The 72,089-nt window shown below is 40.4% G+C and overlaps 1 protein-coding gene across 1 annotated transcript; it reads right to left on the bottom strand.

Moving 5' to 3' along the window:
* Positions 1-1,323: 1,323 nt before the first annotated feature.
* Positions 1,324-57,894, bottom strand: LOC148117928 (uncharacterized). Its single transcript, XM_087901755.1, is given in 8 exon segments — positions 1,324-1,513; positions 1,515-2,360; positions 23,558-23,564; positions 45,033-45,152; positions 45,235-47,027; positions 48,142-48,202; positions 48,396-48,522; positions 57,800-57,894. Coding segments are annotated over 8 exon segments (3,147 nt in total). The 5' UTR covers positions 57,803-57,894.
* Positions 57,895-72,089: the final 14,195 nt, after the last annotated feature.

Consider the following 72,089-nt stretch of genomic DNA (forward strand, 5'->3'; position numbering starts at 1 on the left):
GAGTTTTCTTCTGTGTGAGGTTATCCCTAGTTCCTGACTTTGAATAGAAACACATAGGCTTTAAGATATTTAGAACACTAGAAACATGGCTGGGCAGTTAAGAAATGTACAATCCCAGGACCAAGATCTAATTTTTGACAACTTCCTGTAACTTCTGCTAGAAAATCCAAGGGTCTAACATTATCAGAAACCAGTATGCACATTCACATACCCACAGAAAAATACACTGATATCACATAATCACAATTAAAACAACTCCTTAAACATATTTTCACTCATGAATGTTTTTCTCTTGTAAGAATTCATTCCTATAATACAGGTGTTAAGGTACCCAATGGCTTACAGAGTTTTTCTTCACCATGAAGCAATCAGGTAGGCTTGAAGTCTGAGAACCTTCTAAGATGATGGAATAAATCATTTGGGAAAACTTACGAAATGAGTCTGGTTTCAGGGTAGGTGTTTCTCTCATTGGCCCTGGATTCAGGAACAAAGTGTGTTTCTTTGTCTCAGTTTTAGAGTCAGAATGTATTTCTTTGGCTCCAGTTTCAGAGTCAAAAATCATGTAATTCACTGGCTCTGGTTTCAGGATCTGTATGTGTATTTTTGACTGGCCCATTTACCCTACACATAGGGCTTCATAAATTCACAAATTTATTTTACCATGAGTTTGTAAGTACAAACAGTATAAAAAGGAAATGATAATGCTTGAAAAGATTGTTAACACTGTCAAATTTATTTCTACAGAAAAAATAATCTTGTGTTATAGGCAGAGGACTCTTGTTCATTCCTAGCTGCACAGACCAGAAATAATCACAAAGAGACTATATGAATTAATTAAAACACTGCTTGGCCTAGAATTAGCTCAGAAGTCGTATTAGCTAACACTAACATCTTAAATTACCACATTTTTATTATTTTGTATTTTACCACAAAATTTGTGATTTACCAGTAAGGGCGTCTGTCTCCTTCAGCAGACACATGGAGTCTGACTCCACTTTCTTTTCTCCACTATCTCTGCTTGGAATTCCTGTCTTGCTCTATGCTGCCCTGCCATAGCCCCAAAGCACCTTCTTTACTAAAAAATGGTAACAAAATACATTCATAGCATACAGAGGAGTATCCCAAATCATTGTGCAGCTGATTATAAGTGTTTTGGCTAAAGATCTTACCAAACACTTTATAATAAGAAGTCCTCAGTGTCTTTTTCACGTAGTCAATGTCTATTGTAATATGCAAAGATTTTAACAGATTGTTGCACACAAAAGGTTTACTCCTATATAAAGTACAAAACTTTATCACACTGAATACATTTATAGGATTTCTCTACAGTATGATTCTTTTCTCAGGATTAAGATTATTCATACATGCAAATGCTTTACCACACTGATTACATTCATAGAGTTTATCTCCAGTGTGTGACCTTTTATGCATTTGAAGAGAACTGTGAAGTGCAAAGCCTTTACCACACTCATTACATTCATAGGGCTTCTCTCCAGCATGTGTTAGTTTGTCTTTGAAGATGACTATGATAAACAAAGACTTTACTATACCTATTACAAATATGTTTCTCTCCAGTATGTGTATTTTCATGCCTGTGAAGATGACTTTGCCATGCTTAGGCTTTAGCACACTGATAACATTCATAGGTTTTCTCCCCAGTATGGGTTCTTTCATGACTTTGTAGAGTACTGTTACGTGCAAAGGCTTTAGCACATTGATTACATTCATAGAGTATCTCTCCAGTATGGATTCTTTCATGACTTTGAAGATGACTGTGCTGTGCGAAGGATTTATCACACTGACTACATTCATAGGTTTTCTCCCCACTATGGGTTCTTTTATGACTTTGAAGATGACTGTTACGTGCAAAGGCTTTACCACACTGATTACATTCATAGGGTTTCTCTCCAGTATGGATTCTTTTATGATTTCGAAGACTGCTGTGACATGCAAAGGCTTTAGCACACTGATTACATTCATAGGGTTTCTCTCCAGTATGGGTTCTTTTATGATTTCGAAGACTACTGTGACATGCAAAGGCTTTAGCACACTGATTACATTCATAGGGTTTCTCTCCAGTATGGGTTCTTGTATGTGTTCGAAGACTATTGTTCCATGCAAAGGCTTTAGCACACTTGTTACATTCATAGGGTTTCTCCCCAGTATGGGTTCTTTCATGCCTTCGTAGATGACTGTGACGTGCAAAGGCTGTCCCACACTGATTACATTCATAGGGTTTCTCTCCAGTATGGGTTCTTTCATGCCTTCGTAGATGACTGTGACGTGCAAAGGCTATCCCACACTGATTACATTCATAGGGTTTCTCTCCAGTGCATGTTCGTTTATGCATTTTAAGATGACTGTGATGTGAAAAGGCATTATCAAACTCATTTCCTTCATAGGGTTTTAATGTAGTATGTGTTTTTTCACAACTGTGAAGTTGACTGTCACGAGCAAAGGTTTTAACACATTGAGAATATGCAGAACTTTTCTTTCTAGTTTGACTTTTTTCATGCCTACAATGATAACGGTAAATGTGAAAGCATTACTACATTTCATACACTGTTGAATATTTTATCTGAATAAATTAATTTTACAATTTTATCCTATTTTTAAGAGGAATTATATGTTAAGGTTTTATCACCATGTTTACAATCTTGTTTTTCCCCTTCATTAAGGTTTGCTTTGCATCATTGAAGATAACTGATAACAGCCTTTAATACATGGTTCACTTTTACAGAATCTTTTTTTCTGTATGAAAACTTACATGTATTTGAAGAGAACTGAAAAAAACCAGAGCTTTACCACTCTTATTGTATTCATAATGTTTCCTATACTGTGAGTGATGCTACATTTCCTAAGTGAACTAGGACAAACAGAAGTATTTACACAGTCCTAGTACTCATTGTGGTTTTATGAAATGTTACTTTGTTGATATGTTAACAATGAGACTAGAAAACCAATGAACTTGTATATGTGTATATCAAATTCAACAAGTATACTCAACATGGGAACTGCTACATATTTTCTATTTGTTCTGAGAGAGAGGTATGTTATATCTTTTCACATCCTTTGCTCATGTGGCTTGTATCCAGAGTAATATATGATGTACCCAGTAAAGGAAGAATAACAAATATAAGGTTTCCACATTGAGTTCACCCAGTTTGACTTTCTGTCCTCATAGACTTGTGGTATATGGATTAAGGCCACTCCAAAACAGCTGTCCCTTGATTCATAACCCTAAATGCCCCCTCACTAAACTTAACACAGCCACAAGTATATGAGTTAAACTACCTTTTCTATGGACTATTAGTATAATAGATAGTTTTAGAGATCAACATGTATATCTTTTATAATGTGAATAATATGAGATAAATAGATTGACAACTTTACAGTATAGCTCTCATTGTATTACAATTCAAATGGTAATATAGATTAAGATATTGTTTTCTTTCTTAAAAGAATGAATTGTAAATGTAGTTCACCACCTGAAATTAGGTAAAGAATTTTGTGAGAATTTAATATACATCAATGCACTTTATTATTTCCACTGTTGCTTTTGTTTAAAACATATAGGATTCATTACAAATTCTTCAGACGTACATTTGCATCAGCTTATACATGAAAATTACCTTTCATGTCTTCTAGAATTTTGACAATGTTCTTCAATATTATGGTCTTCCCAACTGTATCCTAAAATATAATGCCAGAAATTGTACATTTTATATTAAAAATTGTAAAAAATTTAGTTACCATTTGAAGCAAACCTTACACCCATGCCTGATTTATGTACCCTATTCTTCTTTCTCAATCCTATTACAAAAGAGCATCATCAACCAATGAATATTTGTCTCCTTATATAAAACATGAAAGATAATACAGTCTTACCTATACTAGTGAGGTTTCTGTAGGTCTCTACCATTACATCTTTGTAGAGATTCTTCTGGGAAGGATTCAGCAAAGTCCATTCTTCCCAAGTGAAGTCGACATGCACATCGTCATAGGTCACTGAATTCTAAAATATCCCATACAGGTGTACAACAGAAAGAATGATTTTGACAACACTGTAAATGTATACTTCTTTGACAGTATAGTCATAGAATTCAGGTGCTCCCCATACTTATTTCATGATAAAGACATCATCATTTAATCACCAAGTCACCAGATATATATCTATCTGCCTCTGAGTTGAATACCAGCCTAGTCCATACAGTCACTTCTAGGGCAGCCAGAAATACATGTTAAATACCTGTTTCACATTGAAAAAAAATCAATCAAACATACAGAAAAGCTAGAAATAACTCATAGGCTTTTGCTGTAGTTTCTACAAAGAGTTACACATTCAGTTTAACTCTTTATTCATCTACCAGAAACCTGAAGTTGCCGAATTTAAACTGCAATAAAAATGAGATTTTACTAAAAGGCACTGTGTGTTTAAAAAATTACAAATGGACTAATGAAAACAATAGAAATTAATATGCTGATTACAAATAATCAACACAGAGAAGGAAAGATGGCTCAACAGCAAAGAGTCCTCCTAGTCTTGCATACAGTTGGGCTCAAGGGCTTACATGGGGGAATCATAACTATCCATTATTCCAAGTTCAAGGTTTCTAATACCATCTTTTGAACAATGTAAGGACCAGGTACTCACATGGTGCATATCCATGCATTCAGGTATAATACTCTTTTTAAAATAAAAATTCAAAACAAACAAAACATGCAGGAAGAAGGTTATGCACCTACAATCCAATAGCACAGAAGGCACAGGCAGTATTAATGTCATGAGTACATGCTATCCTGGGAAACATAATGATACCCTCTGTCAAATTTTAAAATTCAAGATATGGGTGAAGCTCAGTACAACAGCATATGCTTGATAGGAACAAAACCACCATACAACAACATAAAAACAAAAAAGCCCACCTTTAATCCCACCACTTGGGAGTCAGAGTCAGAAGTTCTCTGAGTTTGAAGCCAGTCTGATATATAGAGCTACTTTCAGGACAGCTAGGGCTACACAGGCAAACCTTGTCTTCAAAATATAACAAACAAAAATGACAACAGTAGGCTACCAAATCACCTTAGCACTAAAAAGCAGTTAATTCTACTGAATCTTGTGTGATTTAGTGATAGAATTTATTATGGTAGAAAGTAATGACAGCAAAAGAAGAAAGCTGACTGATTAGTTTCAACCACAACACTGCAGGCACAAAGAAGAGGAAATGGGTTGAGGCTATAGAAACTCAAAAATACATCCTTTCTGTATGCTGTAATTATCATTAGTTAATAAAGAAACTGCTTTGGGCCTATAACAGAGCTATAGGACAGAACTTAGGTAGGTGGGGAAAACTAAACTGAAGGCTAGAAGGAAGAAAGCTGAGTCAGAGCAAAGTCATGTAGCCACACCAGAGACAGATGCTGAGACATTTACTTGGTAAGCCACAGCCACATGGCAATACACAGATGAATAGAAATTGATTAAATTAATATGTTAGAGTTACCCTCTGTATGCTGTGAATATGTTTTATTCCCATTGGATAATAAGGAAACTGCTTTGGTCCTATGACAGCACAGAATAGAACAAGGTGGGAATGCCAAATGGAGATAGAGGAGAAAAGAAGGCAGAATCAGGGAGATGCCATGTCGCCCCTGAAGGAGACAGATGCTGGATGGAACCTTACCAGTAGGTCACAGCCATGTGATGATACCCAGTTTAATAAAAATGGGTTAATTTAAGATATAAAAGTTACTTAATAATAAGTCTAAGCTATTGGGTATGCAGTCTTATAATGAATAAAAATTCTGTATAATTATTATGAGTCTGGGCTGTGGGGAAATGACCAAGCACCCTATGTCTATAAAAGGATATAATGAAGTTTGCAAGCTATACACCACACACAAGATTAATATCTAATTTCAATTGTGCTGTTAAGCATTCAATATTCCTTGACTATTTAGGGATCATATAAAGAAACACAAATAAGCATGAATGCTTCACTGCCAGAGGGAATGCAACAGTCTGTAAGGAACTGGGAGGTATATTGTGACCCAGGGAGCATGGACTTTAACCTGGTCTCTCAAGAGAGTTAGGCTGGGCCAGCTCCATGATTCCCTGAAGAGCCTACTGCCCAGTAAAATCCTATGACCTTGACCTTCACTCTCTGCCATTACTCACAACATTCTCATCTTCTAGGTCCTGCAAGAACAGATGATTAAGCTCTTTGTCCAGTTTTCTAATACCTTAAGCATTCTTATAAGAGTCAAGATTCCCAGGTCCTTTGCAGCAACAAAAGTCTCTTTGAGTCCCATTTTTATTCCAACTTTGTTTTCTTTCACTGTTATTAAATTATGCAATCAAAAGCAACTCAGGTAATGAACATGTTTATTTGGTTGTTCACTCTATTTCACAATTCCTCCTTATGAGAATGTTAGATAGATACTCAAGCTAATAACTAAAGGCAAAACAAGTGGAACCATTGTTTTCTGGCTTTCCCTCTTGCTTTGTCACTGCCTTCTGCTCAACTAGCTCTCCTATCTATCCCAGGGCTGCTTGCTCAGAGATATTGCCAATTCAGCGGAAGACCCTTCCTATATCAATCAAAATCAACAAATCTCTCTCAGATACCTTAATCAGGTATTCTGATCTAGACATACTCTCAATTGGTATTTTCTCAGATCAGTCTAAGCTATGGCATGCTGATAGCTGAGGCTATCTAGAAAGTTACAATAATATACAAGAAGGTTTTAAAGATCCAAAGGCAATGTATTAATCATATCGATCACTTAAGCAGCAAAAACACAAACAAAGATAGATATGCCAGGAAATGGAAAGAGGCAAACATCTAAGACAAAGAAGAGAAAACTAAAACTGCCTCTCCACAGAAACTTCCCAAACCAACAAAAACTCAAGGAATTCGTAACATGAGAAATCTTCTGAATACAAAATTGGTGAGACCATTATTTTCCAAAAAATAAACAATATATTTAGATAATAATGAATAAAATCAACAACATAGATAGGTAGCACTGACAAAGACATATTATGATCCTTTAAAGAAAAACAAGATTCTAACCAAAATAACACTCTAAGAAATTACTAACCAGCACTCATCCTATACACTTCAGTTCTTTATCTTTTACCAATAATAGAAAATGGCTGGGGTGCGGAAGGCTGTTCTACCAAAATTAGAGAGATTCACTTGAAACCTTCTTGTGCCTTAACTTCATAGAAAATAGTTTTGACTACTTAAAAAATTTTCATTATCTTATAGTAAAGAAAAGTATGTCTGTTAGGATCACTTAGACACCATTTCATTCTCCTTATTGATGATTGCCTGTAAGTCTGCAATCAGAGTGAGGAAATGAAAACATTTTAAAACAAAATGCGAGAAAACAGATTTTTAAAGAATCAGTGCACACCTAAAGCAACTTGTTTTACTCTGTTGCTTTAAAAGTCACAAGCACTTTTGAAAACAAGTTTATTGCCATTCTTTGCATATGTTTGTGCAAGAGTGAAAATTTCTTCCACATGTATACAAGTAACAGAGAAAAGAGGGATTCAGATGCCATCAATCTGAAATGGTAGAATTATGAGCCTCACAACTTGATGGTAGGTATCTGAATTTAGGTCACCAACAAAACTAATATGTGCTGAGCCACCTGCCAACATTCATAATACCTTTTATCCAATAAACCAAAAGTCTGTCACAGATTAACAAGAGCAACAAAACCTAAATAAATAAAGAAGAAAATAAATGATCCTTGGAAATAGGATGCATCACAATTAAGATGATGTGTATGTTAAATTTTCAACATAAATTACTACAGTAAAATGATAATTCCCAACAATTTATAACAGGAAAGCTGATTACAAAGCTACATTCATATTGGAAGCACACTGAGTAATCAATGGGATTATGAAAAATAGTACACAGACTGACATAATATGACTTCTTTCTGGGTGGTGGTGGCACACACCTTTAATTTCAACACTCAGGAGGCAGAGACAGGAGGAAATCTGTGAGTTTTAAGCCAGCCTGGTCTACAGAGAGAGTTCCCGAACAGGCTCTAAAGCCACAGAGAAACCCTGTCTCGGGGGAAAAAATTCCCACAAAGCTGATCAATCAAGAATGTGTATGATATTTGGGAAAGTATAAAGAGAATGGAGAGAAAAAGCCAAGAACAAAGGTAGAAAAATAAAGTCAGCTATTAATCAAAAGACCAAAGGAAACTTAGTCAGGAAACATGTGATCTTGACCAATGTTATCCAGATACCAATGATTCTAAGTGTACAGAAATTAAATGAAGACTTCACAATTTTCACAAAATTAACTCCAAGTGACCCTTAAACTGTTGTTACTGATGCTCCAGGTATGGGTATCTCTTCCTGAGAGGTCCCATGCTCTAGAGCCTTTTCTGCAAAAAGAGATGATCTACTGCTATGGTCCTGCAAGTCCTTATACCTCCTTCTGTTTTCAGGTAAACCCAGCCATACTGATGCCCAATCCCAAAACAATATAGAATAATATCTGCTTCCGGTCACATGGATTATAGCACAAGATATAGATTCTGCTCTAACTACCTGTCCAACACCATACACACCTAAGAAACCTCTGCATCTCTGAAACTCCCTTGGTAACCTGGAACTAAACATCACTGAATCACACTAATGCAGCTGGTGGTAGCAGAAAGTTAGAAACATTTTAATCTTGCATTGCTAAATCAATATCACTGAAGGTCTACCAGCTTTTAAACTATTTGAAACATTTATAAGACAAACTTGAAAGTAGGCTGCAATATTCAGAACTTCTAGAAACCAGATTATCAGTTCTCAAATCTGTCTTCCCACTGCATACCAAAACATGACTCTGTTTCTACACCGGACAGTGATTTTACAAGCATAATATGTTACCATGCCAGGGCTGCAGAGTCTCCCTCTCCCCAGGAAATCCATACACAGGGAGGCTCAGAGGACAAGGACCACTGCCCACGTCATTACATAGAGCAATAGAACCACAGCCTGGCTCATGGTCCATCCAAATCCCAGCAGAAATGACAGCTCAACAGACCTTCTCTGAACAGCCTACACTCACTCTGGCATAGCTTGTGGTCTTCCTTACAACTCATTACAACAGAAGCAAAGAAGAAACCTAGAAAGAACCACCTGTAAGCTACCTCCCACTATTATTCCTGCTTGCTAAGCCTTCCCAGAATCCCTCAGTGGCTAATGCCACCCAGCTGGGCCTCAGAATATTATCATCTCCTTTACTGGGTGTGATTAGAAATCAAATTACTCAGATATCACAGAACTTTCTGCTCGGCCCTTCCAGTCCAGTGGACAAGGCCCTAGTCCAGAAAGTTTGTATTTTAGTAGACATTCATCCAATTTCCTAGAGCATACCCTGTTCCACATCCAAAGCACAGGGTCATTTGTATGCACATTCCATTACACTCTCAATATGCAGTGCAGCCAACCCATCACCTCATACCTGGTAAATCCTGCAGAGAAAAACAGGTCAAATTCACAATTGTTGTTAAGGAAAAATTGGCCATGAATTATAAGAAAATAAAGGGTCATGGTAAGGTTGGGGACAGGAAAGCGAATGTGGATATGATATAGTTATAATCTCAAAAATTATTTTGAAGAGTAGAGAGAGGATTTAAGGCCATGTGCTTCAGAAACAAGGGATTTATATTAGAGCACATCAAAGATTTCTCAAACCTTCTATCTCAGGGTGTATATTTAAAACCAGTAAAATAACAGTCCTGTTAGGCAGGGCCACATTTTACTCAGATCTATTTTGCTTGATCTACTGTAACTACAGCAATTTGGTTACATGATAAGTTTGGTTCTTTACCCAGATTCTTGATTGCCTAGTCTGTGGAGAGCAAGAAATGACCATCAGGACATTTATGGAGCACCTAAAATTGATTAACTACTTTCACATTGTTAATCTCAACTACAGTTGAAGTAGGAGAGTTCTCAGCCACTTTCCTGTCTCTCCTTTCCTGCACTGTGAATCTACCAGCTTCAAGCTTGACCTATGTACTCACCCTTTTCATCTATAATCATACACTGAAAGTCAGAGAGACTGGAGGTCACTCTTTAGCTGGTTTATTTTTCCTTACCACTGACCAGTCAAGGCCCAGTCCTGAAGAAATTGAAGGACTATCTACCCAGCACTGGGCAGCAGAGGAAGGATTAGGTTAGTAAAGAAATTCCCCATTGCATAGTGTGAGGCAACAATATTACAAGCTCATAGTCTCCCATGCCAGGAAGGCAGAGCCTTCCCCACACTCAACAAAGATCAGAGGCCAAGGGCCACTACCGAGGTGACCACAAAGAACAATAGAACCTGTTTGGCTCATGGTTCATCCCTCTCCATGCAGCTCTGACAGATCAGTCAACCTGTTCTTCCTGGTCTGAGGACAGTGGCTTCTACATTCACTAAGGCATGGCTTGTGGTCCTCCTTATAGCTCTGTACAGCAGAATAAGAGAATCCTGGAAAGAACCTGTAAACTATCTCTGGTGCTCCTAATTGCCAACCAGAGTCCCTCTAGGACCACTCAGCTGGGCTTCAAGACATTAGCAGTTACCCTACTGGGTGAGCAGATATATAATGTCTCAGAAAGCAAACATCCTCCAGTTTTGTCCTTACACGCTATAGTCAGACAAAACCCTAATCTGGGAAATTTATAGTTTAATAAAATCTCCCATTCTCCCAGAGCACTTCCTGTTCCTCCTCCAATACACCAGGTACTGTGTGTGGTGTGTGGACCCATGAAATGGCCAGGCGGGACATTTATGGAATATCTAAAATTGATCACCTCACTACTCACAGCTAATGTCAACTACAGTCACAGCAGGAAAGATTTTATCTTCCTTCTTGTCCATCCTTTGTCTGTTGTGACTACACTGGTTTTATAGTTGGTCAGTGAACTCATTTCTTACACAGGTCCCACTTCACTCTTACATTCACAAAATTATCTACAGAAATTGGAAGATGCTCACTCACTGATCTTTCTCCATGACACAGACCAGTAAAGGTCTAGCCTGGTAGGATTTGCAGGACTGTCTTTCCAGCACGAGGTAGCAGAGGCAGGATTAGGTGTTCACAACAATTCTCAGTTACATAGTATGATGCAAGCCTGAGCTATAGGAGACATTAATCTAAACCAGTTGTTCTCAGTTTTCCTAGTGCTATGACCCTTTAATACAGTAAGCATGATGTAGTGACACCCCCACCTATAAAATTATTTTTACAGCTACTTCATAACTATGTTTTTGCTACTGTTATAAATTATCATATAAATATCTCTACTTTCTGATGGTCTTAAGCCAGTGGTGTGATAGGTTCATTTAATCGCCCAAAAGGAATCATGGCCCACAAGGCTGAGAATTATTGCTCTCAACTGATATAAATAAATAGACAAATAAACAGCACTTAAAAATGGAATGAAATGCAAAAACTGGGAAACATTGGAAAATAGAAACAAAGAGATTATAGCACTTATCCCATTGGAGAAAATGAAGTCTAAAAAATGATAACCAATAATTGACTTCTTAAAACTATAAAAAATAAGAGAACACTCAATTATACTGACTTTGAAACAGAGTAGGCACTTCACTGGTAGGGAGAATGCCATTAATAACTTGTCCTATGTAAAATGTTAGCTGCTGAGTGCTGTAAGCTGACACCTGGAGTTACAGCCAATGGCCTATGTCTCAAACGTCTGAGCTGACTCCACTGTGTCAACCAGCATTGAACATATCTGCATGGGAGAGTTCACTAATTGGAAACTAAATACTTAGGAGTTCAAGCTTTCCTCCCTAAACTGTAAACCCACCAGTGTCTGTCTTTATTCATAAGGAAGGAATTAATGTATGATGGAAATTACACAGAAAGTCAATCACTGTACCCCATTAGGTCCTTCTTTGCAATGGAGACCCCTGCAGCCCATGGCCTTAAATGTCAGACAAAGATCTAGCGATTCTCCAGTGTGTTTACCCCCTCCATTGTACACAGTACACGGTTCCTACTTTTCTGTTCTGAAGGGAGAAGCCATGTTCCACATGCAAATCCTTTTATTGTTACTGCAATGGACAGTCCCACTGTATGAATCAAACTGGTACTTTTAGAGCCCCATGGTGCAGTATACATGTATTCCAAGAATTTATGGTGTTCAACCAGGAGAATATCAAGGGCAATGCCCTGTGGGGCTGCAGACAGGATTCAAGTCCACCTCAAACAGCACAGGGAACACTGAGACACATCTCCTTTCCCAAGAGCTGAAAAAACCAGCTGTTCTGGAATTATTATACTCTCCTGGCACACAAGGTTGTGACACCTTAACGGGCCCTGAGCAGCAGGTCAGAGGCCTTTGATGGAGAAGTGGGTCTTCTGGCTGGTTGTAAATCATGGTTGTCTCATTTGTTATAGGAATGTACCTTAATTGTTTATTAATCCTGCTAAACAAACATTTGCATCTCATCATACTAATTTCTAACAGGCATGGTGTGCATGCTACTCATCTTTGGATATTTGGGATGCAGCCCTCCCTCATTTTAATTCTACTTTGTGTAACTTAATGTCTCCTAAACACTGGTAAATCCTTATATCATTAATTCTATTATCAACTAGACTCGTCTACATCACAGTTTAGTAGCGGAGCACTACTCTACACAGGAGAAACCATATACAAGCCACACAAAATTAACTACAGACAGATCCCAAACCTAAATGTTAAAAGTGCAGAACTTCTGAAGACCCAGGAGAGACCAGGAGTCTTCGCGTTTGGCGAATGTGCTAGTATCTCTCCACATGCGACGATATATGCAAGACAGACACCACCACCTGCGGCTCCCAACGCTCTGCTCTGTGCATACACAGCCCAGGCAGTGAAGGGATTCAGAGGCTGCCAACAGAAAGCAGCAAGTTTAGGATTACTGAAGCAGAAAACGCTAAACTCTGTGTCTGTCCGCTGGCTCCTACCCGGCCACCACACCAGCCGTGAGTCTCAGCACCGCTCCACAAACTTTGCGGACAACAGCCCCTCGCTAGCCAAGCCCAGTCACGCCTCCCATCCGCGGAGAGCAACCTCTCACTTACCATGGTGCAGCTGCCAAGCTGACGTGCTATCTGCCCCCCACAAGAGAACCCAAGCCGCCTAAGTGGATCTGAAGTCTGGCTACCGTTAGGACCCTCCCATCTGACTGGCAGGTCTGCTGGAGGTTCTGATTGGCTGGTGCGGTCTGAGTGACAGGGCTGGGTGAGCAGAAGGGATTCAGCACCGTGGTCCAAAACTGGCTTCTAACCTAAAGACAGACCTGTCCAAGATTGACTGGAAATTTATGCCAAAATCAACAGCAAGTCTCTTGCTAATGTAAATCAATGGGTTCGGTTTTCAAAGGAAGCATACAATTTCAAAATTTTAACTAAAATTAAACTAAATAACCTGGCATTAAAAAAAAATAAATGAACTGGTTGGTGGAGGCACAGGGATATAACCCCAAAACTCCACAAAGAAGGCAGACAGGTCTCTGTGTGTTCACAGCCAGACAGCTAGGAATGCTACACAAAGAAACACTGTCTCGAGAAAAAAAAAATCAAAAAAATTTTTAGAAGCTGTTTTCAAGCCTCTGCTGGTGAGTATTTATGTATCTGACATATGTGGTTGGTGGGAAAGGGATTTCTAAAAGAAATGGTCTGTGTCCTGAAGGGGCTGCAGTATCTGAGAATGAATTCCAATGGCTGCCAGCAGAAGTGAACCTGGGTGTGGCTTCAGGTCCCTGGAGGAGGAGTGGAGCTAGCAATGACCTTGCCAATAGGCCTCAGTCAAATGTTAATGTCAAGGCCTGAAATTCCTCAAGAGGGAGTGAATGGAGACCCTTTCTTATCTAAATGCCTGACTTTGGGGAAAGGACTTGTGGGGAGCAGGCAGCAATTGAAATTAAGGTTTCTTATCTTAGTCTTGCCTTCCTGACCTGTTTCCCTCAGAATGCTCCTTCTCTATGGGGAAGGTCATGACGTCTTACCCTTTCTCCAGGAAAATTTCCTACCTAGCATTCTGATGGATTGTTCCGTACTGGTTCCTAACCCTAACTGAACTCTTCCACTGTAAATAAATAGAGCAAATATGTGATCAGACGAATGAATGAACAGACAAACAAACCAATAAACAAACAAATAAAACGTTCACAGATGCTTATTGACTTTTGTTTTCATAATGAAAACTTTTGACATATGACCTAGAAAGTGTCTGGATAATAACTTTTTACTAACCCCCCCCCTCTTTCTCTCTCTCTCTCTCTCTCACACACACACACACACAGAGAGAGAAACAGTTGAACAAATTTAAAATTGAACTAAATATACAAGAAAAGGAAGCAAATATCTTTACTGTCATCATCCCATCACTTAGAAGGCAGAGTGAACTCTGTGAACTCTGAAAGCCATGGAGAATAGCACGAGTTCCTGCTACATTTGTCAAGTTTTTCCTCATAAGATTTTCATCTTTTATGATCATATGAGAGGCTAGCTTTTTTTTTAATTTGATCGATGGGCACATGTTCCTTCTAATTCTTCTGGCTGTACAGCTTTGACAATGGAAGCAGGTTGGATTTCATCAAAAAAAAATTTTGCCTTTTTTCTTTCACCTTTGATTGCTATTAAGTGCAATCTAGTTGGTTCGTGGTGTTTCATGAGCACTTTTCTAACTCTTTTGTTTTTGTGTCTTGTTTTGTTTTGTTTTTTGAGGCAGGGTTTCTCTATGTACCATTCCTGGAACTTGCTTGGTAAATGAGGCAGGCCTTGAACTCACTGATATCCTCCTGCCTCAGCATCTCAAGTGCAAGGATTACAAGTATTATGTCACCACTGCTTGGCTTTTCCTAATTCTTTTTTGTTGTTGTGTTGGGTCCAGGGCAGTCACGCAAAGATGAGAACACCACCAAGTCTAATAAACCAGAAGCAAACTTTATTCCAGAAACCAGATCCTAGGAAAACTAGAAGCAAACTTAAAAATAAATAATAAAAATAAAACACTGTGGGGCATAGAAGCTTATCAGCTAGCTGAGACCACAGCCAGAGATGGTGTTTGTTAGGCTGTGGCAAAAGGCTGGTTTCTGAACACACTTTTTATAGTAAGGGCACAAGGCATTATCTCTGAACAAAAATGAAGGGTCTGAAAACAAGAACAAAAATATAGAAATAGAAATATAGACACTAAAGATTAGAATGTAGAAGTTTAGGATATAGGAAGAAGGAAACATAAAGCTGTGAACCTAAGTAAACTAATGAAGAGTCCAGGCATAAGAAAATAAAAATGTAGATTCCAAAAATAAGAATGTAGAAATAAAAAAATATAAAGTTTTAAGTCTAGGAGAATGAGAACAAACTCTCAGCAGCTTTCTCAGCAGATCAAGGATCATTCATTCACAGTGAGCTGTTTTCTCAGATGCTTGGGAAGCGTAGACCATTTTACAACTGGCTGTTTTATTTACAAAGCCAGAATGTCTCTCTACAAATTGAGAGCAGTGTCCTGACCATTCTTGATAAAGGGCAGATGTAAACTGAGTTAACCTTTAGGAGACAGAGATATGGGACCTCTGGGTCAGACACTCTCTCTCTTATGGGAAACTGGCACCACCAGAGGAGAGGCATAAGACCCCAGTTTATACCTGGAGGTACCAGGAGATAGTGGATAAATACAAAAGTTTAATTAATGAGCTCTGATAATGGAGGTCGTAAAGTATGGCAGTCAGTATCTGAAGATTTACCTGGAAACAGTGTGAAAGACTTTTCTTCTAAATTCTCAGCCCAGGAACAAGTTAATCCTAATTCCCCCTTGACATTAGCACTCACTCACCTCCCTAGGGTCTCAGCTGATCAACCCAAGGGTCAGGGCAAGGTTGTAAAAATTCCTTTACCCAGACCTAATGCTTGGTGTCCTAACTATAAAAGGTGGTGTCAGAAACTAGTGGATGCCACAGTGTCAGAAGCCTGAACTCTGCCTGTGGTCTCAGCTAGCTGATAAGTTTCTGCGCCCCGCGGTGTTTTATTTTTTACTTTTCATTTTTGAGCTTGCTTCTGGTTTCCCTGGGATCTGTTTTCTGGAATAAAGTTTGCTTCTGGTTTACTAAACTTGGTGGTGTTCTCATCTTTGCACGACCCTACTGGACCCAACAAAAAGAATTTTTACAACCATGTCCTGACCCTTGGGTTGGTCACAGAGACCCTAAAGAGGGGAGTGAGTGCTAATGTCAATGGGTAATTAGGCAGGCATCATGAAATATGTTTTAGGGGAGATTACAACGAAAGCCACTAATTGTGAGAAAACAGATATCTTTAGCAATTAGTCAGAAAAGGGGCTGCTTGTAATACTAGAAGGTTAATAAATTAGGATTAACTGGTTCTTAGACTGAGAACTTAGGAGATAGCAGAAAGCTTTTCACATTATCTCAAGGTAAAATTCAGATACTGACTGCCATATTTTATAACCTCCATTATCAAAGCTCATTAATTAAACCATTGTATTTGTTCACTGTCTCCTAGTACCTCCGGGTGTAAAGTCTTATGTCATATGTCTTTTGTCTTATGGAGTCTTATGTCTCTCCTCTGGTGGTGCCAGTTTTCCATAATGGAGACAGCGTCTAACCCAGAGGTCACGTATCTCTGTCTCCTAAAGGTTAACTCAGTTCATATCTGTCATTTATCAGGGATGGCCAGGACACTACTCTCAATTTGTAGAGAGAGACACTCTGGCTTTGTAAATAATACAGCCACTTGTAAATTGACCTAAGCTTCCCAAGCATCTGAGAAAATAGCTCACTGTGAATGAATGATCCTTGATCTGCTGAGAAAGCTGCTGACAGTCTGTTCTCATTCTCCTAGGCTTATAACTTTAAATTTCTTTATTTCTACATTCTTATTTTTGGAATCTATATTTTTATTTTCTTATTCCTGGACTCTTCAGTTGTTGTTGGTGGTATTTTGTTTTCTTGTTTTTAGAGACAGGGTTTCTCTGTAGCTTTAAAACCTGTCCTGGAACTAGCTCTTTCTTTTTTTTGGTTTTTCAAAACATGGTTTCTCTGTAGCTTTGGAGCCTGTACTGGAAATAGACCTTGTAGACCAGACTGGTCTTGAACTCACAAAGATCCACCTGTCTCTACCTCCCGAGTGCTAGGATTAAAGGTGTGTGCCACCAGCACCAGGCAGAACTAGCTCTTGTAGACCAGGCTGGCATCAAACTCACAGAGATCTGCTTGCCTCAGCCTCCAAAGTTCTGAAAATATAGGATCCAGGCTAGATTTTTTCCTAATTCTTAAATGGGGTAACTATCAAAGGCATTTCTTCCTACTTGGTTTGTGTTTGATTTTTTGCTGTTTTGAGTTTTTAGATCATCTGTTTCCTGGGCCCTAAGCTCCACACCTGTCCCATGAGGGCACCAGGTAGGAGTGAGACTCAGACTAGTAAGATTCAAGGTCACCACCCCTTGCTACTATCTTGAACTCTTGCTTGAACCATTAAAGGTTGAGGCTACAACTTGACTGGTCTGCTTAGATATGCTGGGTTTTTTGGTACCTCCTAATAGTGCCACACTCTGTGGGTGTCAATTTCTATCAAACCACCACAATGACCAATTAATATGTCTAGAAGAATTTTGAGAAATTGGCAGAATGTTTTTAGAGCTGGTAATTCAACAAAAACTCAAAAACAGGCCAACACAGGTCACATAGAAGGAACTCACAACACACAGCTGCACACTAGCTATGCACAGGGAGGAATCCAGATGAGAGCATCAACTGGAAAGCACATCAACAGGAAAATACACAGATACAGCCATTCGAACAGTCATCATTCTGTTACATGCCCTGTCCCTGCTCTCCACAGTGTTCCTTATCTTTTCTCCAGAGAATTTTAAGGAAACATCTGCAATAGGTAAGACAGATAGCAGAAATCATAACATGTAGCTAAAATGACAAGGAAAGTCAGTTGATGTAGAAAAAGCAGGTTTGTGGATAAAGGACCAGACTTTTGAAATTGTCCACACAGGACTCAATCATCACATCCATTTTATTGCTATGGGCAACAGTGGGAATGCTCATGTCACTGTCCCTATGCAGGTTTGATGGACCCTGAAAACAGTACAGATCAAAGATAGGGAGATGGCCGTCCATGTGCTGCCTGCTGAGAAAGCACGGGGACCAAAAATGAAAACCTAACATCCATATTTCAAAAAATGGCACAGTTGAATGTATCGGTTACCCTATATACTAGAAGTTTCTATCTTTCTTTCTTCCTCCCTCTATTCTTTTCATTCTTTTTTTCTTTCTCTCTTTCTTTCATTGTCTTCAGCTCAATACAAAGATCAGTTGGGAAGAGGGAACCTTAGTTGAGAAAATGTCTCCATCAGAGTGGCCTGAAGGGAAATATGTGGTGTGTTTTCTTGATCAGTGATTGGTTTGGAAAGGACAGCCCTCTGTGAGTGGTGCCTACCTGTAATGGTCATTTTGGGTGATATAAGTAAGCAAGCTGGGCAAACCATGAGGAGCAATCCAGTAGGCAGTGTTCCTCCATGACCTCTGCTTCTGTTCCTGCCTCCAGGTTTCTTTCTGAGTTTTTGTCCTGGCTTCCCTTTATGGTAGACATTTATCTGCAATTGAAAAGAAATGTCTGCTTTTCTGAAGTCAGTATTCTATCACAGCAAGTAGAATGCATTCAAAGACACCTGACAAGACAGCAGGGCACCAGAGTTCACTGGTCAGTTTTCCCAATTGGTGAGCTGTTCAGTGACAGAATGTGGTTCATTGAAAACTAAGAGCAGACAAAACAGCCAATTTTAGTCAGTGTTCACCAAGAACAGAGCAACTGGAAATAATACGCATGCATACAGACACAGAAACACATACAGACACAAACACAACATGCATGCATACACATAGCCTACATCCACAAATGCAGAAACATATATACTTAGGGCTGTTTATATTAGTGGTTCACAAGCAAAGGTCCAGCTAGTCCTACACATGTGGTCTCCAAATGGAAAGGACAAGCACATGGCAGATCTGCAGCCTAGGCACCTAAATGCCTCAGCAGTCCTTGTCAGTTGCAGGACTCTCAAGTGAGTCCCAGAGAGCTGCTGGAATTCAGTGTGCATTGAAATCCCAAAGCAGGGTCTAACACCAGTGAGGGAATGCCTCAGGAGAGATGGATTTGCTGAAGAGAGCGAGGACAAATAGACAAAAATACAGAAGCTTCCCTCTTCCATGTTCTTTTCTGTGGGCTGACTCCAGAAGGTGTGTGCAAGATTTAGGGTGGGTCTTGCCACCTCAAGTTACCCAATCAATAAAATCCCTCACCAGTTCCTGAATTAGAGATGTAGTGGAAATGACAACCAAGATTAGCCTCCACAAACCCACACATATGAAATAATCAGGAAATTTTAAAGACAACTTCGAGGTTAAGCAAGGACTCTCCATCTAGGTGGAAATTTGCCATGTCTCTGCCCTTAAGGATTGCTCCAGGGTGGCAGGTCAGGGAGTCAGCTAGATTGCCTGTAGAAGTATGGGTTCACCTGCCGACCATGCACTTTTCTCTTTCAGGAGGCCACTAGCCACCTCCCCACCTCTATCCTTACCCAGAATAGTCCCTACAAGCCAGCCTGTCACCATGAGGTTCTGTTGGGTGTGCTACCTTTCTGAGTGTTGACTTTGTAAGGCACAGCTGTCTTCTCCTCCCATCTTCTTCTTCTTTAGGTTGTTGGCCAGAGCTCAGTGAGCTCTTAAAGTCCCCCAACTGTTTGGGCTCCTCTTTTTCTAAAGTTCTATTCACCACCAAACAAACCCCTCCCTAGACAGGATGACAAGGATGTGGGAACTTGTCGAGCTCTCCTTTCCCTGCACTTCAGCCATGAGATGCTCCCCACAGCACAACTGGACCCACGGCTGCATCCCACCAGCAGGTGACCAATACTTAGGAATTCATGAAAGCACAAAGGCAGGCACTGCTCTAGTGCATATCTAGGTGCTTTCCAAAACAGCTGAAGCTGGAACATTAGCCACCTCACAGGGTTTGACCTGGATTCTTCCTGAGAGAACCTGTCCAGCACACTGACTGTAATGCATACCATGGTCAGCAGAGGGCACTGACACTCAAAGAACTTCTGAAAGTCATGCTAGTTAGACAGGAAGGAGTTTAATACACCATCAAAACCACAGGAAGAAAAGAATTCCTAGTTGACTCACAAACCCACATACACAAATGCCATGCAAAATGGACTGCACAGAGGAGCCATTGAGAGGAGTGTCAGGCCAGCCTGCCAAGACAATTGACAGATAGTCTACCACCATATAGTGGGGACAGCACCCTGAGGACACCAGAGGAGATCACTATCCAGACAACTGGGGGACGGCTACTTATTTTCATGGTTCACTCAGGCGTACTGTGTGTCTCTTATTTAGTATTTTTGTAATAACAGAAAAAGATACATCAGAGCCAGGACTGTATTAAAGATTGTGTGTTTCTATGGGTTGTGTTCATCTCCTATGTCCCTCCCCCATTTATCTTAGACTCTTGTTGGATAGAAGAACCAATGCATGGCCTGATGTAAAAATTCTTATTGAGACTGATGTGTCATGTTCTTGCTATTTCTTTTCCTATGAGTGCCTTCTCTGGGCTCCATCCACTCACAACACTGGGTAAAGCTCTGTCAATCTCATCCTGAAGTTTCTTCTGCACATCCTGATGGGTTGCCAGTATAACATAATAAAGGAAATAGATGTTCTGGTGGGCTTACAGCCAGGGAAAATAAAAAAACTGATTGGGCTGTGGTCTCAATATCAGATTGAGATAAAAGTAAAAGAACATTGTAGATAATGTAGATCAAAGCAGAACATCCCAGTGGAGATGAGAAGAAATTCAAATGGTGCTCTCAGCTGTCTAGGGAAGAACAGAGGAAGGAGATCCAGAGTCACTGGGACTGAATTCCACTCGGATACCCACCTGTGGCCCATCTGTCCTGTTAGATCAGACTCAACCACCATAAACGTGTAGCTCTACCCACCACACCCTGTCCTCATACATACTTATAAACATAAAGAAATGCAGTAGTCTGTAAGAGTCTGCACTTTCCAGTGGATACCCACACCCGATTCAGGCTGTGTGCTTTCCCGAACTCGGGCCCACGAGAATGGACGATTGTCCTGAGGGTTGAAAAAGAGACACACAAAAGAGACCTTTGCTCATTTACCAGAGTAAATGGCAACTTTATTAAACTCAAGTCGGGTATTTATACCAGTGGGCTAGAAGGATCGAAAATGCAAGGCCTCCTCCCATCCAGGAGCAGTAGGAGAAGATTAAAGTCTTACCGGCACCTGGAGCAGGATCAGCTGGGGAGGCATGCTATGGGCCCACTGCTAAAACGTAGAATACAAGTGGAATCACCATAACAAAGAGAACCAGGTTCTTGCTAAGTTATCCCCTCAAGCCAGAGCTAGTGCAGAGTCTCCAGGGAGCCGGAGGTCACACGGCCCTGAATCGCCAGGAGAGAAGGGAAGAAACCTTGGTAGCTACAAGTCTCCCTTTTTATATAAAATATGATGAGTAGCACCTTGTCTTAGATGGTGATGGCCAGGCAGATTCTTTACCCGTCGTGGAAAAAGTATTCCAGGTCAAAATACCTTTCTGTCTTATGTCAGAGTCTCCTCCCATTCAATCCTTACCCATCTTTGGTTACTAGTCATACATTGAGTCCAGCCAGATTATGCTGAAAGATATTTCAAGGCGAACACCTACTAGGGCCAGGCCATGGCGGACCTGAAGCCACTGGCCAGGAGAAGACACTTCAGCATATGCATACATAAGCATTCCTGGAAGAGACAGTGCTTGCACAATATCTGAAACATTGGCTCAGAATAGCGCCCTTGAGTAGGGCTACAGCACCGGCAAATGGGACCCCTGGTATGACTAGCCAAACTAAATTAGAGCCAATTAGCAATTTTGTATTCCGGGGTCCAAGAAAATCTTAACCTGTGACCAGCAGAGGTTAAAATCCTCACCCAGTTGTAAAGATTGACTACAACGTCCAATTGTGAATTTAGATACTTTGAATAGTATGGTAATTCTGTGTATCTGGCAAGGTTTTAGCCTTGAGCACCCAAAGTTGCTATCAGGGCAGGGGAAGTAGCTGTTTTCCCCTCAGGGGGTCAAGCAGCCTTGGCTGAAAGGGACAGATCAGGGAGAGCGACAGAAAGCTGGGAAAGGGGTAAAATCAGGCACTGGATCAATTCTCAGGAATCTGCCAACTCCGCTGCCGCCTCTGCCGCCATGTCCGTGGGATCTCTCGATCTCGCCTCGTCCTCAGGTTTCTGGACAGAGGAATCCACGGTCCGCACCAGATGTTCAGGGACCCAGATCAGGAGCTCTGCATCCTGTGGAAATATGAAAACCGCTCCTCTGCCCCAAATTAAGATCTGGTCCGGACCACACCAAGTGCCATTTGCCAGATTTTTCCACTTCACTAAGGGCTTCCTGAGGGAGGTAGGCTGCCAATGATTCTCAGCCGCCATACGCTTGCGTTTTCGGGGCCCGAGGCTGGCCCCTTCTCCCGTTTTTTGACACAGGTAGGGGAATGTCCTGACTGTCGGTGTTAGACCGGCAGTTGCTAGCCCAGTGCGTTCCTTTCTGGCATCTGGGGCAGACACCAGGGCTACTCCTGGAAGGACCAACCACTCCTTTAATGGCTGGGCAGTCTTTTCTAATATGCCCGGGCTTCCCACACTGAAAACAATTTTTTGATCCAGTTTGGGCTGCAACCTCCCTAGGGGCAGAAGTGACCACCTGTCCCACCACAGTAGGAGGAACTATGCCTCTGCACAGATGAATAAAGCCATCCAGGTCCTTGTTTCTATGCAGGCGCAAAACTTCCTGGCAAGACCTGTTAGCATTTTCATAGGCTAATAGCTTTACTGCTGGCAAGTAAGAATTAATATCCCCAAGAGTACGGCTGCCCACCTCTAAGAGGCGGTTTATAAATGCAGAATAAGACTCTGTAGGTCCCTGTACAATTTTTGAGAGTAGTTCTCATGTTCCTTCAACTGGTAGAGATGTCCAGTCTTTTATCGCCGCGGTTGCCACTAGAGCGCAAACTGCGGGATCGTAAGTGGTTTGCACTGTGAGATCAGAATATTGACCCCCTGTAAGTAACACATCAAGGTCATGCTGGGAGAAACTGGCGGAGGCATTAAGCCCCCCGGATTCCTTGCAAATCCTTCGCAAATCACCTCTTCACAGTAAAAATTTACCCCCAGAGAGACAGGCCTTGCAAAGTTGTATCCAATCGCTGGGCGTAAGGTTGAACTTAAGGAAGGACTCCAGCAATGTTACAGTGAAGGAAGCGCGAGCACCATAAGCAACGACTGCCTCCTTTAATTGCTTGACCATTTTAAAGGTCAGAGAGTCAGGCTGTCTGATACTAAGTACTTGCTGGCCAAGAGTTCCTTCAGTAGGATAGACCGACCTATTTCTACCGAGATTATCAGGCCTGTTTGAAAACTGTTGAGCTCCCGCCTCCAGATTAACAGGGGTGAAAGCTGTAGCACAATGGTTTAGGGTAGCAGAAAATGCTCTTTGTGGAGGATGCCTAATGGGGGCATCTCTGCTAGTGGCCCCGCCTTCCTCCTTCTCTAGCTGTTTGGTTAGAAGTGCGATTTCGCCTTCTAATATTTCCTCTTCTTCATCTAAATTATCAATGCTTTTGACTTCTTGATCCTCAAAACTCCTGATAGAGCTCACAGATTCTACTTTCTGAATTTCCTCAAGGGTTTTGTTTAAAACCTCTAACTGTTCCTTCACTAAAACATCTTCACTAAGGAGGGCATCTCTGATAAGACGCCATACCGAATAGAATGCTAGGGGGACGGCTTTAGTTCCCCGTTCTCTCTGTGCAACACGTAGATCAGCCCTAACTTGTTCCCAGTCCTCAATATTAAGGATACCAGTCAGAGAAAACCAAGGACTGAGCTCTGAAATTACCTTGATGGTCCCTTGTGCTGTGTCACCTTTGATCCTGGTGCCTAGCTTTTCCACAAGCTGCAGTAGTTGATCTGCTAACTGCCCTTCTAGCTCCGGAGTGGACATTTCAGCACCCATTTTCCTAAAAATCAAACTGTACGACCTATTCACCCCCTTATCACCCGTGCACAATTGCACATTACAAAACTGGCCAGATTCCGGATCGTGGGGGGAGCCCTCACCTCTTTTTGGGGTTCTCGTGGTGGATCCACTGACGGCAGGACACGCCCCTTCAATTCTTCTTTAAAGCCCACCTGAGGGACGCCATCTGTAAGAGTCTGCACTTTCCAGTGGATGCCCACACCCGATTCAGGCTGCGCGCTTTCCCGAACTCGGGCCCACGAGAATGGACGATTGTCCTGAGGGTTGAAAAAGAGACACACACAAAAGAGACCTTTGCTCATTTACCAGAGTAAATGGCAACTTTATTAAACTCAAGTCGGGTATTTATACCAGTGGGATAAAAGGATAGAAAATGCAAAGCCTCCTCCCATCCAGGAGCAGTAGGAGAAGATTGAAGTCTTACCGGCACCTGGAGCAGGATCAGCTGGGGAGGCAGGCTATGGGCCCACTGCTAAAACCTAGAATACAAGTGGAATCACCATAACAAAGAGAACCAGGTTCTTGCTAAGTTATCCCCTCAAGCCAGAGCTAGTGCAGAGTCTCCAGGGAGCCGGAGGTCACACGGCCCAAATCGCCAGGAGAGAAGGGAAGAAACCTTGGTAGCTATAGTAGTTAATACTGACTGACAACTTGACAGGATCTAGGATAGCCTAGGAGTCAAGACTGAACATTACCATGTGGGATTATATTAATTGGTGTGGCTCTTCCCACACCAATGAATGAATATATTTTTAAATGACTCTTTTAAAATGTCATTTTTTAAAAGAGCAAATAAATAAGGCTTGAAAACCTTCCCATACTGGATAATAACTAGAAATATGGAATAAATATGAGATTTATTTATAAAAACCCCTCGCCCCGGCCTGATTGCTCACAAGTCTTCCAGAGACCTTGTCGCCCCAGGTACCTGTGTATTCGAATAAACCTCTTGCTGTTTGCATCCGTAAGAGTGGTTTTGTCTGATCCGTGGGTCAGGGGCCTCTCCCAAAAGGAAGAAATCCCTCGGGGGTCTTTCACTACAACACCATGGGAATTAGATTCTGTGCTGCCCCCTTGAAATTACAGCTGGAAGAAGTAAGAAATGATTTGTCTGTCTGCCTTGAATGCATGAATTTGGCCACTGCATGTTTGTGTCCGATTGATCTTGAATATATGAGTTGACTGTGTTCTGTGTCTTGGTTACAGCTCAACTGTTACTTTTGCAACTGTCAGAGCCCATAGGCCCCAATATAGAAACTATCTTTCCCTATCTTGACCTCTATGGAGGCACAAAAATTAGCGAGACACAGTTTACATAGTTATCACGAAGGGCATCTCAGGATTCCTCCATCCTGAAGATCTACCTGCATTTATTTTACAAAACTCCTTTTATCCCCTAGATAAACCAAGGAGGAAGCTCATTAATATTCTCTTTCCAGGGGATGCAGGGCTAGGGAAACACCTGCAACTTAGTCACCAGCTTTGACAAACACCTCTCCACAGGCGATCTACATTTCTAACAAAGAAGAAAGGAGCAACACACCCTGCCCTTTGTTAGGTGACTGTCTTACTTGTTTAGCAGGGTTGCATCTGCCTAGTAGCCAGTGAACCTGCCTGTAAATTATTTTATGTGAAATATGGGTACACAGCACCCAGATGCCCAGGCTCAGAATTTATATCTGGATATTCTGGCCACTGAAACTAATGTAATAGGAACTTAAATTTCAATTGGGTATGAATAATATCATAGTTGATTTGTTCTGTTCAGTTTAGTTGAAAAGCTGGCTCTGGGATTGGGTTATGGTCAATACTTTTTCAGGCCCAGGCTTGCCTTTGATCTTTCTATGTGTGGGTCAAATATTGTCAGACAGAAGAGGCAAGAGCACAGCAGCTGAGAAATGATTGGCTTATAAATTACTGGATATGGTTAAAAATCTGCAGTATTAGTGACAAAAAGTTAACTTAAAACTTGAACACAAAATTAATAATCAGAAGGCTACACAAGCAAATCTTAAAACAAAGACAGAATTCATCATCGTCTATAGATCTGGGCAATTATTCAAATGTGCTAACCTTTTTTTAACCCCTTTAGTTCTGCTTATGACTAACCATACAAGTTAAATGAAATATGTCAGCACAAAATGTGGCTTTTATGCTTAAAAGCTATCACTGAGGAAGGCTCAAGTCTTTACTGGAATACCAGAGACCCAGCGTAGTCACTGGCTAACTAAAGTTAGGGGCACATCTAATAAGCAACAAAAACTGGAATGTTTCTATCTTATGATGCAATAAGAAGTTGACCTGAAACAGTCTGACAAAGAACCTGGTGTTGTGGATTAAGTAAAAGTGCTACAGGTCCCAGAGTGACTGCAGCTGGCAGCTGGACTTGAGACCACCTTGCATGTCCCAAAGTAACAGCAGGTGGTGGGTTGCTGGTCCAAAGATCGGCAAGTCCCTGACAGGGATGGAGCAGTTCCCCAAGTGGCTGCTGTGGGCCACAAGGGGCAGCAAGTCCCAGGCAGGGAGCCACGTGGCAGGTGAGAGATAGATGGATAGGCACACCAGGCATAGTGAGGTTGGATATTTATTTAATGGGTATGGAGGAGAAAGGGGAGAAGGGGAGAAGAACAAAGAGAAAGGCTGAGAGAAAGAGAGGGGGGAAGGGGAAAAGTAGAGAAGGGAGAGACAGAAAATGCCTCTTCAAGAGAGATAAAGGACCCTGGCTGGAAGCTGAAGATCAGCTTGCCTCAGAGGATTTTGGGGGGGGTGGACACGGCTTGTCTCTTAAAAAGACAGAGAAGACCATTACACTTGGAACAATTTCTCATCCTATGGGCCTTGAATCACCTGCATGTCAGACATTACATAACCATGCACCACAAAAAAAGAAACCAATTAGTTTAGAAAATGTCTCTCCTTACTTAAAGCCCATTCAAGTTAACAAAAATGGGTTTAAAGATGTGTCTCACTTCCTTGTTTTTGCTAACATTGTTAAGCTGTAACTATTTTGGTAAATTGAGTTATACAAAAACTTATATCCTAAAATTATACACTCTAGAAGGATCAGGAAAAAAATTCCCAGTCCCTTTGTAGACTATGTTTATCAATTCAAAGTCTTATCTTGATACGGAAAGAGCTTTAATTCAGAAATTGTTATTTTATTTATAAACAATTTAAGATGATTAAGTCTTGAGATGACCAAAACTATAATTATAAATCATGCTAAGTACTAATGTAATCAAGTACAGGAAAAATTTATCTAATCTCTCAAATGTTTTCAAGGTATAGCTTATAACAAATAACTATGAATAAATGAAGGTGTTTTGACTCAGGTCCTCAAACTGTCAGAGATTTGCTGAATGTGGAATTTGGATATTTACATTTATGTAACAGACAGACTCTCAGATCCTAGCAGTGACCCAGAAGATCTCCAAAGAGACAATGGACACACAACTGGATAATTGTACCTGGACGATCACAAACTAACCACTGGGAAAGACTGCTCCAATCTTTGCCTTCAACTAGGGCTTGGCGCAAACCATGGATAAGCAGGCACTGGAGAGCTGATGGCCCACTTTACCTAGACAAGTTGAGACACACAAGAAAACCTCTCATCCTCTGGGGCTGACAGACAAGACTGTAGTCCTGCTACTGCTAGGACCTGGGGTTGCACAAATAATGGGAATCAGACTACCAAAGTCTATTAACCAGAAGCAAACTTCATTCAAACACTGTGGATAGAAAACTTATAACTAGCTAGGGCCACAGGCAAAAATCAGGCTTGAAACCCAGGAAAGGGCCATAAACATCCTTTTATAGCAAAAGATTATGTGTGGGGTGGGTGGGAGTGCATTCCTGGGGTCAGAAGTTACTGTTCCTGATGTTGCACTGCTACAGTCAGGATTCATGTCCCCTGGGGAGTGCATCTTTCTGTAAGGATTTACAACCTACAATACACTGTGTTAGTACAAGATGTTTACAGAGTTCAAGATGTAACTAAGTGAAGCCTCCTTTACAGGTAATGTCAACACCTACAGCAAGCCCGAACCCAAGTCTACAGAAGACTCATCATTGAGTGCACCTCCTTGGGGATGGAAGGCAAGTTCTCCACCAGCTTCACAGAGCTTCAGAGTAACTTCCCGAAGGGTCATCCACCCAAGCTCAAGAATCTCATCTCCCTGGTCAAGCACTGGTACCAACTGGTATGGCATCTAGTCCAGCCACTGTGGGTCCTGTTTATACATGAGTGAAAACCGTGCCAAAGAAAAGCAGGGATAGTCTTGTTTGCTTTATATTGACACGGTATTTTATCACATGGCCAAATGTCTCTTGGTAAGAAAAGGTCTTATTAGGTTGCACATCCCAGTCACAGTCCATCACTGAGGAAGTCAGGGCAGTAACTGAAGCAGAGACCATGGAGGAATTCTGCTCACTGGCTTGCTCTCCATGACCCATGCAACTTGCATTTATGTACACTCCAAGGTCATCTGCCCAGACATGGCACCAGTCACAGTGGGCTGTCCCTCTCTCGTTAATCATTGATCAATAAAATGCCCCACAGGGCAGTTTGATAGAAGCATTTTCTCATTTGTGAGTCCATCTTCTCAAGATGACTCTACCTTATGTCAGGTTCACAAAAAGAAAAAAAAAGAAACACAAGGGGTGAGGAAATAGAAAATGAGAAGGAAAAGAGGGGAAAGAGAAGCAGGAGAGGGTTTGACAGAGGCGAAGGTAACAGAAGACAGCAAGGAAAGGTGATGCTGTAGGAGGGAGAAGGGAGGGGTAAGGGAGCTGGAGGAAGGAGACTTTCCAAGCTTGTTCCAGTAGGTGTCTTCTAGTCCACTTTCCAGTTAGCCTACTCTTTCTTCAGCCATGTCTGGTTAACTGCTTCCTGGTTGCTACATCATTTGTGTCTAGATTTTTTGCTTTTTTCTGGGGCTAAGCCTGTCACATTCTCTGGTTTCTATTTTCTTGACTATTTAAGTGATTACCTCTTTAAACAGGGAATCTCTTTTTTTTCTGGGCCTTTTAAAATGTTTGGATGACGTTTTTGTCTATATATCTGTTCTGGGGAGCGCAGGTGTCTCTGTTTATATGTGTGTACACATACATGTGGAGGTCAGGGAGTGAATCACTCTCCATTTTGTAAAACCACTCAGGGCCTGACATTTGAGCCCACAGAGTGCTAAATCAACAGTTCTAAACAGTTGTAGAGCCCTGGAAACCCCATCTTCTCCAGCTAAAGCTGGGATTATGAGTCACTCCTCTCATCAGCCTGTGTGTGCTGGGATCTGAACTCCCTGACTTGACTAGGGGCACTTTACTGACTGGGCCCTCTCCCTATCTCCTCCCCTGTTATTTCAGAGCCTGTGATTAAGCCATAAATAGTGAGCATCATTACTATCCTGCTCTGACACTCACTTCCTGACTGCAATTCCTCCTATGCCTGCTACTAAATGCTCAGTGTGGACCACACAGTCTTCATCTCAACCACTCAGTCCTTGGCTATAGCAAGGGAGCATCCATAGACTAAATCTACATGAACAGGTCCCCACACAACAGCTGACAACCCTGTTTTTCTCATTGCCATTATCTTCGCAGTGTAAGGAGAAGCTGGGTGAGCAGCTGCCCCCACACTATGCCCTGGAGCTGCTGACAGTCTATGCCTGGGAATTAAGGAATGGAGTCACTGAGTTCAGCACAGCCCAGGGCTTCCAGACAGTTTTGGAACTGATCACAAAATTCAAGGAGCTTCAAGTCCATTGGACAGTTTTTTAGGACTTTCAAGACCAGGAGATCTCAAATTACTTGCTGAGTCAGCTCACAGGAGCCAGGTAGCCTGCCTCCTCATGACTCAACCTCCCCACCAGGGAAGACCATGCTGTAGAGGTGTGGAAATGGGGAGGTGGGAGTTCCATGTCAATGGAGTGTTTCCTGTCCTGTCACTGTGTTGGACACTGTTCACTTGTCACATGATTGACATGAAGACACACAGCCCTGGGAGGCAGAGGTGGGCTTTCCTGTCTGCAGATGAGGAGACCAAGACTCTGACCTTGTCTAAACCCAAACAGTAGAGGGACAATGCTTGCTTTACAGTCATTCTTGGTCTCAGAGATTGTCACATCACCCCTGCAGAGTTCCTGTCACTCATCCTCCTAAGAAATGACAGCCTCTGCTCTGAGTGTCTGCTTTGTGTTCAGGCTCCATCCTGCATTCTTTACCATATAGTAGCTCACAGGATCCACACACCTGATTGTTTTGTGCTCTTTATCATACAGTAGCTCACAGGATCTGCACACATGCTTGTCTTGTGCTCTTTATCATACAGTAGCTCACAGGATCTGCACACATGCTTGTCTTGTGTTCTTTATCATACAGTAGCTCACAGAATCCCCACTAGGGCTCTATACATTGTGCTTAATAGAATCTTTCTCTCTCTGATGATATGAGGAGGCTTGATCAAAAACACACTTGTCACATAAGCAAGGATGAGGAGCATAATATCATCACCAGAACCACGTAAATGAGTCAGACAAGGAGATGTGCACTTGCCATTCCAATGTGTGGACAATTAGGTCCCTGCACTGGCCAGCAAGGGAGCATAGTCTCCTTGGTAAGTTTCAATGCAATGTAACCCATAGGTCAAGGAGACAGCACTTGAGAAGTATACATTCTGTGTTGATTTACACACACACAAAATGCATACATGCACAAACATATATGTGCATTCAAATACACATGTACACAGAAACACGAACAAGTTCATACATACACACACACACACACACACACACACACACACACACACACACACACACAAAAGAGACCAGTAGGATGAGAGAGCTGAAGTCACTGACTCAAGGATGGTCAGCTAATGAAATGTGGGGCTGGGATACCGATGGACTCAGAAGTAAGTGCTCAGGTCCATGAAGTGGCTCATATTACCTATCTCATTGTCATGAGACCCATGGGACTCAGCAGGCCTGTGTCACAATCACAACATAGCACAGAGGGACCTACACGTGAACCTTTCCTCTCCTGGGACAGGGTTTTTCTGATGCTAGGAAACAGATGATATTATGCATGGTCTCAGGATTGAGCTTAGAATGGGTGCAGGAATATGGAAAGCAAACCTCAGAAGGTCAGGAAGGAAAGGAGAATAGATGCAGGAGGGAGACACCTGTGGCTGCTGTGACCTTTAGGACTGTCACACAGCAGAAAGGTGGCTTGGCTCTCTCTCCCATTTTGGCAGATCTGTTACTGAATGAGGGGAACTCAGGTAGGGCTATGTACACTTTCAACGGACTAAGTTCCCACATCCCCAAAACTCCTAACTGCCATCTTCACAACTTGGGGATATGCTGTCCCTTCTTCTGAGGGGCTCCGAGTAGCCAGTCATGGTGCCCTACCCCCAGGCTCATTTGCATACCCTTCCAAGTACCAATGCGGGCTCATGACATGATCATGTTGTTTCTGTTACAGACCAAAGCTCCTGTGCTACAATAACAGGTTAGCTATTTTTCTTTGTTGTTTTGGTTTGTCTTGAAGTGGCCTCCTGCTGTGTAGTCCTAGGTGGCTTGGTCATTGCCATGCCAATAAGGCAGGAGGATGGCCTTAGTGCTGAGATAATTGTAGACCTGATGGTCTCTGCCTTCCCTCCATCCTCAGGTAGACAAGAACTGTAATTGTCTTCCTGTGAGCTCAGCAGCATCTGCCCAGAAAGGTCCAGTGTCAGGGGATGTGCTCCTCTGCTGCAGGCCTTGATCAGAGAGGGCAGGATGCTGCCCAAAGCCCAGAATGGGGAGTGTCCAAGCTGGGATCAGACTCCAGGCTTCTGACCACTGCCCGCCCACCCTTCCATCCTGTCCCATCACAGACAGCTTTCCTCATGGCCTGCTTCATCTGCCTTATGCTCTACCAGTGTCCTCTGTGGGACAAGAGATTCAGAAGGGGAGGGAGAACTCAAGCTTGACTTCTGTCTGTATATGTAATGGAAATATATGTCCAATGTCTGATCAATGACAATAAACCACAGAATATGCCCTGAGTGTGTGAGATGTACCAAAGAAGTGTAGGTGTGTGTGTATATGTGTGTGTGTGTAGATGTGTGGATGTGTGTGTGCATGTATGTGTGTGTCTTTATAGTTAACTTGATGCATTTATTGAGAACTTGCTACATGCTACCCATGAGTCCTGGCACTGAGCACTCAGTCCTAGACAGAGCAAAATCAACTCACTACAGCTATGATGTCCCATGGCGTGGGTTCCCCAGGAATCCTTGGTTCCGTCCATCCATGTCCCCAGGAAAAGACCCAAGACCCGCCCCATCTGACTCTGCAGCTGCACATGGTTACAGGGACGTGGGAGTGCGAGCAGTGCACTTGAAGATGTATGGTGGCTGCAACATGCAGGCTGGGGTTTGAAGAGGTGCATGGCAAAAATGAACTGAATCTGTGAGACTGGTGGTCACAAAAACAGACACATGGTTATCTGTGGTGAAGATGAACTTTTGATGCACTGAGTTAAATCACAGTGGGTGTCTACTTCCTTTTTCCCATTTTGAGACAAGACCTCATTATGTGGCATAGTCTGACCTGGAACTCATAGGCATCCTCCTGCCTGAGTCTCCTGAGCTCTGGAATCACATACACACACACACACACACACACACACACACACACACACACACACCCTCCACACCGAGACCTAAAGGTTCCATAGTTCAGTGTTGTTAACCAGTGGCTCATTTGTCAGACACCAAAACACACATGTGACCTCAACTCTTGTACCCAGCTTACTTAAGAGTTGAGGGCATTGCACAGGGCACATGCTCCCAAAGTCTGCTCTCATCCCCAGTGCTCAGTTTTTTAATAACTTTGTGTGTGTGTGTGTGTGTGTGTGTGTGTGTGTGTGTGTGAGAGAGAGAGAGAGAGAGAGAGAGAGAGAGCTTCCAGCCATCATTCATTCAGTTCTTACTCAAATAACCCTGAGAACCAGGAGCCCCAGTGTCCTGGAGTGCGAGAAGATGCATGTTCCCTAGACCTAAGAACAAATCACACTCTACAGGGTCTCAGGGGCTCAGATAGAGCACACTGCATACTTTCAAAGACTACAGTATATGGCGTTTAAAATGTTTTAAGAACTTAGGACTTTTCATGACAATGAGACACATATGATCCTGGCAACTACAATTACTTGAAGAGGAAGATGGGCATTGAAGAGGCTCCTTATTGAGTTTGTGAGACATTTGGGCAAGAAATGGCTCTTGCCTGGACTTCTTGATGAACTGGACATTCAGGACCCACAGAGAAATGACTGCTGAACTCCCTAAAGGTGAGATGATCCTTCAAGGGTCCTGCTTCATGAAAGAGTGTGCCAGACGTTCTGCAGGACATAGAAGAAAGACACTGACCAATATAGGTGGAACTGTCCTTGACATTTCCTGCCTCATTGAAAAGTCTGCTGGATACTATGGGCCTGTGGACTGAAGATGGATGCTCCAATGAAACAGAAGAACTTGTGGTGACTGTCCATGCAGAGAGATGTCTCTGTCAATTCTAGAGTTTTGGAAGTTGCTTGCACTGCACTTCATGTTAACTTAGACAATATTATACTTCTGGAGACTTGGATGGAGTTGAAGAATAGGTAGTTATTATGATAATTTTCCTTGGTTTTGCGAAAAGATAAAGTAGATATAAATGTTATAACTATAATTCTTGTCTGGTACTTGTTTTTGTTTTTAACGATTTATTAAGTATACAATATTCTTCCTGTATGCATGCCTGCAGGCCAGAAGAGAACACCAGATCTCATGACAGATGGTTTTGAGCCACCATGTGGTTGCTAGGAATTGAAATCAGGACCTTTGGGAGACCAGGCAGTGCTCTTAAGCATTGAGCCATCTCTCCAGCCCGATGTCTGTTTTTTTATATGTAATTTTACTATGTTAAAGTTAAAACCTTCCTATTTATTTAAACAGAAAATGGAAGGTGATGTGGGATTCCTCTCTCTATGCTGTGAATACCATTGGTTAATAAAGAAACTGTCTTTGGCCTATACAGGGAATAGAGGTAGGCAGGAAAAACGAAACTGAATGCTGGGAGAAAGAAAGGCAGAATTTAGAGAGAAGCCATGTAGCCCCTGCTGGAGACAGCCACTGGCTGGAACTTTATCTGGTAAGCCACAGCCTTGTGGTGATACACAGATTAATGGGGATGGGTTAAATTAAGATGCTAAATTAAAATTAACCCAATAAGAAGCTAGAGTTAATGGACCAAGCAGAGATTTACATAATATGGTTTCTGTATGATTATTTCAGGAGTCTGGGCAGCCGGAAAACAAACAAGTGGTCTCCTACTACAGTGGCCCTACTTCCCTATTCCAGTTTGAGCTGACTCAAGCTGGGCAAGTCCATGACCAATACAGGCTTCTGGGAACGCCCTCCCAGCTAATTTCTGGGTCACCCCTTCTAAGCCCCCTCCATTCAGCAGGGGTCTAAGCACCTTGCAGCTTCTCACAGCATGCTGCCCTGCTCCTACTCCTAGGCTGGCCTCTCATTCCCTGCTGCCTGAGACTCTGTGTTGTTTCATGGCTCTCCTAAAGGGCAGGTGGTCATGTCTGAAAGTTAATAGTAGCAGTTCACACAGTGGCCATGAGGGGGAGCTGTGTCTCCCAAAATGTAAAGCCTCCACCATTCTCTAAGCCTCCCTGTGCATGGCTGGTGTGCAGCTGTGTGTAGAGTTCTTTCCATGTGACCTGCTTTGGCCTTCCTTTTCTGACTTTGTTGAATTATTTACTAGTTCTAAAAACCTTCTGTCAATTCCTCCAAAATTTTCACCACATATTGATTGGTCATTATGGTAGTTTGATAGAAAATGGCACCCACAGGGTGTGGCACTATTAGCAGGGGTGGCTTTGTTGGAATAGGTGTGGCCTTGTTGAAGGTGTGTGTGAGTGCGGAGGTGGATTTTAAGGAGGTTGTTGCTAAAGCTACACAAATGTGTAACAAACAGTTGTTTATGTCCTCTGCTTATCAAGATGTGGAACTCTCACCTCCTTCTTCAGCACGGTGTTTAAATGAAGGAGGACTGGAATCACACACACATACACACCCTCCACACATCAAACTAATCGTTCAGTAGTTCAGTGTTGTGAACCAGTGGCTCATTTGTCAGACACAAAAAAAAGTATGTGACCTCAACTCTTGTACCCAGCTTACTTAATAGTTCAGGGAATTTCAAAGGGCATCTGCTCCCAAAGACTGTTCCACTCACTTAATAACTGGTGGTGTGTGTGTGTCTTCCAGTCATCATTTATTCAGCTCTTACTCTAATAGCCCTGAGAACCAGGAGCCCCAGTGTCCCGGAGTGTGAGAAGATGCATTTCCCCTAGACCTCAGAACAAATCACACTCTGCATTGTGCTCTAGCTGAGCTCCTGGTGACCCTGATGATGCTGGTCTACAATTCCAGTCTTGCCTCTTCTGAAACACCCCTAGATAGACAGAGTAGGTTTTAACTACCAATGTCCAGGGGTCCCTCATGTATCCTGCCAACCTGAGGGGACCCATCATGTACCTTACACTATAAAGCAAGTCTACATGTGATATATAATGGCCACATACCCTGTCTCTATGAAGGAGTGACCCTTCCCAGTGATAAGGACCATGGAGGCTAACAACAGGCTACAGGAATGAGTGATGAGCTACCTTTGGGAGGAGCCATAAGGTGCCTGGGTCAGGTTTCCATGACAACAGGATGACTGAAGATCATCTCTCAGATGGATTAAGATGACCACAAGTGACACTTTTATACCACCGTGACTGCCATGTTGAGCTGTATCATACTGGATCCAGACTGGACCTGCTCAAGAGCGCTTTGGCCCTCGGCACAGTGCTCATCCATATTCTTCCTTGGGTGCCATCTTTGTTCTGATTTAGTATTCACCCTGGCCAGGTGAATGGCAAGGCGTGATTACAGACACTCTTGGTTTTCAAGCCCAGTCTTCAACTTTAATCTTCTGCCTAAGGTTGGAAACTCCCTTCTCTCCAGATCCCACTCACTGAGTAAGGAGTATGTGTCCATTGGGGGAAGCATGGCTCTGTCTACCATTTGAACACAGGATTCAGTTCCCCAGAAAGTCACTTCATCTACACTTAATGGGTTCAACTCTAAAACTCAGTTCATGTCAGGAACCAGGGGTGTGGGAAGGAAGCTGCTGTGACAGGCACTGCCTTCACCCTCTAACTGTCTCTTGTGGTTCCTTCTAATGGCCCCCTATGGCTCATCTTCATGACCAACTTCACAAATCTTAGACTCTCTGGGGAAACACCTCTGGGCATGTCAAGGGCATGTATAGAAATGTCTGCTTACCACTTCCTTTACTCCAGAGCCTGCTGTCAGCACTCCTCCACATCTGTGGAGTTTCCTCTGGAATCACATGGCCTGAACAATGTTTGAGAAGACCAACTATAAAAATGGTTAAATGGCTTCTGACCAGGTTACCAAGAACACATAACTGGGAAGAAGGGTTCTTCTGCAAATGGAATTGAGAAAGTTGGATCTCCATTGAGAGGAATAAATCCCACCCTCATCTTGGGCATGTATGGAAGGCCATCCAAAATGGAAGCAGAGAATCCCTAGAAAACACAGAACAGCTTAGCCACAATGACCTCATCTGTTTTCTTGCTTCTGACATCAAAACCACAGACAACTCAGGATGATTCTTTTATTTCAGGCCGCATGCATGCTGGGTAGGCACTCTGTCATTGAGCCACACCCACAGTCTCTCACTGGAACACTCTAGACAAGTCCTTCCCAGCTGAGATACATCCCTGCTACCTTTCTGCACTCATACAAGGAAGCCATTCCTTCATGGAGACATGTCTCCTGTGGACTTGCTTTAGTATGGAGTACATGATGAGTTATATATAATATGGGAGCTCTCAGCTTGGTAGGAGGACATGGGAGACCCCTGGGCATTGTTTATTTAAACATTTGTGTATCTGGGGGTGGTTAAGAAGGGGCAGGACTGGAATCATAGGCAGCGTCATCTAATTGTGACCATGTCTTGGTTCTTCCATTTCTTCCATTTTGGAGTAAAGAAGTATTTAACTTGTTTTTAATGTAATAGGAGCCCACAATTAAGAGACTAATCTATATAAGTGTTGAAATTAAAAAGAATAAAACATTTTGGGAATTTTAAAGCTATGTCGTGTTTTATGATATGATACTGACTTGAGATCTTAGGGATAAGTAAGAAAGGAAAGGTTATGGCTTAGTAGTAATGTGTTTAAGTATCAAAGTGAAAGGAGCTTATTTGTGAAGATTAATAGTTATATCTTTGAGTCTCAAATTGAAAGGGGATTATTTGTGAGGGTGAGTTTTTTCAATTAGACATCTATTAGGAGGGAACCTTAATCAAGAAAATGACTCTATTATATTTGGTACGGGTAGTCTGTGTGGGTATGTTCTTGATTAGTGATTGATGTGGATAGTACCATGCCTGGGTAGGAGGCCATAGGTTATATAAAAGAGCAAGTTCAGTGACCATGGAGAGCAATCCAATGAGAAGAATTCCTCCATGGTCTCTGCTTCAAGTACTGACTGTTGTTCCCTCAGTGAAGGACTGTGACTAGGATGTGTAATCTAATAAGACATTTTCTACCCAGAAGATTTGAATTGGTATGGATCTTAGTTTATTGATCAAAACTCAAGTTCAATTTTGTTATATATGTATATTAATGCTCTTGATTAAGGTATTGTGCTTCTGAATCTCATTTTTAAATGAAATGTATAACTGGGCGGTGGTGGCGCATAACTTTAATCCCAACACATGGGAGGCAGAGGTGGGTGGATCTTTATGAGTTTGAGGCCTGCCTGATCTACCAGAGCTGGTTCCAGGAAAGACTACAAATCTACAGAGAAAATCTGTCTCAAAAATCCACAAAAGATGTAATGTATAATTAAGAAACATAGGTTAATAGATAATCACATATAATAGTCATCTTTTAGTTATATGGCTTTTGGGTATCTTAGAGTTTCTATTGCTGTGAAGAGACACCATGACCATAGCAAAACTTATAAAGGAAAATATTTGATTGAGGCTGGCTTACAGTTTCAGTCCATTATCATCATGACAGAAAACGTGGTGGATACAGGCAGACCAGTGCTGGAGAAAGAACTGAGAGTTCTACATCCAGATCAACAGGCAGCAGAAAGTGACTATGACATAGTTCCTCTAACAAGGCCACACCTCCTAATAGTGCCACTCTCCATGGGACATTGGGTGTCATTTTGACTAAAACTATTACAGTATCAAAATCCTTGTAAGTATCTTTTCACCCAAGCTCAGTAAGTAAGCTCAACAAACTCCTTGGTTCCTCAGGATGGACGCTGGTGAAATTATATTTTGCATCTTCACTGGGACTAACAGTTGGGACTTACATTGCTTCCTCCCCTACCACAGGGGAGAAAAATCTCACAGCAGATCATAAACATATTTGTCTGCCACGGACCGTCTCTCGTGGAGCCACTCAGACCGAGGGAAAACAGGACGAAGGGACAGGAGATTTCAGGATACGGCGAAGGAAATGACAAGCAAACACACTCAATGTAGTTGAATATGTTGCTGTGTCTTCACTTTAATTAGCCTAAGGCTTTTATACTTTTACAATCAAGGAACTTGGCAAAGGCATACGTCATCAGATCATAGACTAGAAACAAAGAAAAGGAACAGCACTGTCATTTAACAAGAACAACAAATTTATGTGTCCATTGTCTATTCTAAACGCTAGTTGTGGTTGTTGCTCAAAGACATGATGTCACACTTCACTGAGACTGCTTCACACCATTGATCTCAACTCTCTTCCTGATTCCCAGGCTCGGATGTTGTTATCAGTTTAGGCCTCTTCTGCCCACAGGAAAGGCCTTATAGGCCTTCTGTGTATGGGAATGGATCAAGGTAATTACCAGACTCTGGGGTCAGCGTGGGGGCGACCACCATCTGCTTTCTAATTGCAGCTGTACGTGTCTTCCCAGGCAGATGCCTAGTGGGGGCTGCTGTAACTGTTTCTCTGCAGAAAGCTTCTAAGATTTCTCCCAGTAAGACTAACTCCTTCTGCTCCACATCATTAAGGAATTATTCTAACGATGACCCCCAATTCCCAGAACTAGCTACTTCTTTAAAGGCTTTCAGCAGTTTCATTCATTGGAACAGCATGGTCTGTTGGCAAAACAGGAGAATAGAACAAAAGAATAAGAAAGGAACAGCTTCAGTGGTGCCAGTGACAGCGAGGGTCGAGTCAGTGCAGATGGCAATTCAGATGGCATCAGTACCACAGCTGATTGCCAGGGAACAGCCCAGGGCATAAACTCCATGGAGCACAGACCCCTAATCCTCCAGCCTCAGTCCATCCAGTCAGCATTTCTGCTACACCGGCGTGACAGCCGTGGATGTGGCATTTGTCAATGTTTCTATTTCTCATATTAGAAAAAGGAAGCAGTACATAAAAGAACATGTTAGAAGAACATAAATGTGTAAATGCCCTTAATGAAAAAAAAGACATATATAAGAAAATAATGATGACTGGGTGGCTCCAGAATAAACAAGACAGGAAAGGTTTTGCAAGCTATGAGGGTCTGAGTAATTTGTTTAAGATATATAAAGGATGAGGTTTAGAGATCATATATTTATTGATGTTGGTAAGGTCAGATATCAACTATTTCAATGACTGGCTAAAATATATGTCAAGTAAAGTTTATTAAGTAGTATCTGAATATTGAAATATTATAAAGTAGTTAAAAGTACAACACGGGTATAAAAATGACCTTCTAGCTTTTTAATAATCATTCCTAGAGGCTATTCTAATGTGGTTAGAAGAACTGAAAGGGGGAGTTGTTCTCCCCTTTACATACAAGGTCAGTGAGGTTCCTAGGAACAAAAGGCCACTGATTACGTATTGTCCAGTTCATGGAGGCCATGGAGAACCCACTCAATGAATCTGAAACATTATCCAGTCTAAAATGGAGAATCAATGTGGGAAATATTTCCTCAAGGCTTCAAAGAAAGCCACAGTACATAAAGCAAAGCCTTTGCATTATTCTCACATTGATGGACACACAATAAAAGTGAGACTTGAAGAATCTAAGATCCCTTCCAAGCCCAAGTGACCTCGGAGGACTAGTTGGTCAACTGTCCTTGACAACTCAGAAAAAAGATTAATTTTGGCAACCTGCATTCTTCTTCAGTACTTAAGGAGAAAATTTAATCAAGGACTAAGAGAACTGGTAACAATACAAGGGATCTCACCAAACACACATTAGATATAAGTCTACATGAGATGTTATTTAAATAGTAAATCTCACTAATATTTTCTCCTTGATAAAAAGATGTTGCCCAGATGTGAGACATCAGACCTTGCCTCCTGGAACACCTTTGCACAGCAAAGAAGGACAGGAAATTTTTTGTTTTAACATTCAAATTAAATGATCTTAAATACCTTTTACTCTCTCTATACAAAAGCTACATGGGAAGGGAATCATGCCAACTTTGAACTGATAAAACAGCTATAAATGGGTGTGAAAGTTGGTTGTAGGTTCATCATTCTGGAGACCAACTGTAGAGATTCAAGGAAAACATCTAATAGACAGGGACTATTATGAGCTCATCAAGAATGTCTTATGAAATTTGGACATTTTAGTTCTTCCAAGACAACAGTAAAGGAATTCCTTTTTTGTCTACATCTGAGAGTTTGGTCTTTACAAGAGTCTCTAAGGTATGGTATCACAATACTGCCACCTGATACCCTAAAATCAACTGGAAGAAACCAGATCAGTCATTGTCCCAACCCCACAATGGTAGTGTTATCTCATCAGAGGAAGGTGGGATAAGAACTGGAGGTAAAATTAAACAATTTAGGTTAAAAAAAACCCTCATGACTCCCTATTGGGTCCATCATGGCTTACAATCTACTTCCCACTGAAGCCCCTTATTGCTAGGCTTGCCCAGATTCCCTCAATAGCTACTATTACCCAGCTGGGCTGCAAGGCAGTCACAGCTCCCCTACAGGATGAGCAGAAACCAGTGACTAAACCAGAACAGCCCTTTCCAGCTTTGCCATTCCACTCTAGGGTAAGAGAGAGTCCTAGTCTGGTAAATAGGTATTTCAGTAGAAAGTCTTCCAGATTCCTATTCCTCTACCAAGAAACAGGGTCCCTTGTGTATGTATTCCATTACAGAGTCACTGACCAGTGTAACCAACCCATTCCCTCAGAGCTTAGAAGTCCTGAAGCCAAACAAAGGTCGCATTAAAACAGTAACTCTTGTTAAATCAAAATGAGGCCATGAATTAGAAAACAATGAAGTGTCTATGGAAGCGCTTAGAGGCAGGAAAGAGATGATGGAAATGATGTAAATATAATCAACAAAATTATTCTAGAAAAATTATTCATAAAAAGGCTTTATGATCACATGCTACAGAGACTAGGGATTTGTATTAGAGAGCACAAAATATTAGTCACACATTTTATTTCAGGCTGTGCATCTTAAATATGTAAAATAACAGTTCTTTTAGGCAGGGCCACACCATTTTATTCAGTTCTATTTTGGTCAAAGTAGTGTAACTATTGTAAATTGGTTTTATGATAAGTTAGGTTCTTTATCCAGGTTCTTGATTTCTTGCTCTCTGGATTCAAGAAATGGTGAGTCAGAACATTTAATAATCATCTAAAATTGATTACCTCACTACTGATTTCTAATGTATGCTATGGTCTAAGGGGGGAAACTTGCATGCAACTTCTTGGCCATCCCTTTCTGTGCTGGGACTACACTTGCTTTACAGTCTGTCAGTCGGAGGACACTCATTTACTCATCTAGTTTCCTTCTCACTGAACAGTTAAGGCCCAGTCTTGAAGCAGTTGCAGGACTTGCTTTCTGGGCAGCAGAAGCAAGATTAGGTGTTCAAAGCAATTTTCAACTCTATAGTGTGAGATAAGCCTAAGCTTCCGAAGACAGAAATGATCAACAGCATTTGAGAAAAATGGAAAGAAATTCTTAATGATTGGAAACAATAGGGAATAGAAACAGATTATAGCAGTGATGCATATAAAGTAAATAAAATTTAAAAAGTGAAAACAAGAATTATCTTTTTTAAAAAAACATAAATATAATTTTTAAAAACACACAGTTATATTGACTTTGTAAAATAGAAAAACATTACCTAGTAGAGATTGACATTAAAAAGATATTACTTCACCATGCCCCTATGTGCAATGTCAGCTGCTGAGACCTGTGACCTGAAACACACAGCTACAGCTAATGGATGTAATGACAGGCAGGAGTGAACACATGAGCATAGGAGAGTTCCCATGTTAGAAATTCAATATGTATTGACTAAAGATAACCTTCCCGAGTTGTATATCCAAAATCTATCCTGCTTTCATTCACATGACATAGATCAACACATGCTGGGAAATTACAAAACCACCGATCTTGTCATATTAAGATGCTATTTCATAACGCTGACACCAGCAGCTGTTTGCTTACTGACAGTGTATGCAGTAAACTATTCCTCCTCTTCTGGTCTGAAGGTGGAAGCCATGCTCCACATACAAATGCTTTTCCTATTAGTAAAATGGACAGTTGACTACATGATCGAATTTTTAATTTTAGAGCTCAGTGGTGGTTGAGTTCTTTAATCTAAGAATGTAGTTTAATCACAAGGGAAACAAGGTCATTGCTCTGGGGAGCAATGGCATGGGATCAAGGCTACCTTATCCAACATACAAAGTTTGTCTCAGAAACATTTTTCTACAATGCTGGAGGTACTGCTATTCTAGAATTAATATGCCTTCCCATGAATAAATCATTAACACACTTATAGTTTAATGGACATGAATTCCTTTAATAACATTATGCATTCAATGGTGGTTAATGCTAAAAGAGGAGACAACCAAGCCCAGATTTTGCATCCAACATACACTGTCATCTTTATGTCTTTTTTTAGGTTCAGGCCTGAGGTTAAACAATGAACAATTTAAATAGCGACAGGAGGATGCAAGTCTAGCCACTTAGCAAGATGGAGATTTAGAGATCAAAACTATCTTCTAGATTATGCATTAGAATTGAAATAAAAATGTATCAGTACCTTATTGGAGAGAAACTCATTCTTGTGGCTATAGTTAAATGGTCAACCATCATTAAAAGACTTTTATTGTCAGTTCTCTCCTGATGATTCACTGTACTTTTCCCTCATTTTGTGGAGATTTTGGCTTGGAAAATTCTTTAAGCACCAAGTCTAAGTTAGTTTCTGATGCTATCAATCTTCTGAGTCATCAAGGCTGAGGTAAAGATGACTTAAAACAACCAATCACATCTTACTGCTATTGATGCCATTTTCATGGGGCTATGATAAAAATAAATGAATGAAATATTTTTTTTCTTGAAGCTAAAGACAACTGTGATGTCTAAAGTCTTTACAAAATCATTTTCAGATATAGAGTTTTCATCTGTGTGAGTTTATCCCTAGTTCCTGACTTTGAATTGAAACACATAGCCTTTAAGATATTTAAAATACTAGAAACATGGCTGGGCAGTTAAGAAATGTACAATCCCAGGACCAAGATCTAATTTTTGACAACTTCCTGTAACTTCTGCTAGAAAATCCTAGGGTCTAACATTATCAGAAACCAGTATGCACATTCACATACCCACAGAGAAACAATCTGATATCACATAATCACAATTAAAACAACACTTTAAGCATATTTTTACTCATGAATGTTTTTCTCTTGTAAGAATTCATTCCTTTAATACAGGTGTTAAGGTACCCAATGGCTTACAGAGCTTTTCTTCACCATGAAGCAATCAGGTAGGCTTGAAGTCTGAGAACCTTCTAAGATGATGGAATAAATCATTTGGGAGGACTTATGAAATGAGTCCAGTTTCAGAGTCAGGTGTATCTCTCATTAGCTCTGGATTCAGGAACAAAGTCTGTTTCTTTGTCTCAGTTTTAGAGTCAGAATGTATTTCTTTGACTCCAGTTTCAGAGTCAAAAATCATGTAATTCACTGGCTCTGGTTTCAGGGTCTGGATGTATTTTTTTGACTGGCCCATTTAACCTACACAGGGCTTCATAAATTCACAAATTCATTTTACCATGAGTTTGTAAGTACAAACAGTATAAAAAGGAAATGATAATGCTTGAAAAGATTGTTAACACTGTCAAATTTATTTCTACAGAAGAAATAATCTTGTGTTATAGGCAGAGGACTCTTGTTCATTCCTAGCTGCCCAGACCAGAAATAATCACAAAGAGACTATATTAATTAATTAAAACACTGCTTGGCCTAGAATTAGCTCAGGATTCTTATTAGCTAACTCTAACATCTTAAATTAACCCATTCCTATTATTTTGTATTTTACCACAAAATTTGTGATTTACCAGTCAGGGCATCTGTCTTCTTCAGCAGATACACGGAGTCTGACTCCACTTTCTTTTCTCCACTATCTCTGCTTGGAATTCCTGCCTTCCTCTCTGCTGCCCTGTCATAAGCCCATGGCAGCTTCTTTATTAAACAATGGTAACAAAATACATTCACAGCATACAGAGGAGAATCCCAAATCATTTTGCAGCTGATTATAAGTGTTTTGGCTAAAGATCTTACCAAATACTTTATAATAAGTAGTCTTCAGTATCTTTTTCATGTAGTCAATGTCTATTGTAATATGCAAAGATTTTAACAGATTGTTGCACACAAAAGTTTTACTCCTATATAAAGTACAAAACTTTATCAAATGAATACATTTATAGGATTTCTCTGCAGTATGATTTTTTCTCATGATTTAGATTATTCATACATGCAAATGCTTTACCACACTTATTACATTCATAGAGTTTATCTCCAGTGTGTGATCTTTTATGCATTTGAAGAGAACTGTTAAGTACAAAGCCTTTACCACACTCATTACATCCATAGGACTTCTCTCCAGCATGTGTTAGTTCGTCTTTGAAGATGACTATGATAAACAAAGACTTTACTACACTAATTTCATACATAATGTTTCTCTCCAGTATGTGTTTTCTCATGCCTGTGAAGATGACTGTGCCATGCAAAGGCTTTAGCACATTGATTACATTCAGAGGGTTTCTCTCCAGTATGGATACTTTTATGTGTTCGAAGACTACTGTGACATGAAAAGGATTTACCACACTGATTACATTCATAGGGTTTCTCTCCAGTATGGGTCCTTTCATGACGTCGAAGATGACTGTTGGATACAAAGGCTTTACCACACTGACTACATTCATAGGGTTTCTCTCCAGTATGGGTTCTTTCATGTTTTCGAAGACGACTGTGACATGTAAAGGCTTTACCACACTGATTACATTTATAGGGTTTTTCTTCAGTTTGGATTCTTTTATGTTGTCGAAGATTACTGTGACATGCAAAGGCTTTACCACACTGATTACATTTATAGGGTTTCTCTCCAGTATGGGTTCTTTCATGACTTTGAAGATGACTGTTACATGGAAAGGCTTTACCACACTGATTACATTCATAGGGTTTCTCTCCAGTATGGGTTCTTTCATGGATTTGTGCATGACTGTGACGTGCAAAGGCTTTACCACATTGATTACATTCATAGGGTTTCTCTCCAGTATGGGTTCTTTCATGACGTCGAAGATGACTGTTGGATACAAAGGCTTTACCACACTGACTACATTCATAGGGTTTCTCTCCAGTATGGGTTCTTTCATGACGTCGAAGATGACTTTTGGATACAAAGGCTTTACCACACTGACTACATTCATAGGGTTTCTCTCCAGTATGGGTTCTTTCATGTTTTTGAAAACTACTGTGAAATGTAAAGGCTTTACCACAGTGATTACATTCATAGGGTTTCTCTCCAGTATGGATTCTTTCATGATGTTGAAGATGACTGTGCTGTGCGAAGGCTTTACCACACTGATTACATTCATGGGGTTTCTCTCCAGTGTGGGTTTTTTTATGTATTCGAAGACTACTGTGACATGCAAAGGGTTTACCACACTGATTACATTCATAGGGTTTCTCTCCAGTATGGGTCATTTTATGTGTTTGGAGAGTATATTGACGTGTAAAGGCTTTACCACATTGATTACATTCATAGGGTTTCTCTCCAGTATGGGTCATTTTATGTGTTTTCAGAGTATATTGACATGTAAAGGCTTTATCACATTGATTACATTCATAGGGTTTTTCTCCAGTATGGATTCTTTCATGCCTTTGTAGACTACTGGGACATGAAAAGGATTTACCACACTGATTACATTCATAGGGTTTCTCTCCAGTATGGATTCTTTCATGACTTTGAAGATGACTGTGACGTGAAAAGGCTTTACCACACTGATTACATTCATAGGGTTTCTCTCCAGTATGAATTCTTTTATGTGTTCGAAGACTACTGTCACATGCAAAGGCTTTAGCACACTGATTACATTCATAGGGTTTCTCTCCAGTATGGATTCTTTCATGCCGTTGTAGACTACTGTGATGTGCAAAGGCTTTTTCACACTGATTACATTCATAGGGTTTCTCTCCAGTATGGATTCTTTCATGCCTTTTAAGATCTCTGTAATGTGCAAAAGTTTTACCACACTGATTACATTCATAGGATTTCTCTCCAGTGCATGTTCTTTTATGCATTTGAAGATGATTGTAATGTGAAAAGGCATTACCAAACTCATTTCCTTCATACGGTTTTAATGTAGTATGTGTTTTTTCATGACTGTGAAGATGACTGTCACGTGCAAAGGTTTTAACACATTGAGAATATGCAGAACATTTCTTTCTAGTTTGACTTTTTCCATGCCTACAATGATAATGGTACATGTGAAGGCATTACTACATTTAATACATTGGTGAATATTTTTATCTGAATAAATTAATTTTATAATTTAATCCTATTTTAAAGAGGAATTATATGTTAAGGTTTTATCATCATGTTTACAATCTTGATTTTCCCCTTCATTAAGGTTTGCTTTGCATCTTTGAAAATAACTGATAACAGCCTTTAATACATGGTTCACATTTACAGAATTTTTTTTCTGTATGAGAATTTTCATGTATTTGAAGAGAACTGAAGAAACTCAGAGCTTTACCACTGATATTGCATTTATAACGTTTTCTATACTGTGAGTGATGCTACAATTGCTAAATGAACTAGGACAAATAGAAGTATTTACACAGTCTAGTACTCAGTGTGGTTTTCTGAAATGTGACTTTGTTGATATATTAACAATGGACTAGAAAACCAATTACTTGTATATGTGTATATCAAATTCAACAAGTATACTCAACATGGGGACTGCTACATATTTTCTATTTGTTCTGAGAGAGAGGTATGTTATATCTTTTCACATTCTATGCTCAAGTGTCTTGTATCCAGAGTAATATATGATGTACCCAGTAAAGGAAGAATAACAAATATAAGGTTTCCACATTGTGTTCACCCAGTTTGACTTTCTGTCCTCACAGACTTGTGGTATATGGATTAAGACCACTCCAAAACAGCTGCCCCTTGATTCATAACTTTAAATGCCCCCTCACTCAACTTAACACAGCCACAGTATATGGGTTAAACTACCTTTTCTATGGACTATTAGTATAATAGATAGTTTTAGAGATCAACATGTATATCTTTTATAATATGAATAATATGAGATAAATGAATTGACAACTTTACAGTATACCTCTCATTGTATTATGATTCAACTGATAATATAGATTAAGATATTGTTTTCTTTCTTAAAAGAATGACTTGCAAATGTAGTTCACCTATCTGAAATTAAGGTATATGATTTTGTGAGAATTTAATATACATCAATGCACTTTATTATTTACACTGCTGCTTTTGTTTAAAACATATAGGATTAAGTACAAATTCTTCAGAGGCACATTTGTATCAGCTTATACATGAAAATTACCTTTCATGTCTTCTAGAATTTTGATAATGTTCTTCAATATTACGGTCTTCCCAAATGTATCCTAAAATATAACGCCAGAAATTGTATGTTTTATATTAAAATTTGTAAAAATTAGTTACCATTTGAAGCAAACCTTACAACCATGCCTGATTTATTTACCCCATTTTTCTTTCTCAATCATATTACAAAAGAGCATCATTAACCAATGAATAGTTGTCCCCTTCTATAAAACATGAAAGATAATACGGTCTTACCTATAATAGTGAGGTTTCTGTAGGTCTCTACCATCACGTCTTTGTAGAGATTCTTCTGGGAAGGATTCAGCAAAGTCCATTCTTCCCAAGTGAAGTCGACATGCACATCATCATAGGTCACTGAATTCTAAAATATCCCATACAGGTGTACAACAGAAAGTATGATTTTGACAACACTATAAAGTATACTTCTTTGACAGTATAGTCATATAATTCTGGTGCTCCCCATACGTATTCCATGACAAAGACATCATAATTTCATCACCAAGTCACTTCAGAAGCAAACAGAATACGGAGTTCACCATTGTCATTTATGAACCCATTGAATGGGATATCACCTTGCAAGAGAAATACCTCCTAACCAACATTGAAAGATACATAAACAGATCAACAGAACAGAGTACAGATAAGAGAAATTGTATGGATGATTAATTCCTAACTATAAAAAGAAAATAAAATGAAAAAGTTGGGTGCATTTAATCATTCCTCTAATCTTTGTACTCAGAAGGCAGAGGCATGTATATCTATCTGCCTCTGAGTTGAATACCAGCCTAGTCTATACAATCACTTCTAGGACAGCCAGAAATACATGTTAAATACCTGTTTCACATGGAAAAAAATCAATCAAACAACCATAAAAGCTAGAAATAACTCATAGGCTTTTGCTGAAGTTTCTACAAAGAGTAACACATTCACTTCAACTCTTTATTCATCTACCAGAAACCTGAAATTGCCCAATTTAAACTGCAACAAAAATGAGATTTTACTAAAAGGCACTGTGTGTTTAAAAAATTACAAATGGACTAATGAAAACAATAGAAATTAATATGCTGATTACAAATAATCAACACTGAGCAGGCAACATGGCTCAACATCAAAGAGTCCTCCTAGTCTTGCATACAGGTGGGCTCAAGGACTTACATGGGGGAATCATAACTATCCATTATTCCAAGTTCAAGGTTTCTAATGCCATCTTTTGATCAATGTAAGGACCAGGTACTCACATGGTGCATATCCATGCATTCAGGGATAATACTCTTTTTAAAATAAAAATACAAAACAAACAAAACAGGCAGGAAGAAGGTTATGCACCTACAATCCAATAACACAGAAGGCACAGACAGTATTAATGTCCTGAGTACATGCCATCCTGGAAAACATAATGATACCCTCTGTCAAATTATTAAATTCAAGATATGGGTGAAGCTCAGTACAACAGAATATGCTTGATAGAAACAAAACCACCATACAACAATATAAAAACAAAAAAGCCCACCTTTAATCCCACCACTTGGGAGTAAGAGTCAGAAGTTTTCTGAATTTGAAGCCATCCTGATATATAGAACTACTGACAGGACAGCTAGGGCTACACAGGCAAACCTTGTCTTCAAAATATAACAAACAAAAATGAAAACAGTAGGCTACCAAACCACCTTAGCACTAAATAGCAGTTAATTCTACTGAATCTTGTGTGACTTAGTGATAGAATTTCTGATGGTGGAAAGTAATGACAGCAAAAGAAAAAAGCTGACTGATTAGTTTCAACCACAACACAGCAGGCACAAAGAACAGGAAATGGGTTGAGGCTATAGAAACTCAAATTGTGGAATTCCTTTCTGTATGCTGTGATTATCATTCGTTAATAAAGAAACTGCTTTGGGCCTATAACAGAGGTATAGGACAAAACTTAGGTAGGTGGGGAAAATGAAACTGAATGCTAGAGGAAGAGAGTGGAGTCAGAGAGAAGTCATGTAGCGTCACCAAAGACAGACACTGAGAAATTTATCTGGTAAGACAGAGCCACATGGCAATACATAGATTAATAGAAATTGATTAAATTAATATGTAAGAGTTACCCTCTGTATGCTGTGAATATGTTTTATTCCTATTGGATAATAAGGAAACTGCTTTGGGCCTATGGCAGCACAGAATAGATGCCAAATGGAGAGAGAGGAGAAAAGAAGGCAGAATCAGGGAGATGCCATGTAGCCACTGAAGGAGACAGATGCTGGATGGAACCTTACCGGCAGGTCACAGCCATGTGGTGATACACAAATTTAAAAATGGGTTAATTTATGATGTAAAAGTTACTTAATAAGAAGCCTAAGCTATTGGGTATGCAGTCTTATAATTAATAAAAATTCTGTATAATTATTATGAGTCGGGGCAGTGGGGAAATGACCAAGCTCCCTATGTCTATACAAGGATATAATTAAGTTTACAAGCTATACAGCACACACATGATTAACATCTAAGTTCGATTGTCCTTTTAAGCATTCATGATTCCTTGACTACTAAGGGATCATACAAAACAGAAATCAGCCTGAATGCTTCACTGCCTGAGGGAATGCAACAGTCTGTCAGGAACTGGGAGGTATATAGTGACCCAGGAACCATGGACTTTAACCTGGTCTCTCAAGGAACTTAGGCTGGGCCAGCTCCATGATACCCTGAAGAGCCTACTGCCCAGTAAAATCCTATGACCTTGACCCCCACTCTCTGCCACTACTCTCAACATTCCCATCTTCTAGGTCCTACAAGAACAGATGATTAAGCTCTTTGTCCAGTTTTCTAATATCATAAGCATTCTTCTAAGAGTCAAGATTCCCAGGTCCTTTGCAGCAACAAAATCTTCTTTGAGTCCCATTTTTGTTCCAACTTTATTCTCTGTTGCTGTTATTAAATTATGCAATCAAAAGCAACTCAGGTAATGAACATGTTTATTTGGTTGTTAACCCTATTTCACAATTCCTCCTTATGACAGTGTAGGATAGATACTCAAGCTAATAACTAAAGGCAAAACATGTGGAACCAGTGTTTTCTTGTTTTCCCTTTTGCTTTGTCACTGCCTTGTGCTCAACTAGCTCTCCTATCTATCCCAGGGCTGCTTGCTGAGAGATATTGCCAACTCAGTGGAAGGGCCTTCCTATATTAATCAAAATCAACAAATCTCTCTCAGATACCTTAATCAGGTATTCTGATCTAGACATACTCTCAATTGGTATTTTCTCAGATCAGTCGAAGCTCTGTCATGCAGATAGCAGAGGCTATCTAGAAAGAGACAATAGTATGCAAGAAGGTTTTTAAGATCCAAAGGCAATGTATTAATCATATCGATCAATTAAGCAGCAAAACCACAAACAAAGATAGATATGCCAGGAAATGGAAAGAGGCAAACATCTAAGACAAAGAAGAGAAAACGAAAACTGTCTCTCAACAGAAACTTCCTAAACCAACAAAAACTCAAGGAACTCATAACATGAGAAATCTTCTGAATACAAAATTGGTGAGACCATGATTTTCCAGAAAATAAACAATATACTTAGATAACAATGAATAAAATCAACCATACAGACAAGTAGCACTGACAAAGACATATTATGCTCCTTTAAATAAAAACAAGATTCTAACCAAAATAACACTCTAAGAAATTACTAACAAGCACTCATCCAATACACTTCAGTTCTTTATCCTTTACCAATAATAGAAAATGACTGGGGTGCGGAAGGCTGTTCTACCAGAAATAGAGAGATTCACTTGAAACCTTCTTGTGTCTTAACTTTATAAAAAATAGTTTTGACTACTTAAGAAAAATTCTTTAGCTTATAGTAAAGAAAAGTATGTCTGTTAGGATCACTTAGACACCATTTTGCTCCCCCTGATAGATGATTGCCTGTAAGTCTGCAATCAGAGTGAGGAAATGAAAACATTTTAAAACAAAATGCAAGATAACAGATTTTTAAAGAATCAGTGCACACCTAAAGCAACTTGTTTTGCTCTATTGCTTTATAAGTCACTAGTACTTTTGGAAACAAGTTTATTGCCATTTTCTGCATATATTTGTGCAAGAGTGAGAATTTCTTCCACATGTATACAAGCAACAGAGAAAAAAGGGATTAGATGCCCTCAATCTGAAATGGTAGAGTTATGAACCTCACAACTCTATGGTAGGTATCTGAACTTAGGTCACCTCCAAAACTAATATGTGCTGAGCTACCTGCCAACATTCATAATACCTTTTATCCCATAAGCCAAAAGTCTCTCACAGATTAACAAGAACAACAAAACCTAAATAAATAAAGAAGTAAATAAATAATCCTTGGAAACAGGATGCATCAAAATTAAGATGATCAGTAAAATGAAAATTCCCAACAATTTATAACAAGAAAGCTGATTACAAAGCTACATTCATATTGGAAGTACAAAGACTACTCAATGGGATTATGAAAAATAGTACACAGACTGACATAATATGACTTCTTTCTGGGTGGTGGTGGCACACACCTTTAATCCCAACACTCAGGAGGCAGAGACAGGAGGATCTCTGTGAGTTTGAAGTCAGCCTGGTCTACAGAGAGAGTTCCAGAACAGGCTCCAAAGCCACAGAGAAACCCTGTCTCGGGGAAAAAATTACCACAAAGCTGATCAATCAAGAATGTGTATGATATTTGGGAAAGAATAAAGAGAATGGAGAGAAAAAGCCAAGAACAAAAGTAAAAAAATATAGTCAGCTATTAATCAAAAGACCAAAGGAAACTTAGTCAGGAAACGTGTGATCTTGACCAATGTTATCCAGATACCTATGATTCTATGTATATAGAAATTAAATAAAGACTTCACAATTTTCACAAAATTAACTCCAAGTGACCCTTAAACTGTTGTTCCTGATGCTCCAACTACTGGTATTTCTTCCTGAGAGGCCCCATGCTCTAGAGCCTTTTCTGCAAAAAGAGATGATCTACTGCTATGGTCCTGCAAGTCCTTATACCTCCTTCTGTTTTCAGGTAAACCCAGCCATACTGATGCCCAATCCTAAAACAATGTAGAATAATTTCTGCTTCCGGTCACATGGATTATAGCACAAGATATAGATTCTGCTCTATCTACCTGCCCAACACCATACACAGCTAAGAAACCTCTGCATCTCTGAAACTTCCTATGACCCATGGAACTAAACATCACTGAATCACACTAATGCAGCTGGTGGTAGCAGAAAGTTAGAAACATTTAAATCATGCATTGCTAAGTCATCATCACTGAAGTTCTACCAGCTTTTAAACTATTGGAAACATTTATAAGACAAACTTGAAAGTAGGCTGCAATACTCAGAACTTCTAGAAACCAGATTATCAGTTCTCAAATCTGTCTTCCCACAGCATACCAAAAGCATGACTTTGTTTCTACACCAGACAGTGATATTACAATCATAATATGTTACCATGCCAGGGCTGCAGAGTCTCCCTCTCCACAGGAAATACATACACAGGGAGGCTCAGAGGACAAGGACCACTGCCCAGGTCATTACATAGAGCAATAGAACAACAGCCTGGCTCATGGTCCATCCAAATCCCAGCAGAAATGACAGCTCAACAGACCTTCTCTGAACAGCCTACACTCACTCTGGCATAGCTAGTGGTCTTCCTTACAACTCATGACAACAGAAGCAAAGAAGAATCCTAGAAAGAACCACCTGTAAGCTACCTCCCACTATTATTCCTGCTTGCCAAGCCTTCCCAGAGTCCCTCAGTGGCTAATGCAACCCAGCTGGACCTCAGAGTAATATCATCTCCTCTACTGGGTGTGATTAGAGATCAAATTACTCAGATATCACAGAACTTTCTGCTCGGCTCTTCCAGTCCAGTGGACAAGACCGTAGTCCAGAAAGTTTGTATTTTAGTAGACATTCATCCAATTTCCTAGAGCATAACCTGTTCCTCATCCAAAGCACAGGGTCCTTTGTATGCACATTCCCATTACACTCTCAATATGCAGTGCAGCCAACCCATCACCTCATACCTGGGAAATCCTGCAGAAAAACACAGGTCACATTCACAATTGTTGTTAAAGAAAAATGGGCCATGAATTATAAGAAAATAAAGGGTCATGGAAAGGCTTGGGTACAGGAAAGAGAATGTGGATATGATATAGTTATGATCTGAAAAAATTATTTTGAAGAGTAGAAACAGGATTTAAGGCCATGTGCTTCAGAAACAAGGGATTTATATTAGAGCACATCAAAGATTTCTCAAACCTTCTATATCCGGGTGTATGTTTAAAATAAGTAAAAGGACAGTCCTGTTAGGCAGGACCACATTTTACTCAGATCTATTTTGGTTGAACTACTATAACTACAGCAATTTGTTTACATGATAAGTTTGGTTCTTTATCCAGATTCTTGATTGCGTGGTCGGTGGAGAGCAAGAAATGACCATCAGGACATTTATGGAGCACCTAAAATTGATTACCTACTTTCACATTGTTAATCTCAACTACAGTTGAAGTAGGAAAGTTCTCAGCCAATTTCCTGTCTCTCCTTTTCTGCACTGTGAATCTACCAGCTTCAAGCTTGACCTATGTACTCACCCTTTTCATCCATAATCATACACTGAAAGTCAGAGAGACTGGAGGTCACTCCTTAGCTGGTTTATTTTTCCTACCCACTGACCTGTCAAGGCCCAGTCCTGAAGAAATTGAAGGACTATCTACCCAGCACTGGGCATCAGAGGCAGGATTAGGTTTGTAAAGCAATTCCCCATTGCATAGTGTGAGGCAACAATATTACAAGCTCATAGTCTCCCATGCCAGGAAGGCAGAGCCTCCCCCACACCCAACAAAGATTAGAGGCCAAGGGCCACTACCCAGGTGACCAAAAAGAACAATAGAACCTGTTTGGCTCATGGTCATCCCTCTCCATGCAGCCCTGACAGCTCAGCCAACCTGTTCTTCCTGGTCTGAGGACAGTTGCTTCTACATTCACCATGGCATGGCTTGTGGTCCTCCTTACAGCTCTGTACAGCAGAATAAGAGAATCCTGGAAAGAACCTGTAAACTGTCTTTGGTGCTTCTAATTGCCAACCAGAGTCCCTCTAGGACCATCCAGCTGGGCTTTGAGACATTAGCAGTTACCGTACTGGGTGAGCAGAGTTCGAATATCTCAGAAAACAAGCATCCTCCAGTTTTGTCCTTATACGCTATAGTCAGACAAAATTCTAATCTGGGAAATTTATAGTTTAATAAAATCTCCCATTCTCCCAGAGTACTTCCTGTTCCTCCTCCAATACACCAGGTACTGTGTGTGGTCTGTGGACCCATGAAATGGCCAGACGGGACATTTATGGAACATCTAAAATTGATCACCTCACTACTCACAGCTAATGTCAACTACAGTCACAGCAGGAAAGATTTTACTCTCCTTCTTGTCCATCCTTTGTCTGTTGTGACTACTCTGGCTTACAGTTGGTCAGTGAACTCATTTCTTACACAAGTCCCACTTCACTCTTACATTCACAATAAAATCTACAGATATTGGAAGATGCTCACTGACTGATCTTTCTCCATGAGACAGACCAGTCAAGGTCTATCCTGGTAGGATTTGCAGGACTGTCTTTCCAGCCCTAGGGAGCAGAGGCAGGATTAGGTGTTCACAACAATTCTCAGTTACATAGTATGATACAAGCCTGAGCTACAGGAGACATTAATCTAAACCAGTTGTTCTCAATCCTCCTAGTGCTTATGACCCTTTAATACAGTTACTCATGATGTAGTGACACCCCCACCTATAAAATTATTTATACTACTACTTCATAACTATGTTTTTGCTACTGTTATAAATTATAATATTAATATCTCTACTTTCTGATGGTCTTAAGCCAGTGGTGTGATAGGTTCATTTGGTCCCCCAAAAGGAATCATGGCCCACAAGGTTGAGAATTATTGCTCTCAACTGATATAAATAGACAAATAAACAGCACTTAAAAAATGGAATGAAATGCAAAAACTGGGAAACATTAGAAAATAGAAACAAAGAGATTATAGCACTTATGCCTTGGAGAAAATGAAATCTAAAAAATGATAACCAATAATTGACTTCTTAAAATTATAAAAATTAAGAGAACACTCAGTTATACTGACTTTGAAACAGAGTAGGCACTTCCCTGATAGGGATAATGCCATTAATAATTTGTCCTATGTAAAATGTTACCTGCTGAGTGCTGTAAGCTGATACATAGAGTTACAGTCAATGACCTATGTCTCAAACGTCTGAGCTGACTTCACTGTGTCAACCAGGATTGAACACATCTTCATGGGAGAGTTCACTAATTGGAAACTAAATACTTAGGAGTTCAAGCTCTCCTCCCTAAACTGTACACCCACCAATGTCTATCTTCATTCACAAGGAAGGAATTAATGTATGATGTGAAATTACACAGAAAGTCATTCACTGTACCCCATTAGGTCCTTCTTTGTAATGGAGACCCCTACAACCCTTGGCCTTAAACATCAGACTAAGATCTAGCGATTCTCCAGTGTGTTTACCCCCTCCAATGTACACAGTACACGGTTCCTACTTTTCTGTCTGAAGGGAGAAGCCATGTTCCACATGCAAATCCTTTTATTGTTACTGCAATGGACAGTCCCAGTGTATGACTCAAACTGGTGCTTTTAGAGCTCGGTGGTGCAGCATACTTGTAATCCAAGAATTTATGGTGTTCAACCAGGAGAATAGCAAGGGCAATGCCCTGTGGGGCTGCAGACAGGATTCAAGTCCATCTCAATCAGCACAGGGGACACTGAGTCACATCTCCTTTCCTAAGAGCTGAAAAATACAGCTGTTCTCGATTTATTATACTCTCCTGGTACACAAGGTTGTGACACCTTAACGGGCCCTGAGCAGCAGATCAGAGGCCTTTGATGGGAAAGTGGGTCTTCTGGCTGCTTGTAAATCATGGTTCTCTCATTTGTTATAGGAATGTACCTTAGTGGCTGATTAATCCTGCTAAACAAACATTTGCATCTCATCATACTAATTTCTAACAGGCATGGTGTGCATGCTACTCATCTTTGGATATTTGGGATGCAGCCCTCCCTCACTTTAATTCTACTCTGTGTGACTTAATGTCTCCTAAGCACTGGTAAATCCTTATACCATTAATTCTATTATCAACTATACTCGTCCACATCACAGTTTAGTAACGGAGCACTACTTTACACAGGTGAAACCATACACAAGCCACATAAAATTAACTACACACGGATCCCAAATGTAAATGTTAAAAGTGCAGAACTTCTGAAGACCCAGGAGAGACCAGGAGTCTCCGCGTTTGGCGAATGTGCACACGCTACGATATATGCACGACAGACACCTCCATCTGCGGCTCCCAATGCTCTGCACTGTGCATACACAGCCCAGGCAGTGAAGGGATTCAGAGGCTGCCAACAGAGAGCTGCAAGTTTAGGACTACTGAAGCAGAAAACGCTAAACTCTGTGTCTGTCCGCTGGCTCCCACCCGGCCACCATACCGACCGCAAGTCTCAGCGCCACTCCACATACTTTGGGGACAGCAGCCCCTGGCTTGCCAAGCCTGGACACTCCTCCCATCTGTGTAGAGCAACCCCTCACTCACCATGGTGCAGCTGCCAAGCTGACAGGGTATCTGCCCCCACAAGGGAACCCAAGTCGTGGAAATGGATCGGAAGTCTGGCTACCGTTAGGACCCTCCCATCTGTCTGGCAGGTCTGCTGGAGGTTCTGATTGGCTAGTACGGTCTGAGTGATGGGACCGGTTGAGCGGAAGGGATTCAGCACCTGGTCCAAAACTGGCTTCTAATCTAAAGTCAGACCTGTCCGAGATTGGCTGGAAATTTATGCTAAAATCAACAGCAAGTCTCTTGCTAATTTAAATCAATGGGTTCGGTTTTAAAAGGAAGCAAACAATTTCAGAATATTAACTAAAATTAAACTAAATAACCTGGCATTAAAAAAAGAAAGAAATGAACTGGTTGGTGGAGGCATAGGGATATAACCCCAAAAGTCCACAAAGAAGGCAGGCAGGTCTGTGTGTGTTCAAGGCCAGACATCTAGGAAAACCCTGTCTCAGAGAAACCCTGTCTCGAGGAGAAAAAAAAAATCAAACAAATTTTTGAGAAGCTGCGTTTGAGCTTCTTCTGGTGAGTATTTATTTGACATATATGGGTTTTGGGGAAGGGATTTCTAAAAGAAATGGTCTGTGGCCTGAAGAGGTTGCAGGACCTGAGAATGAAGTAAACCTGGGTGTTACTTCAGGTCCCTGGAGGAGGAGTGCAGCCAGCATTGACCTTGCCAATAGGCTCCAGTCAAATGTTAATGTGGAGGCCTGAAATTCCTCAAGAGGGAGTGAATGGAGACCCTTTCTTATCTAAATGCCTGACTTTGGCGAAAGGACTTGTAGGAAGCAGGCAGCACTTGAAATTAAGGTTTCTTAGATAATTACTCTTGCCTTCCTGACCTGTTCCCCTCAGAATGCACACTCTCAATATGGAAGGACATGACATCTTACTCTTTCCCCAGGATAACTTCCTACCTAGCATTCTGATGAATTGTTCTGTACTGATTCCTAATCCTAACTGAACTCTTCCACTGTAAATAAATAAAGCAAATATGTGAACAGATGAATGAACGAAGAGACAAACAAACCAATAAACAAACAAATAAAAAGTTCACAGATGCTTATTGACTTTTGTTTTCATAATATAAACTTTTGACGTATGACCTAGAAAGTGTCTGGAGTATAACTTTATAGTAACTCCCCTCTATCTCTCTGTCTCTGTCTCTGTCTCTCTCTCTCTCTCACACACACACACACAGAAACAGTTGAACAAATTTAAAATTAAACTAAATATACAATAAAAGGAAGCAAAAACCTATACTATCATCATCCCATCACTTAGAAGGCAGAGTAAACTCTGTGAACTCTGAAAGTCATGGAGAATAGCATACGTTCCTGTTACATTTTGTCAAGTTTTTCTCATAAGATTTTCATCTTTTATGATCATGTGAGAGTCTAGCTTTTTTTTTAATTTAATAGATGGGTACATGTTCCTTCTTCTAGTTCTTCTGGCTGTACAGCTTTGACAATGGAAGCAGGTCAGATTTCATCAAAGAAATTTTTTTTATTAATTTATAAAAGTTTCCACTTCTGCCCCTCCTCCCAATACCCTCCCACTCCCTTCACTCCCTTTTTTCCTCCCTCTCCAGTCCTAAGAGCAGTCATGGTTTCCTGCCCTGTGGGAAATTCAAGTTCCTCCCCCTCCCTCCAGGTCTAGGAAGGTGAGCATACAAACAGACTAGGATTCCAAAAAGCCAGTACGTGCAGAGGAAACAAGTCCCAGAGCCATTATCAATGGCTTCTAAATCAGTCCTCATGTCAGCCCCATTCGGAGAATCCAGTTTGATCACATGCTCCTTCAGTCCCAGTTCAGCAGGCCTTGGTGAGCTCTCATTAGATCAATCCCCTTGTATCAGTGGGTGAGCACATCGTTCATGGTCCTGATTTCCTTGTTAATGTTCTCCCTCCTTCTGCTTCTCATTTGGACCTAGCGAGTTAAGTCCAGTGTTTCAATATGTGTCTCTGTCTCTATCTGCATCGATCGTCAGATGAGGGTTCTATGGTGATACGCAAAATATTCATCAGTATGGTTATGGGCCTAGGGCAGTTCAGGCACCCTCTCCTCTGCTGTCCAGGGAACAACCTGGGGAACTCTCCTTAGACCTGGGAACCCCTCTAGAATCAAGTCTCTTGCAAACCCTAAAATGGCTCCCTTAGTTGAGATATATACTTCCCTGCTCCCATATCCATCCTTCATCCCTGCCCCCATCACATTCCCCCAAGCTTTCCCCAATCCTCCCCTACTCCCTTCTCTCTAGCCCTCTCCCCTTCCTTCCCCCCCCATGTACCCGAGGTTACCTGGCAATCCTGTCTACTTCCAGTGTCCAGAAGGATAACTATATGATTTTCTTCAGGTTCACCTTCTTATTTAGCTTCTCTAGGATCACAGCTAATAGGCTCAAAGACCTTTAATTATGGCTAGAATCCACTTATGAGTGAGTACATACCATATTCCTCTTTTTGGGTCTGGCTTACCTCACTCAGTAAAGCGTTTTCTATTTCCATCCATTTGCATGCAAAATTCAAGATGTCATTGTTTTTTTACCGCTGAGTAAAACTCTAATGTATATATGTTCCACACCTTCTTTAACCATTCTTTTATTGAGAGGGCACCTAGGTTGTTTCCAGGTTCTGGCTATTAGAAATAGTGCTGCTATGAACATAGTTGAACAAATGCTTTTGTAGTATGATAGGGCATCTCTTCAGTATATTACCAAGAGTGGAATTGCTGGGTCCTGAGGGAGGTTGACTCCCAGTTTCCTGAGAAACTGCCACACTGATTTCCACAGTGGCTGCACAAGTTTGCATTCCCACCAACAATGGATGAGAGTTCCCCTCTCTCCACATCCTCTCCAGCATAGGCTATCATTGGTGTTCTTGAGTTTAGCTAATCTGACCTGTGTAAAATAGTATCTAAAAGTTGTTTTGATTTGCATTTCCCTGATCACTAAGCAGGTTGAGTGTGACCTTAAGTGTCTTTTGGCCATTCAAAGTTCATCTGTTGAGAATTCTCTGTTCAGATCAGCACCCCATTTTTTAATTAGGTTAATTAGAATTTTAGTGTCTAGTTTCTTGAGTTCTTTGTATATTTTGGACATCAGACCTTTGTCTGATGAGGGGTTGGTGAAGATCTTCTCCCAGTCAGAAGGTAGCCTTTTTGTCTTACTGACAGTGTCCTTTGCTTTACAGAAGTTTCTCAGTTTTAGGAGGTCCCATTTATTCATTGATTCTCTTATTGTCTGTGCTACTGCGGTTCTACATAGGAAGTGGTCTCCTGTGCCTAAGTCTTGTAGACTACTTCCCAATTTCTCTTCTATCAGGTTCAAAGTGGTCAGATTAATATTGAGGTGTTTAATCCATTTGGACTTGAGTTTTGTGCATGGTGATAGATATGGATCTACTTTCATTTTTCTACAGATTGACATCCAGTTATGCCAGCACCATTTGTTAATGATGCTATCCTTCTTCCATTGTATACCTTTAGCTACCTTGTCAAAAATCAGGTATTCATAGGTTTGTGGGTTAATATCCGGGTCTTCTATTCAATTCCATAGGTTGACATCTCTGTTCTTATGCCAATACCAAGCTCTTTTCAATGCTGTAGCTCTGTAATAGACTTTGAAGTCAGGGATGGTTATACCTCCAGAAGTTCCTTTATCATATAAGATTGTTTTGGCTATCCTGGATTTTATGTTTTTCCATATAAAGTTGATTATTGCTCTCTCAATGTCTGCGAAGAATTTTGATGAGATTTTGATAGGGATTGCATTGAATCTATAGATTGCTTTTTGTAGAATTGCCATTTTAACTATGTTGATCCTCCCAATCCAAGAGCAGGGGAGATCTTTCCATTTTTTGGTATCCTCTTCAATTTCTTTCTTCAAAGACTTAAAGTTCTTGTCAAATAGGTCTTTCACTTCCTTGGTTAGAGTTTTCTGAATATATTTTATGCTATTTGTGGCTATCGTGAAAGGTGAAGTTTCTCTGATTTCCCTCCCTGCTTCTTTATCCATTGTGTATAGGAGTGCCACTGATTTTTTGGAGTTGATCTTGTATTCTGCCACATTACTAAAGGTGTTTATCAGCTGTAGGAGTTCTTTGTTAGAGATTTTGGGGTCACTTATGTACACTATCATATCATCTGCAAATAACGAAAGTATAACTTTTTCCTTTCCAATTGGAATCCTTTTTATCCCCTTATGTTGTCTTATTGCTATTGCTAGAACTTCAAGCACTGTATTGAAGAGGTATGGAGAGAATGGACAGCCTTGTCGTTTTCCTGATTTTAGTGAAATGGCCTTGAGTTTCTCTCCATTCAGTTTGATGTTAACTGTTGGCTTGCTGTAAATTGCTTTTGTTATGTTTAGGTATGATCCTTGTATCCCCAATCTCTTCAACATCTTTATCATAAAGGGGTGTTGAATTTTGTCAAATGCTTTTTCAGCACTTAATGAAAAGATCATATGGTTTTTTTTCTTTCAGTTTATTTGTATGATGGATTACATTGATAGATTTGCATATGTTGAACCATCACTGCATCTCTGGGATGAAGCCTACTTGATCATAATGGATAATTTTTCTAATATGTTCTTAGATTCGGTTTGCTAGGATTTTGTTGGGAATTTTTACATCGATGTTCATGAGTGAGATTGACCTGTAATTCTCTTTCTTGGTTGTGTCTTTGTGTGGTTTTGGTATCAGGGTAACTGTAGCTTCATAAAAGAATTTGGCAATAACTCTTCTGTTTCTATATTGTGAAATACATTAAGGAGTATAGGTTTTAGCTTCTCTTGGAAGTTCTGGTAGAATTCTGCATTGAAACCATCTGGTCCTGGGCTTTTCTTGGTAGGGAGGTTTTTGATAACAGCTTCTAATTCTTCACGACTAACAGGTCTATTTTGATTGTTCATCTGGTCTTGATTTAACTTTGGCAAATGGTACTTATCTAAAAACAAGTCCATTTCTTGTACATTTTCCAACTTTGTGGCATATAAGCTCTTGTAGTAAGATCTAATGATTCTCTGAATTTCCTCTGTGTCTCTGGTTATGTCCCCCTTTTCATTTCTGATCTTATTAATTTGCATGTTCTCTCTCTGCTGTTTGATTAGTTTGGCTAAGGATTTGCCAATCTTGTTGATTTTCTCCAAGAACCAACTTTTTGTTTCATTGATTCTTTGGATTGTTTTCTGTATTTCTATTTTGTTGATTTCAGCCCTCACTTTGATTATTTCCAGTCTTCTAATCCTCCTGGGTGAGTCTGCTTCTTTTTTTCTAGAGCTTTCAGGTGTGCCGTTAAGTCTCCAATGTGTGCTTTCTCTGTTTTCTTTAATTGGGCACTTAGTGCTATCTATAAAATTTCCTCTTAGCACTGCTTTTATTGTGTCCCATAGGTTTGAGTATGTTGTGTCTTTATTTTCATTAAATTCAAGGAAGACTTTAATTTATTTCTTTATTTCTTCCTTGACCCAGGGGTGATTCAGTAGTTGACTGTTTAGCTTCCATGAGTGTGTAGGCTTTCTGGAGTTAGAATTGTTGTTGAATTCTAACTTTATTCCATGATGATCCAACGAGACACAGGTGGTTACTAATATTTTTTGGTATCTGTGGAAGTTTGCTTTGTTACCGAGTATGTGGTCAATTTTCGAGAAGGTTCCATGAGCTGCAGAGAAGAAGGTATATTCTTTCCTATTTGGATGGAATGTTCTATAGATATCTGTTAAGTTCACTTGATTCCTTACCTCTATTAATTCTCTTATTTCTCTGTTGGGTTACTGTCTCATTGACCTGTCCATTGGTGAGAGAGGTATGTTGAAGTCTCCTATTAGTGTGTGTGGTTGATGACTGCCTTGAGTTCTAAAAGTTTTTCTTTTACATAAGTAGGTGCTTTTATATTAGGGGCATAGATATTCAGGATTGAGACTTCCTCCTGATGAATTGTTCCTGTTATGAGTATAAAATGTCCATCTCCATCTCTTCTGATTGATTTTAGTTTAAAGTCAATTTGTTGGAAATTAAAATGGCCTCACCCCCTTTTATTCTTAGGTCCGTTTCCTTGAAAAACCTTTGCCCATCGCTTTACTCTGAGTCTGTCTTTGTGGTTGAGGTGTGTTTCTTATAAACATCAGAATGTTGGATCCTGTTTTCATATCCAATCTCTTAGTCTGTCCCTTTTTATAGGTGAGTTGAGTCCATTAATATTAAGTGATATTAATGACCAGTGGTTGTTGGCTCTGATTAATATTTTTTTTTGGTATAGTAGAGTTTGTGTGTTTCCCTTCTTTGAATAGTGCTTGTTGAAGTGTTGCTAGATGTCTGAGTTATTGTCGGCATTGTTGGAAATGTTAGATTCATTGGGTTGTGATTTTCCTTCTATTACTTTCTGTAGGGCTGGATTTATGGCTACGAATTATTTATATTTGTTTTTATCCTGGAATATTTTGTTTTCTCCATTGATAGTGAATGATAGCTTGGCTGGGTATAGTAGTGTGGAATTGCACCCATGGTCTCTTAGTTTTTGCATTTCCTCTATCCAGGAACTTCTGGCTTTCATGATTTCCATAGAGAAGTCCGGCGTAAGTCTGATAGGTTTACCTTTATAAGTTAATTGACCTTTTTCCTTTGCAGCTCTTCCTATTCTTTCTTTAATCTGTATGTTTTATGTTTTGATTATTATATGGCGAGGGAATTTTTTTTTCTTGATCCAGTCTATTTGGTGTTCTGTATGCTTCTTGAACCTTCATAGGAATATTATTCTTTAGGTTGGGAAAGTTTTCTCCTATAATTTTATTGAACAAATTTTCTTGGCCCTTGATCTGCAATTCTTCTCCTTCTTCAAACCCTATTATTCTTAGATTTGTTTTTTTTTTATTGTGTCCCAGATGTCTTGAATGTTTTGTGATGAGAATTTGTTGGATTTGCTGTTTTCTTTGATCAAAGCGTTTATTTTCTCTATGGTGTCTTCAGAATCTGAGATTCGTTCTTCTATCTCTTGTATTCTATTGGTTATGCTTGATTCTGTAGTCTCTGTTCATTTACCTAGCTTGTCCATATTCAGCTGGCCCTCAGTTTGTGTTTTCTTGCCTCCATTTCAGTTTTCTTGACTCCATTTCAGTTTTCAAGTCAGTTTCAAGTCTTGAACTGCTTCCATTACCTGGTTGATTATTTTTCCTTGGTTTCCCAGGGTACTGTTTACGGATTTACTCATTTCTTCAAACTTTTTGTTATACTTCTCATCCAATTCTTTAAGGGAGTTATTCATATCCTGTGAAAGGGACTCTATTGCTTTCATAATAGCAGTTTTTTCCACTTCTTCTTAATTAAGGTGTTCAAGTCCTATTGTTGGATCGCTGGGATCTGATGTTTTCATGTTGTTTTTCAGATTGTTGGAGAAATTCTTGCCTTGGCATCTGCCCATCTCTTCCTTCAAATGCTCTCTATTGGATCTTCTGATACCTGGTCAGGTTCCCTTGTTGGGCAGGGACCTCACTGACAGAAGGCCTACCTTTCCTCAGGCATGCTATTGAAACTCAGGAACTCCCTTCTGCTGGATTGGGCTTACAGTCCAGACCCAGAGTGCAAGGCAGCTGAGCTGGGGAATTTTATGGCCCCAGGGGGAAGATAGGAATAGAGGAAGGGGTACCTGGGTGAAAGCTGGGATAGGAGGCTGAAGAGCTTAGCAGGGTGGAGCCACACCTGCAGAGTGACCAGGGAATCAAAGGGGTTGGGGAATTTCTGAACTCCTCGTTGCCGGGGCCTCTGCCCCGTGTCAGGAGCAAACTCACCCCTCCTAAGGATGTCCTCTAGAGGATCGATCTGTAGGTTTTGATCCATCAAAGAAATTTTTGCCTTTTTTTATTTCACATTTGATTGCTATTAAATGCCATCTAGTTGCTTCATGGTGTCTCATGAGCACTTTTCTAACTCTTTTGTTTTTTGTGTCTTGTTTTGTTTTGTTTTTTGAGGCAGGGTTTCTCTATATACCATCCCTGGAACTTGCTTGGTAAATGAGGCAGGCTTTGAACTCACTGATATCCTCCTGCCTCAGCATCCCAAGTGATAGGATTACAAGTATTATGTCACCACTGCTTGGCTTTTCCTAATTCTTTTTTTGTGTGTGTGTGCTGGGTCCGGGGGTTCACGCAAAGATGAGAATACCACCAAGTCTAATAAACCAGAAGCAAACTTTATTCCAGAAACCAGATCCTAGGAAAACCAGAAGAAACCTTAAAAATAAAAAATAAAAATAAAACACCACAGGGCACAGAAGTTTATCAACTAGCTGAGACCACAGCCAGAGACGGTGTTTTTTAGGCTGTGGCAAAAGGCCGGTTTCTGAACCCACTTTTTATAGCAGGGACACCAAGCATTTTCTCTGATCAAAAGAATTGTTACAACCTTGCCCTGACCCTTGGGTTGGTCAGCAGAGACCCTAAAGAAGGGAGTGAGTGTTAATATCAATGGGTAACTAGGCAGCCATCATGAAATATGTTGTAGAGGAGATTACAATGAAGGTCACTATTTGTGAGAAAACAAATGTCTTTAACAATTAGTCAGAAAGGGACTGCTAGTAATACTAGAAGGTTAATAAATTAGGATTAACAGATTCTTAGGCCGAGAACTTAGGAAATAGCAGAAAGCTTTCATACTATCTTAAGGTAAAACTCAGATACTGACTGCCATACTTTACAATCTCCATTATCAGAGCTCATTAATTAAACCACTGTATTTGTCCATGATCTTCTGGTACCTCTAGGTGTAAACTGGAGACTTATGCCTCTCCTCTGTTGGCACCAATTTTCCATAATGGAGACAGTGTCTAACCCAAAGGTCACATATCTCTGTCTCCTAAATGTTATCTCACTTTACATCTGTCGTTTATCAGGGATGACTGGGACACTACACTCAATTCCCAGGGTGAAGCTCTGACCTTGTAAATAAAACAGTCAATTGTAAAATGACCTACGCTTCCCAAGCAACTGAGAAAATAGCTCACTGTGAATGAATGATTCTTGATCTGCTGAGAGAGCTGATGATAGTCTGTTCTCATTCTCCTAGACTTATAACTTTATATTTCTTTATTCCTACATTCTTATTTTTGGAATCTATATTTTTATTTTCTTATTCCTGGACTCTTCAACACACAGAGAAACACTTGAATAAAATTGAAAATTAAACTAAGTATACAATAAAAAGAAGCAAAACACCTTTAATATCATCATCCCATCACTCAGGAGGCAGAGTGAACTCTGTGAACTCTGAAAGTCATATTTTCAGGGCTATGTAAAGAGATGTCCCTACATCAATATATGAACAAAGAAACATGGAAAGACAGTGCTAGCTGGTGGGGGGAGGTGTACATGACTTTACAGGAGAAGATTTTTTGATTAAAATTGACAGTCTTGTCCTTCACTGGCTGCACAGGAAACCTTCTTTGGTCTTACCAAAGTTTGGAGAGCCATCAGGCACAGTGAGGTAGAAAATGAGGCACCTCCTCGAGATTCTTGAGATTTGTTGGAAAGCAGAGACAGGGAGGGAGGGCCTACGTGGTAGGCACAGAGGAGCTAGGATGCCCACAGTGGTATTTGTATGTTTGTTCCTGTCTTGGGTAGTGCCATGTCAGTCAGTTAAACTGATGTCCACCTGCAAAGAAGAGGAGAGATCCAGCTGGGTGGAGTAGTGGTGGCACTTGGGAGTTCCAGAACTGGTTCCTAGGCTACAGCTTAGAGTCTGGTTTCCTGTGCTCACTGCCCAGCAGAGATTTGGGTTTGTATGTTCCTGAGACCTACCCCAATTTAATAGTGCCATTGCCCTTTCATAAATGATAATAGGGCAGGTACACGCATTCTGGATATCACACGCATACACTGGCTGTATGTCTGCCTGCCTGCCAGCCTCTGTGAACCCTGTGAGAGTGCCTGGTACCTTCAGAAGACAGAAGATGGGGGGATGGTTTCTGCTGAAATTAGAGTTATGGATGGCTGCCAGCTGTTTCTTGACTGCTGTGAGGATGGTGGGACAGGAACTCACCAAAGACAGAAACATGCCAGACAGGAGTTTTCGGTAGAAAACTGAACTGAGTAGAAACTATTTTAGTGTTTTCAGAGTTATGTCTGAAGAACATTTTCCTTATACAAAAAAAAAAACCATACTCTTTCAAATGCCCAGATGTCCTCTGAGGGGGATGAATGGATGACAGAAAAGAAAAGAAGATAAGAGGGTTTTAGTTTTTCAAAAATCTTCAGGGACAAAATTTCCCCTTATATGGTGTACTGGAGAATAGCAAGTGTTCCCGCTGTGTTGTGTCTAGTTTTTCTCACTTGTGTTTGGATGGTGTCAACCATAAGATTTTCATCTTTTATGATCATATGAGAGTCTAGCTTTTTTTTTTCACTTTGTTAGATGGACACATGTTCCCTCTAGTTCTACTGGCTGTACAGCTTTGACCATGGAAGCAGGTTGGATTTCATCAAAGAAATTCTTTTTCATCAAAGTAATTTTCTATTTTAGAGACAGAGTTTCTCTGTAGCTTTGGAGCCTGTCCTGGAACTAGCTCTTGTAGACCAGGCTGTCTCGAACTCATGAAGATCTGCCTGTCTCTGCCTCCCGAGTGTTAGGATTAAACACTCAGCCACCACCTAGCCGAAACCAGCTCTTATAGACCAGGCTGGCCTCAAACTCACAGAGATCTGTCTGTCTCTGCCTCCCAAGTGCTGGGATTAAAGGCACCAAACTAGATTTTTTTTCCTAATTCTTGAATGGGGTAACTACCAAAGGTATTTCTTCCTACTTGAATTGTGTTTAATTGCTGTTTTAAGTTTTTAGATCACCTGTTCCCTGGTCCCTAGGCTCCGCACCTGTCTCCTGAGGGCACCTGGTAGAGGTGTGACACAGACTAGTAAAATTCAAGGTCATCAACCCCTTGCTAAGGTCTTAAACTCCTGCCTGACCCATTAAAGGGTGTGGCTACAACTTGACTGCTCTGCTTAGATATGCTTTTTGTTTGTTAGTTTGTTGCTTGTTTGTTTATGGAGACAGTGTTTCCCTGCCTAACAGTCCTAGCGGTATTGGATCTAGTTCTTGTAGACCAGGAGCTCACAGGGATTCACCTGCCTCAGTGTAATGAGCATGAAAACAGATTCCTCTGAATGAACAAATAAAGGGAAATCTGTAGTGTAGATAGAACAGGAAATTTATAAAACAAAAATAAATGCAACTTAGGGTACTGTAAAAGCATTTCTTCTTGTGTGTGGTGTGGAAAATTACTCAGGTGAAATATTAAGAGAACATTTGCCCACTTCCCACTTGAAGGCTGCACCCAGCAAACTTGGTAATGAGGTAATCTTGCCACAGGAGAGGGACCCCCACCCTTCTGTGGCCAGTTGATACTGATAACCTGGGATATCTGGTTATCAGAGGGATCAAATGACAGGCAGTTTCAAACTGGCATAAAAAGAGAGAGCAGAAACAGGGCAATTATCTTACTTCTTACGATGGCCTGGGCATCAAGCTTCATGGAAAGACAGATCCTCTAAGCCTGCCTCCTTAATAGCAGAAATATTTATTACCTTGCCTAAACATTTAATGCTCTGTCTCCTGAGTACAGAGCTTCATTTTCCAAAAACAGACATTTAACACCTTGCATCCTGAATGCAAAGCTTCATTTCCTGGGAGTAAACATCGAAGGTCTGTCTCCCGAGAACAGACAAGACACTATGCCTTCCTGAGTGCAGACAGAACTCTCTGCCTTCCCAAGCATAGACAGAACATTTTGCCTTCTGAGACCAGGCCACAGACTACAGGGTCAAGAATTGATGCAACACCTGACCAGCCTAAGAGCAGGACATTGAACACCTTATCTCCTGAGCACAGACCACAGGGCCAAGAGTAGAGCCTCACCATCCAGCTCCCAGTGCTGTCAGGCATCCAACCTAAGAAATTCAAGGGCTGGAGGGATGGCTCAGTGGTTAAGAGCACTGCCTCCTCTTCTAAATGTCCTGAGTTCAATTCCCAGCAATCACATGGTGGCTCGCAACCATCTGTAATGAGATCTGGTACCCTCTTCTTTCCTGAAGGCATGCTTGCAGACAGAATACTATATACATACTAAAAGAAAACATTAAAAAAAAGAAATTCAAAATTTCTTTTTAAGCTGAAGAACACTAGGTCGTATGATGCTATTTAATCTGTGCATATAATGTTAAGGGAAGAGCATAGATGTGTTAATACATGTTTAGTAGATGGAATGTTAAGAGATATCTTATCAATAAGTGATAAGTTGTATTAAGTTTAAAAGGTGTTTTATAGGTAATGGATAAGTTGTATTAAGTTTAAAAGGTGTTTTATAGGTAATGAATAAGTTGTATTAAGTTTAAGAAGTATTTTATAGATGAGTGATAAATTAGATTAAGGTTATGAATTGGTTTATGTGTTAGGATTAGTAGGATTAATAACTGTGATATTGAATTGCCTGTGTGTTGCCCATTATCAACCCCCCATGCCTATTAAGATTGTAAACCCCATTGATGCCTTAGATTCATCAGCACTTAGAAGATTATTCAATAGACTCTCAGACAGCCCCAACCACACCTATTAGAGGAAAAGATGAGTAGAAAAAGTAAGATCACATGGTACACCACAAAGAGAAACACAATACCAGTAAAACCTAAAGACCCTACAAAATCAAGACCTGAACAACCAAATATGGATGAACCAGAAGAAAATGATCAAAATAATAACCTCAAGAGAATATTTGAAATTCTTAAAAATGAAATTAGATATCACCTAAAAGGAATGGAGGAAAAAAAAACAAATAAAAAATTGGAAAATATCAGCAAATCACTTAAAGAAAACAACAACAACAACAAAAAAAACCCTCAAACATATAACAGAAACTATTCAAGACCTTAAAACTGAGATAGGAAAACTAAAGAAAACACAAGCTGAAGGAATTATAGAAACAGAAATCATGAGGGAAAGAACAGGAACCACAACTTCAAGTATGAACAATAGAATACAGGAAATAGAAGAGAAAATCTCAAGGGCTGAAGATAAAATAGAGGAAAGAGACTCCTCAGTTAAAGAAAACATTAAATCTAATAATAGCTTAACTCAAAATATCCATGAAATATGGGACAACATAAAAAGGCCAAACATTAGAATAATAGGTATAGAAGAACTAGAAGAAGTTCAACTCAAAGGCACAGAAAACTTATTTAACAAAATCACAGAAGAAAACTTTCCCTACCTAAAGAAAGATATGATGATGATGATGATACAAGAAGCTTACAGAACAACAAATAGACTTGAGGCTTGTTTTGTTATCGAGTATGTGGTCAATTTTTGAGAAGGTTCCATGAGGTGCTGAGAAAAAGGTATATTCTTTTCTGTTTGTATGGAATATTCTAAAGATGTCTTTTAAGTCCATTTGAGTCATAACATCTGTTAGTTCTCTTATTTTTCTTTTCATTTTCTGTCAGATTGACCTGTCCAGTCGTGAGAGGGGAGTGTTGAAGTCTCCCACTATTAGTGTGTGGGGCTTAATAAATTATTTAAGCTTTAGAAGTTTTTCTTTGACATACGAAGATACCCTTTTATTTGTTTTTTTTTGGGACATGGATGATCAGTATTGAAATTTCCTCTTGAAGGATTTTCCTGTGACGAAAAGGAAATGTCCTTCTTTGTCTCTTTTGATTGATTTTAGCTTGAAGTGTATTTTGTTAGATATTAGGATAGCTATACCTTCTTGTTTCTTAGGTCCATCTGATTGGTATATTTTTCCAACCTTTTATGATGTACGAGAGTCTTCTTCCAATCTGTTGCTTTCATTGGTTAATCAATAAAGAAAACTGCCTGGCCTGATAGGTCAGAACATAAGTAGGTGGGGAAGACAGAACAGAATTGTGGGAGAAAGAAAGCTAAGGCAGGCATTCTCCATGACTCTCCTCTCCGAGACAGATGCAGGTTAGGATCTTTCCCCGGTAAGCCAGCACCTCATAGTACTACACAGATTACTAAATATGGGTTAAAACAAGATGTGAGAATTGGCCAATAAGAGGCTGAAACTAATGGGCCAGGCAGTGTTTAAAAGAATACAGTTTCTGTGTAATTATTTCTGGTAAAGCTAGCCAGGGAGCAGCTGGAAGCAGCCGGCTGTTCCTTTACTAAACAGTGGCACCCAACGTGGTAACTAAATCCACGTAAAAACCTGAGAGAGCTTAAAAATAAGGGAAAGAGAGATTAACACAGCTTTTTACTGTTTACTATGGCATGCA

The sequence above is a fragment of the Myodes glareolus genome, chromosome 25, assembly GCF_982192425.1.
Source record: "Myodes glareolus chromosome 25, mMyoGla1.1, whole genome shotgun sequence".
In the NCBI taxonomy this organism is placed as follows: Eukaryota; Metazoa; Chordata; class Mammalia; order Rodentia; family Cricetidae; genus Myodes; species Myodes glareolus.